General features: G+C 29.7%; 8 protein-coding genes and 1 pseudogene across 8 annotated transcripts; 6 read left to right on the top strand and 3 right to left on the bottom strand.

Moving 5' to 3' along the window:
* Positions 1-10,591: 10,591 nt before the first annotated feature.
* On the bottom strand, positions 10,592-11,419 carry LOC107944935 (60S ribosomal protein L38). The gene is made up of 2 exons (XM_041100069.1): positions 11,408-11,419; positions 10,592-11,013 (listed from the first exon to the last, which is right to left on the bottom strand). The coding sequence occupies exons 1-2, from the start codon at positions 11,417-11,419 to the stop codon at positions 10,816-10,818; spliced, it is 210 nt and encodes a 69-aa protein (XP_040956003.1). The 3' UTR covers positions 10,592-10,815.
* A 10,605-nt stretch (positions 11,420-22,024) lies between these two features.
* On the top strand, positions 22,025-25,296 carry LOC121219921 (type I inositol polyphosphate 5-phosphatase 4). Its single transcript, XM_041098679.1, has 12 exons — positions 22,025-22,200; positions 22,316-22,403; positions 22,524-22,598; positions 22,695-22,749; positions 22,834-22,938; positions 23,064-23,532; positions 23,604-23,797; positions 23,891-23,999; positions 24,107-24,255; positions 24,361-24,639; positions 24,756-24,863; positions 24,949-25,296. Exons 1-10 carry the CDS (start codon positions 22,171-22,173, stop codon positions 24,554-24,556), a joined length of 1,470 nt encoding a protein of 489 aa, XP_040954613.1. The 5' UTR covers positions 22,025-22,170; the 3' UTR covers positions 24,557-24,639; positions 24,756-24,863; positions 24,949-25,296.
* A 10,941-nt stretch (positions 25,297-36,237) lies between these two features.
* Positions 36,238-38,248, bottom strand: LOC107936491 (FCS-Like Zinc finger 15). Its single transcript, XM_016869220.2, has 2 exons — positions 37,902-38,248; positions 36,238-36,713 (listed from the first exon to the last, which is right to left on the bottom strand). The coding sequence occupies exons 1-2, from the start codon at positions 38,165-38,167 to the stop codon at positions 36,632-36,634; spliced, it is 348 nt and encodes a 115-aa protein (XP_016724709.2). The 5' UTR covers positions 38,168-38,248; the 3' UTR covers positions 36,238-36,631.
* Positions 38,249-40,725: 2,477 nt separating this feature from the next.
* Positions 40,726-41,920, top strand: LOC121219920 (germin-like protein subfamily 2 member 1). The gene is made up of 2 exons (XM_041098678.1): positions 40,726-41,054; positions 41,246-41,920. Exons 1-2 carry the CDS (start codon positions 40,946-40,948, stop codon positions 41,788-41,790), a joined length of 654 nt encoding a protein of 217 aa, XP_040954612.1. The 5' UTR covers positions 40,726-40,945; the 3' UTR covers positions 41,791-41,920.
* Positions 41,921-48,229: 6,309 nt separating this feature from the next.
* On the top strand, positions 48,230-51,107 carry LOC121219918 (anamorsin homolog). Its single transcript, XM_041098677.1, has 8 exons — positions 48,230-48,372; positions 48,672-48,816; positions 49,128-49,291; positions 49,366-49,455; positions 50,108-50,270; positions 50,379-50,515; positions 50,609-50,683; positions 50,851-51,107. The coding sequence occupies exons 1-8, from the start codon at positions 48,370-48,372 to the stop codon at positions 50,887-50,889; spliced, it is 816 nt and encodes a 271-aa protein (XP_040954611.1). The 5' UTR covers positions 48,230-48,369; the 3' UTR covers positions 50,890-51,107.
* Positions 51,108-52,403: 1,296 nt separating this feature from the next.
* Positions 52,404-56,291, top strand: LOC121219919 (pentatricopeptide repeat-containing protein At4g33990-like; annotated as a pseudogene).
* On the top strand, positions 52,548-54,027 carry LOC121220372 (fatty-acid-binding protein 1). Its single transcript, XM_041100068.1, has 3 exons — positions 52,548-52,837; positions 53,288-53,379; positions 53,966-54,027. The coding sequence occupies exons 1-3, from the start codon at positions 52,548-52,550 to the stop codon at positions 54,025-54,027; spliced, it is 444 nt and encodes a 147-aa protein (XP_040956002.1).
* Positions 56,292-57,029: 738 nt separating the features above from the next.
* LOC121219917 (non-specific lipid transfer protein GPI-anchored 5) lies at positions 57,030-58,894 on the top strand. The gene is made up of 3 exons (XM_041098676.1): positions 57,030-57,540; positions 57,882-57,935; positions 58,475-58,894. The coding sequence occupies exons 1-3, from the start codon at positions 57,210-57,212 to the stop codon at positions 58,609-58,611; spliced, it is 522 nt and encodes a 173-aa protein (XP_040954610.1). The 5' UTR covers positions 57,030-57,209; the 3' UTR covers positions 58,612-58,894.
* A 2,140-nt stretch (positions 58,895-61,034) lies between these two features.
* Positions 61,035-63,358, bottom strand: LOC121219916 (uncharacterized). Its single transcript, XM_041098675.1, has 3 exons — positions 63,071-63,358; positions 61,407-62,902; positions 61,035-61,303 (listed from the first exon to the last, which is right to left on the bottom strand). Exon 2 carries the CDS (start codon positions 62,762-62,764, stop codon positions 62,195-62,197), a length of 570 nt encoding a protein of 189 aa, XP_040954609.1. The 5' UTR covers positions 62,765-62,902; positions 63,071-63,358; the 3' UTR covers positions 61,035-61,303; positions 61,407-62,194.
* Between the last annotated feature and the right edge of the window lie 5,757 nt (positions 63,359-69,115).

The following is a 69,115-nucleotide window of genomic DNA, read 5'->3' as shown; positions in this document are numbered from 1 at the left end:
AAAATTTAGTTTAACTATCCAATTTAATACCTCTCTCTAGATTAATACTTTAGTCTATTCCTGATTCAATAGTTCAGCTGACACGTATAGTTCGAAACAAATAATTTTTATTTAAATACAATTATTAAAATAAGAATAATAGTGAATACATAGATTATTAAATCTTGATGTGATATGGGCGAAGGGTTGAGACCATTGTGGCGTGACGGCGGCTGCTATACGCGGTTTGATATTGGTGAAGGGAATTAGTATGAGAAAAAGGGATTGTTGGGCGGCAGGGATGGATGGCTCAATGATAACAACCAGCTTCTTCTTTTGATTAAATAATTATTATGTGATATCATTGCTTCATATGCCTTAACTACAATTTATTATTATTTTTATCATTAATTATTATTACTACTACGTGTTAACTTATCCTTTGCATATTAAGACTCTTTAATAATAAGAATAAGAAGAAAATATAAATTTAAACTTCAAAAATTCTTAATTACATCTCTAACGTATATTAATTAAGTTCTTCCATTGTTAAAAACTAAAAAAAAAGTTGACAATAAAACTGATGTAAAAACCTCAAAATCCTTAAAACATCTTTCTTACAATTTTCATTTTTTTTGTGAAAAAAACAAAACAAAACAATGACTAGTTTAAATTACACGAGAGCATTCTGAGAATGGATCAATCCCTTTAACCTGTTCGAATCAAAAAAGTCTAAACTTTCATTTGGAGGAGAGTGAAAATTTTGCAACTCCTCTTTATTGACTAAAGCCAACTTTACTAAGGAATTTGCGACTTGATTTTACTCTCTGGGAATATAACGTAGAATCCATTGACCTTCTTGAGATAAAATATGTTGTATCCTTTTTATCGGAGTAAAATTTGAAGGAATAGCAGAACTCCCTTGATCGCCTTTTACAACTTCTAAACTATTTGATTAGATTTGATAATTTGACTGAACGGCGAGGAGCACAAGTTTTTTTAAAAGAAAAACGCACATTTTTTAAATGGAAGTGGGGAGAAAAGTTAGCATTTTTGCAATATTCAAAAGTCTCACACAATAATTATGAGGGAGAGAGCATAATTATATGGACTCTTCAACCGACACTTTGAATTTATAATTTGTGTTGATGGAATCATTGAATCCTTCATCAATCCATTCTCTCTTTTTTTGTGAAGGGATAAGGTTTATGTTCAACTCGAGATATTTTAAGCACTGTTTTTTAGCTATTTTATTTAATAATATGAAAAGGTAGAAACATAATTATATTAATATTTATTATTCTTAATATATATATTTTTAATTAAATTAGTATTTGGTTGATTTACGAGACTAACTTAATTTGAAATATATGTACTATAAATAAAATATGTCTAGTTAAATTGACATTACAAGTTAATCGGACGCAAACACAAAAGATACAATTAAAGTAACATATTAGTAGGGTTACGTACTTTAATTTTAAAATACAATACAAAAAATAAATAAATAATTTAAGAACTAATCATTTAAAATCTCGACTTTATTAATACAATTAAAATTTTATTAGTAATATTTTTTTATTTTTTTTATTTTCTTATTCATAATTACTAAAATATTTTTATATTATTTATTTCACCCACACATTGGGTGTATTATTGGACTAGTTATACTAATATGGATCTTATGCATAAATTTACTAATACATTCACTTGATAATGTTATCTTTTATTGTTTTTTAGTTAAATTTGACCCTTAATTTTTTTAAAAATTTAAATTTGTCCATCATTTTAAGAAAAATCGAATCGTTGTTTTTTAACAGAGATATAAACTAACACGTTAAATTTTTAAACATTTCAATTAGCATGGCAATCCACAATTACTCCATGCTAATTTTTTTGAACCTTTTTTATAATTTTAAAAAAAATTATTAACGTAATATATAAAAAATAGTGTTATGTCAGTATGAAGTATACATGGACTACCACGTGGGTTATCATGCCAACATTGTTAAAATTTTAATATTTTAGTCAGTATTTATGTAACAAAGAATGCGATTTACTTTTTTTAAAGGGTAAACTACAAAAATAGTCATTTTTGTTTACCTCAGATTATATTTTAGTCACTTATGTTTGAAATGTTACGTTTTAGTTACTTACGTTGTTGTTTAATTACGAAGTGGTTATTCTACCGTTAAGCTCCGTTACCTCCCTAACAACGCAGTCCAAATGGGTCTTAAATGCCAACTTGGATGTCCTACGTGGCATTCTAAATTAATATTATTTAATTAAAAATCTATTTTCATTCTAGCAACTTGACATCCGAGTTGGCATTTAAAACCCATTTGGACTACCACGTAGGACTGCTTTTAGGGAGGTAACGGAGTTTAACAGTAGAGTGACCACTTCGAAACAAAATGATAACGTAAGTGACTAAAATGTAACATTTCAAACATAAGTGACTAAAATGTAATCTAAGGCAAACAAAATTGACTACTTTTATAGTTTACCCTTTTTTTAATGATTAATGACCAAATTTAGCTAAAAAAATAAAAACCAAATTGACAAAAGATGTAAACGTTGAGAGGGTAATATGACATTATGCCATAAAAATAATTATAAACATATATATCCTCTATGTCCATTTTACAATTCATGCAGACTAATCTGTTTAGAGTTCGTGGTTGTCACAACCAACAATATCATTTTTTAAGGTTTGAAACCGAGTTTCTTAAAATATACATTGCCACTTTACCCCACACTTACCGATTAAAAATGGTAATTCAATGATCATTTATAAAAGAATCTAATAACCCAATAATTGAAATTCAAAATCAATACCTAATTATTTAAAAAAATTTGGTTGGACCACGTGGTAAAATATGCAACAATATACGTATATAAAATGGCATTGAAATAAGGTCAATTAGTAGGTTCTTTTAAAAATGGCTTTGGTCGTTAGGTAACAAAATTTATGAAAAGGGTTTTTTCAACAATGGACAAATATGGACATAAAAGATAATGTGACTTCTAAGGTTCTCAAAGGCATTTTTGGTAAAATACTTCAACTTTGCTTCAATGTTGTGTATCTTCCTGTCAAGTTAAGTTAATTGACATCAATGATACTGAAAATAGGCTCAATACATAGTCCCACATTGTCACCAAACCTTTTTTATTTTTATTTTTTGCACATATATTTTATATTTATAAAAAAATTATGTAAATATATTTATAAAAGTATTATGTAAAAATAAATAAAGTTTTGATTGGAATGATAAAATGGTATCTTAATCATAATCGAAATTAGATGATAAATACACTCATTATATATATAAATTTATTACATGCGTGAAAATTATGTACTTAAAATATAAGTGTGCATTTAAAAATAACATATAATAAATAACGAAATGTAATGTTTAAAATTAATAATAGTGCATATGCAATATGTACGAAATTATAATAAAAAAATAGTTTAAATTGTGAGTAAAGATAAATTTAAATAGGTAAATACACATCAATTCAATTAACAACATTATCAATATATACAAACAATTTGTGTAATAACATTGAAATTATCAAAACATTAAAATAGAACTTTGGTTAAAGTGATAGAAAAAAGTTCTTATAAATGTTGGTGGCGTGAGTTCAAATATCAACATATGTAAATTTTATATTGGTTTTATTAAAATGTAAAAAAGGCAAAAGTGCCCTAGTAGGAATATAACTTGTTTCAAGTATATCTAAAACTAAATTAGTAATTTTCAACTGAATTGGTGTCCGATTAACTCGTTACACTAACTCAGTCAGGAGTATAAATAATAGTATAGAAAATTTTAACCATTTCTTTAAAGGATTTATATCTGATACACCAGTAGTAAAAATCTATACATTATTAATGGATTCGATGACGACATATCATTAAGAATATATAAGTTAAATTTGTTTTATTTTATTTTCCATGATGTGATATCATCTTGTTCACTAATGGTGCATAAAATTATGCATTGTTAGTGCATCAAATATTGACCCAAAGTTGACGAACCCCTCAAAATATTAGGTATTGTCTTCAATGGGGTTTTGCCTCCAAACTCCATCGAGAGTTGCACGTAATTCACAAAATAGAGTGTCTCATTAGATGCCTGATAAGATGAACCGAACATGTAGGCATAGGTGGTAGTATACTTGCCCAACAATGCCATATTCAAGAACGAGTGGTAACTTACTTACACCTTAGCAATCACCCAACTAGGCGCTCCCACTTCATGGACCACACACGGCTAGAGGTGTTTAGGGGTCGAGTTGGGTTCAGGTCAAGCTTAGGCATGATATTAACACATATTATGTTTGTCTAAGCCAGTCCAACCCAAAATATGAGCCTAAAATTTTGTCCAAGCCCACCCATATTTGTAAATGGCTAGCCCAAACCCATTTTAGGCCCTCTCATATTTAAAAATTTAAAAATATATTTATATTATTTTTTATTTATTAAAATTTTATATATAATCATAACATTTTTTTTAATGTTTATGTGTTATAAATTACATAATATATAAAAAAATTTATAGTCATCTTAAGATTTTTGTTTATAAATTACATAATATATAAAAATAACATAATATAAAATATTACAAACTTTTAAAAAACAGACCAGACACATTCAATGCCCGATCCCAACTCATATTTTAATTGGGTCTAATTTTTTTATACAAGTTCGTTTTTCGAGTATAATATTTTTGTCTAAACCCTCTTAAATTTCAACGAACCTTCGAGCTTGAACAAATAATTCAACCCATGAATAAATCTACATACGAGTATCGACTGAGTCAGAAAACAAAATTATCATCGAAGATGATACCAAACACATTGCACTCCCACTTGGTCCATCCACCGAAGGTTGTACGAACTAATAATTTCATGGGTTTTAGAAAAGCCCAAACATGGTACATCCATTAACCATTTCTAGAACCTTATAAAATCATTTAAGCCCATTTCAATACTTAAAAAGGAACCCAAAATCTTTAATTTATAAAATTATATATCTCAATTTCAATTAATTTAGGATAAGAACTTAAATATATATTTTTTTTAAAAATAAAAATAGTAATGTGAGTTATTTTTACTGACTATTTAATTTTAAAATTAAAAGATTTAAATATTTTTAATTTTATTTTATTATTAATTTAAATTTAGGTGCCAATAAAATCATAAAATGTTTAATTATCATCATAAATCAAAGTTCTCGAATTATATAACCCAATTTCTTTCCTCAATTTGGTAATGCTTAAAATTATATTAAATTTACTAATTGGTTAATGTAGGAAAATGTGGGTTTGCGAGTGTTGAAACACATTATTCTCTTATTAAGGGTTGGGAAGGGACTATGAATAGTTCTAGACATTGTATAAAAAGAAAAAATATATATAGTAAAAATCTATAAGAGATTAATAAAAAAAAGTATTAAATTTAGATTAAAAAAACAAAATGATAAGATTTAAAGTTTAGAGTTCAAAATTAATTATTTTTTCAAGATAGTGCAAGTTTTTGGAAGGTTTATCAAGATATTAATAATATGAATTATCATGTTTGATCGGTGGTTAAATGTTATTTACTTATGAAATCTATTTAGGTTCAAGTCTTCAGTGGAGCACTTCGTAGGTTTTATTTGGGATGTACTATACGTAAATTTGGAATTTAGTTTCTTTTCTTTTTAGATTTCAAAATTTTGGTCAAACTGTTAATTCTATTAAAATTATTTAGTTAAATTCAAGTTCATTATAACATCATTTTTTAACTATATTTTTTATTTTAAAATGTCACATCGACAAATATAAAAAAAATTAACAGTTTTAACAACTGAACTTGAGTCCTAAAATTCGAAAAAGTAGACTAACTATATAGATTAACTTTAAAATTTGTGAAGAATAAAAAAAAACCCCCCCAAACTGGTAAGTATAAACTTTCAGTGCAGATAAAAAAAGATAAAGTAATTAATTTCTCCTTTAACCGCCCATTTCTTATCATAGGTAGATTTTAGTTGATAGAGTTAAAAGAATCGTAAAAAGAAAGGTTAAAATTTTAAATTTTATAGAAGTTTTAATTTAATGTGAAATGTTATATATATATATATATGGAAATAAGTTATATTAGAATTATCTTAAAAATGTATAGTTTTTAGATATTAATAAAATAATGTCACGTCATTAAATTTTAAAGATAACAAATTATTATTATATACTCATTTATATCTAATATTTTCTCCATTTTAATTATATTTAATTAAATTACTTAAAATAAGTATTTTTTAAAATTATAAATATACATATTTTCTTCTTTTACACATTTTAATCATTTTGTTTTTTTCTTCATAATTTAATATCTTTTTATTTTTGTGAAACTAATTTTTTTTTTTTAAAAAATACTTTTTGTGCAATTTTTTCCCTGTCATTAACACAAAATTTTGGCAATTATTTAACCTAGAACACCGAACCTTGAATTTAAACCCCAAATCTTAAACATTGAGCCACGAGGTTCGGGGTTCAAGGTTTAGGTTTTGGGTTTGGGGTTCAAGTGTTCGAGGTTACGAGTTATAAGTTCGGGGTTCAAGATTCAAAGGTTTAGGGTGAGAAAATTACCAAAATTATGTGTCAATGGCATGGAAAAATTTGTTGAAACGCTATTAAATAATCGGAAAGAGACCGTAAATAATGTGGTGGGAATGGTCCATAAAACAATTTCTCTATGGATGAGTGTGTAATAATAATTTCATGTTTTTAGAATCATCCTAATGTAAGTTATGCCATATATATATATTGATTTTGTGTAATTTTATATATAAATTTGTTATTTGATTCAATTTTCACAAATTATTAATATAATCATCGATATAGCGTCATTTTAAGTTTATATATCGCATATGCAAATAATTATATTTATTCAATATAAAAATAAATCGATGCATTTATTTCTTTAAATATAAAGGAAAAAGAAAATACATCTTTGGCTCCTTAAAAAATAATAAATCGATTTAAATCATTTCAAACTAAATGAAGGGGGAGAGGGGTCTCCTTCCCCTCACCCCCATTCTTGGGTTCAATTGTTTCTTAGGTCCCTGCTAATTTAGAATTAAACAAATCGAGCGTTGTTCCCCCATCCCTCAAACCTTTTTAGTTGAAATGCCTATTAGGTTCTGCTAATTTTGAATTATACAAATTGAACCCTGGCTCCCCTTTTTTTGTTTAAATACCTCCTATGTCCTTGTTGATTTCAATTTTAAGAAAATGAGGCCCTCCCCATATTTTTAAAAATTTTAAATTGGTGGCTTAACAATTAAGATTTTAGAAACCCTTTTTAAATTTTGAATCGATATTAGTCAAGGGGCTTACCTCTTGAAAATAGTAAAATTGTTATTTAGTCTCTTAAAATTTTGTAACATAATTTCTACTTTACCCGTCAAACTTATCATTCAATTTTTATTTCTTAAATTTCAGTTAATTTTTTTTATTTTTTGGTGAAGAGAATATTGTCAAAATTAAAATAATTTTCATACTCTTTTTTTTAATTCAACTAACAACAAGATCATATGATTAGAAACTTGAAAGAATACTTTTCTAAGAATGCCAAATGGAGGGGTTTTGGTTCACAAATTACAAAATGATGAAAAATGGTGGTGGCCCTCATGATTTGATGTACATCAAATTCACGGTTGAGGACACCCCATAGAAATGGGTACAATATTGCATGAATGACACTTTATATTTTGAATTTAATTTCAATTTAATACTTAAATTTTATTTCAGATAATGCGACATAATCTAATTTTTCAATAATATATAATATTATACATTAAATATTAATTCCAAATCTCTAAATATTGTATAATTCATAATGCATGCACTCACTCACTCAATCCCACCCAATGAACTTGGGTTGTATTATATAGACTTAATATAACATTTGGTACTTGAAATTATTTTTTTTCTTAATTTGGTACCTAAATTTTTTCTGGCCCAATTTGGTACTCAAACTTGACAATTTTTCCTAATTTAGTACCTAAACTTGACATTTTTTTAAGTTGGTACTTAAACTTTTTGGAGTCCAATTTGGTACCTGAACTTGACTCTTTTTCCTATTTTGGTACCAATCTTTTTTTTAATATTAATTCGTTAAGCATAGCTCAATGCCTATTTTTAACATAAATTTTCTCTAAAATTGACCACATTTTTGTAGCATAATAAAAAAATTCAACACCACTATTATTTTGTGTAACTTTTATAATATTTAATAATTTTAGGTACCAAATTGAATCTAAAAAAAATTTAGGTACCAAATTAAGAAAAAAATATCAAGTTTAGATACCAAATATTATATTAAGCCTAATATATATGATATGATTACTATGATGCTATTGTTAGATGAAGTATAAGCAAGTGTGTGACACTTGCATGTTAATGGTTGTTGAGAGCAATGAACTTGTTTTTTTTCTTTCTGTCTTTCTTTTTTTGAATATTTAGTATGAATTTAGGTTGGTTTGTTTATGAAAATATTTTTATTTTCATTTTAAAAATAGTTTTTATTTTTGACTTTTAAAAATTAAAATGCGTTTAATAAATAAAAATAAAATCATAATTTAAAATTTTAATACCTAAAAACATGTTTGGTAACTATTTTATGTAACAAAAATGTTTGAAATAAAATTAAAAAATTTTGCATTTATATAATTTTTTTTCTTATTTTTCATATGTTTTCATTTTTTAAAAATTTTAAGCCAAACACGTGTTTTCAATGTTTACTACATTTATTTCTTAAAACCAAAAAGGAGTCTTAGGGCACGTTTGGTTCGCTGTATTGGATTAGAGGTGTATTGGATTAGAGGTGTAATGGAATAGAGGTGTAATAGCAAATCAACTGTTTGGTTGAATGTAATGGAATATAGGCGTAATAGTAATCTTGTGTTTGGTTGAATGGAATAGAGGTGTAATAGCATAATGGAAAAAACTAAAATGACTAGAATACCCTTAGCATAAATTTATTTTGGTAAATGATTATTGTTATTGTTATTTAAATTTTAATAAGATTATTATTATCAATAATAAATAATTTAATCATATTTAAACATAATTATTATTAAATATATTTTAATTAAAATATATAATTTAATAAAATTCTTAATAATCAATATTTTTATCTGAATTTACTAAAATAATAATATATGATACTATAAAATATATTTTAACATAATTATTATTAAATATAATTTAATAAAAATATATAATTTAATAAAATTCTTAATATTAAATATTCTTATATGAATTTTCTAAAATCATAATATATAATACTATAAAATATAATTTAACATAATTATTAAACATAATTTAATAAAAATATATAATTTAATAAAATTCTTAATATTAAATATTCTTATATGAATTTAATAAAATCATAATATATAATACTATATAATATAATTTAAAATAATTATTATTAAATATAATTTAATAAAAATATATAATTTAATAAAATTCTTAATATTAAATATTCTTATATGAATTTAATAAAATCATAATATATAATACTATAAAATATAATTTAAAATAATTATTATTAAATATAATTTAATAAAAATATATAATTTAATCTAAAGTTTGAATGTGTATTTACCTAGCAAAAATCAATGAACTCTCGTGTAACTATAACCTTAATAATATATTATGTATAATTAATATTTCGTGACTAATTAATAGCATAGAGATAAATATAGTAATGACGAATTTATAGTATACGATTAAAATGCTAATAATTTATAGTATACAATTAAAATATTATAAATAAAATAATAGTAAATAATATATAAGATAAATTAACATATAAATAATTCATATATTTAGAAGGAATAAAGATAAATTTAGTGTGATAAAATACAACATTACTTTGAAATCAAGGTTGCGAATTAGTTTTCGTGCAAGCTTTTCCAAATGCTATATTAATGATATTGAACAAGTAGTAATGTAAAGCTCTTTTCTTATATCCTTCAAATACTTCAACTGATTTCTCCATTTATCAGCAAAATAAAAGCCATCCTGAGCAGCAAAACAACTTCCAAATATAGCATTTGATCCAGTCATCCTCATAAACAAACAAGTCAACCCCCTATTACAAGCCTCAGTTCCCAATAGGCAATAGGAGAAAAACAAGATTCCAGTGGCAACATAATTCCAAAATATATAAACATGCATTTAAAAACTTTTAGATCTAACATCAAATTTACTGGCAATGCTGCAACAAAGCGAAGTGCCATCCTCTTTATCGGTATGAACAGAGAAATAGGTGTCTGGGCATAGCCCCAACAATCTCAATGCTTCCTGAACATTTGAATACATAAATAGAAACATTTGGATACATGTCAAGACTCACTTCATCTCACTGAAATTAGAATACACATCTATTCAGAATTAGTGCAGTAAGTTGTAATAACATCCAATAAGTATAATGATAAGGGTTGATTGTATTGATACCAGTATGATAACAGTGGGAAACAATGATTCATTTCTGCTATGGGTTTATGATTCTATAGCATGTTTCTCAATTTCAAAAAAGGATGCTGGTTGAAACAAAATAAGAAAAACAAGGCTCCACCATTATAGCAAAGACCAAGAAACTTTGAGATGTAATTTACATGGTAAGAAAGAACAGTAAGACAGATTGTAATTCTGTTAGTACAGCAGCAACGAGAACAATGGTTTGTTCCTGTTATGGACCTACAATTCTATATAATATATTTGTTGATTTGAAATAAGGATGCTAGTTGAACCGAAACAAGAAAAATGATTATTGTATCATTTATATAGATGTACCTCGAGGAAGGGACTGCTTCAACTTGTCAGCCTTCTCAGCATCCGACACGCAAAGTGTGTACAAGTACTTGGAGCAGCGGGCCTTGAACTTGACAAAATCTTTGCTCTTCTTGATCTTTACAGAGCATGCATCTTTCCTTCTGGCAGTCAGAAGGAAGTCCTTGATCTCATGAATCTGCTTAGGCTGTAAATCATAACCCAGAAAACATTCATTTAACCCAGGAAGTCAAATCATAGTTAAGGCATAAATCAATTATAGTACAGAGGCCGGTGAGAGCCAAAATCGCAAAATAAGGATCATAATAAGTAAATAAGCAACTCAATGAACAAGGAAAATACAGATTGAAACTAAAAGAATATACACATTCTTAACAAATGATATCATAATCAGATATTCTAGAATTAAAATGTTGTAACATGTAGTAAAAATATGTGCAATTCCTTCAAACATAAGCCAAATCCAAAAGAAAAGACATAACATTGCATTAGGACGACTATTCGCAAATAAGCAAATCAGCAACACACAGAGCAAGTAAAAACACAAATTACAACTCAAGATCTGAGAACAGCGCACACACATTCTTAAACATATTCAGATGTTTTAGACTGAAAATATCATTAAATGATGCAGCAAAAACACGGGCAAAATTATCAACTTTTTCCCATCTTCAAACACAGTTAATTTCCCATTTCCAACTTGTAAGGTGCTCTCGTACTCTTCATTTTTCCAAAAATAACCGTATCAGAAACTTGTATTTCAAGCAATGTTCAACAGATTCTTGGGCATGGATATGACATTAATATATTCCAAAGATTCCCAAATACATAAAAGAACACACTTATGAAGCATACATACACATATCTTACAAAAACACCTGAGTCCAATTAACATTACCTCCAAATTTATGTAAAACTTAAATGAGAAAACTCGAACCCATATCCAACATTCATCAGCAGCAACATAGCCGACAAAACAAAAATAATTATTTATAGAGCTACTATCCAATGAGCTAAAACAGACAAACAGAGGTATATTTTAACAATGAAAATAATCGATTGCCTTAAACACCATATAGTGTTCCAATCAATCAAATTACAGCAGGCATTAAAACCTTTCCCTTTCGTTAATTCACAACTATTAGCTTCATTAATCAAATCCTATGTACAGTTGATCGATTGAAAGTGTAACATTTCAAAGACGAAATTTAAACACAAAACTGGTTAACATTGAAATTACATGTAAATATAACCTAAAAAACCAAAAAATTAATCATATTTTCAGATTTCAGGCCGAAATGGAATGAAATGAAAGGCAAATCCATTTTTTCCCCAAAAAAACAAAAATAAAGAAACAATATTTCAAGAAAAGATCATTAAATTCATGGTATATATAAAGAAATTTAATTGAAATCAAAGGAATAGAAGAAGGGAAAAGCGTACTTAGGAACCATTGCTGCTACTCTCTGTTACTCTGTTACCTCATACGATTCGTAATTGAAGGCCTTGTTGAAGGTTGTTAGGGTTTGTTAAAGGGTTGGTCAGGATAGAAGCATGAAAAGGAGGGAGAAGGTTGGAAGGAAAATGGGAAGAAAAATGAAAAAAAGAAGAAGATGCTGCAACGGGTTGGAGGGTAAAAGAGGACCGATTAGGTAATCCTTTCTTTTGGAAGGGATTACAAATCGGCGCTGCATAAGGAAAAATGGGGAATCGGTGCGCTGCGTAATAGGCCCGTATTAGGGCAATACAATCAACCAAACAGGGTAATTAGTGGGGCCACAGATTAGGGGTGTATTGGCTAATCCAATACACCCAACCAAACATGCTGTTTACAAAGCATTTTTGTTTTTCTTAAAATTATTATTTATTATATTTATTATTTCATATCATTTGTAGACAATTTATTTGTTATATAAGCTATATAAAATAGCAATTTTTAATTTTGTTTTTTATATTTTTTCAGTTAAATTTGACTATTAACTTTTTAAAAAGAGTTGAAATTGTTTTTTCAACAGAAATACTAATTAAAATAATTTTTTTAACAAGGTTGACGTGACTATTCATGTGACAATCCACATGTACTTCATGCTGACATAATATTATTTGTCTCGTATGTAACGTCAATGAATAATTTTAAAATTAAAAAAATTAAAAAATGTTAAAATTTGTAAAAATTATAAAAAAAAGTTCATAAAAATTCAAAAAAAAGTAGAATGAAACACATGTGGATTATCATATTTAAAAATTTAACGTTTTAATCAATATTTCTATAAAAAAGAATCAATTATTCCCATTTTGCAAAGGTTAATGATCAATTTTTTTTAAATTAAAGGTCAAATTTAGCTAAAAAAAATAAAAATGACTAAATTAACAAAAAGATATAAACATTAATGTGTAAATTGATTATCACGCCTTTAATATTTTCATTTGAAAATTCAGTTCGAAGAGCAATTTGAACCTTAATAAGAATGTGAATTCGAATGAATTTAAAAATAATTTTCTTCCGATTAAAACATTAAAGACAAAACTATGGATAAAATTATATATTGTATAAAAAATAACTCAGTTCAGAATATTTTCTAACAGTTTGTTGTAATTTATATTTATATATATATATCCTTAAAAAAAAAGTTGGTTTTTAATACATTGGCAAGCTGCATTAAAAATTTGTGACGTGTTTCATTAATTTTTATTATTTAATTTTTTTGCTTTTTCCTTAAAACTTGCCTTTAAAAAAAATCTTTAATTAAAATTAACACCAATAAAAAAAAGTAATTTCATGGGTTTTAGTAAAGCCCAAAGATGACCCATTCCTTAGCCATTTCCAGAAGCTTATAAAGTTCATTTCAGCCCACTTCAATCCTTAAAAGGAACCCAAAATCTTTAATTTATAAAATTATATACCTCAATTTCAATTAATTTAGGATAAGAACTTAAAAAGAAATTCAAAAAAATATCGTATATTGAAAAATAAAACAAGTGATTAATTGCTTAAAAAAAAGTAGTAATGTGAGTTATTTTTATTGACTAGTTAATTTTAAAATTAGAAAAAAATTAAATATTTTTTAGTTTTATTTTAGGTTAAAATATGTCATAAGTCATTGCATTATTTATAAATTAAGAATTTAGTCTAAGCACTTTTATTTTTAAGAATTTGGTTTCTTTACTTTTCAGATTTCAAAATTCAAGTCCAATTATTAACACTGATAAATTTATTTTCTTAAATTCAAGTTCATTATTACGTCATTGTTTTTAGCTGTATTACTACCAAATGAGTTTTTTTTTAATTTCAAAATGTCACACAGTGGCGGAGGCAGAAATCTTTTTTGGGGGGACCGGAATTAAATTGTATATTTTTACGGCAGTAAAAATGTAATTTCACCATTTTAATTAGAGGTGATTATCGGTCGAGCCGGGTCGGGCCCAGACAAAATTTTAGGCCCATTTTCTAGGCCCATGCCCGACCCGACCCGAAATATGGTCCTAAAAATTTGCCCAAGCCCGGCCCGAAAGAAAATTGCTAAGTCCGAGCCCGGCCCGGCCAGGTCCATATTAAATATATATATTTGATTGAAAATAAAAAATATATATTTAATATATAATTTGGGCCGGGCCCGAGCCAAAAAAGTTTTACCCAAGGCCCGGCCCGTTTTCAAAACAGGCTTCTTTTTTTGCCCAAACCCATATTTCGGGCCTATATTTTTACCCGAACTCTCCCATTTTTTAGGCGGGCCATCGGGCCGGGCCAGGTAGCCCAACCCATGATCACCTCTAATTTTAATAGTCTATATTTTTCTAATTTTAAAGGATTAAATCAAAATTTATTATTTGAGGGGCAAAGTGCAATTTTATCATTACTAATTTAAAATTTTATAAACTATAAAGGACAGAAATGAAAAAAAATTCCATTTTAGGGAGTCGAAGCCCCTGCCAACCCCCTAACTCCAGCACTGATATCACACCAACAAATTTAACAAAAAATTTAATAATATTAATAATTAAACCTAAATTTTAAAATCTAATTTCATCTCAAAAAAAAATCTACTTCCCTTTTCTTTATAATAATTAAAAAAATAAACAGAAGTTTAGGTTATAGAAATAAAATGATAAAACTTTTGTTTTAAAATAGGGCAAGTTTTTGTAAGTGTAATCAAAGATAGCAACAATGATATAAAACTAAAATGGAATCTCTGAAATGAGGATAAGTGTTAAACTTTCATTGCAGAAAAAAAGTTAAAGTGGTTAATTTCTCCTTCAACCATCCATCTCTTGCCACCTTGTAGATTTTAGTGTTTTATTGTTACAAATAGTAAATTCATTATTATAAATATGTGTCAAATCAATTACATCTAGACTTGATCATGAGTTGAGTCGAGTTCAGGTTGGATCAAGATAAAATTTTAAGTTCATTTTTTAGGCAGGGATTCGATCCGGTCCAAAAAAATGGGTCTAAAATTTTGTCAAAGTTCAACTCAGATAAAAATGCTAGAACTCGAGCCCAGCCCAACTTGCTTGTATTAAAATTTTTTATTTTATTTTTAATATAAAAATATACTACAAATATTAAAATAAATGTTTTTCAACAATTTGAAAATAAATTTTAAAAAATCTTTATACTTAAATAATACCAACTTAACAAGCAAATGTCTCTAAAATAACAACAAAATTAACAATAAAACAATAGTTATACAATATCCAAACAATAACAACAAAATAGTAATAATATAATAGTGAAATGACAGCAAAACAGTGGCAAAATAGTAGCAAACAACAATAATTTCTTTTTGCAAATTCGGGCCAGACATAGCACGAGTAAAAAACTTACTCGAGGCTCGGCCAGTTTAAGAAATGAGTCTTATTTTTTGTCTAAACTCATTTTTTGAGCCTATATTTTTGTCCAAACTCTCTCGCTTTTCAGGTGGACCATCAAGCCGAGTGCCCGACCCATGATCAGGTCTAGTTACATCGTAGAATTAAAACCAATATAAAGTATAATGAACAGATAAAAAAATCATGCATAGCATACGGTTAGCTATCCATATATTGCAATTGAATATTGAGACTCAATTTTAAAAATTACTAAAAATTCTTTTTGATGATTTATCTCTTCGTCATCACTATTTTTACACTAATTATTACAAATAAATCTACCCTATCTAAACCTACCCTTAATCTTTAATGATGAGTTTGGTGAAGACAAGATTGTCAATCTTAAAATTAAAACCTCTTTTCATTCTTCCTTGAATTTTAAAATTAAATTATACATCATTGACTTGAAACAACAACAAGAACCAACAATACATGATTTAGAAACTTGAATGTAAACTCTAGAAGAATGCCAGATGGAGGTGTTTTAGTTCACAAATTACAAATGAGGTGGCACTCATGATTTGATGTGGAGGCACATACATCAAATCCAGGGTTAGGGAAAACCTATAGAAATGGGGTAAAATATAATGGCATCAATGACAATGACAATGACAAACATGAAACATATGTTCTTCATAGGTTAAAATATGTTACAAGTGGAGCAACATTTTATAATTTAGTTTTTATATGTTTATTTTAATAAATTGGTATTCTTTTTAACATTGTTAAAATCATTTTATTAAATTTAGGTTCATTATAATGTTATTTTTTTAGTTACATGACTATCAAGTGACCTTTTTTTTATATTTCAAAATATCACACCAACAAATTAATCAAAAAAACACTTAACAATGTTAATAATTAACCTAATTTTTAAAATAAAAAAAATAAATTTATGAAAATAAAAGCAGGGAGATTAAATTTTGGATTTTTAAAAATTACAAATCTTTTAACCTTCAAGGGTTCACATAAATGTGAAAAAGAAAATGATGTCACTTTCTTTTTATGTTCTTTTCTCTTGCATGGTATTAAGGTGTACGAGAAAAGAAAAAAGGTAACTTCCTATTGAAAAACATCTTCGTTTGTTGCCTGTATTCGTTTTGCCACTAAAGACATCAATTCCAAACCTTGTATTCTCCATGTGGATGCATATGAAGTCGTGTTGAGTTTTAGTTATTTGATATTCAAAGATATATGCTAACAATAATATTCAGTTGTTAAAATTATTATCGATAAATTAATTAATGATTGTACGTTAAATAAAAAATTTCATCTATTTTTACTATTAAAATTTAATCCATATATAGGGGCAAAGCCAAATAATTTTTTAGGGGGCCAAAATTACATTTTAATTTTTAATAGCTTAAATCTTTATCATTTTAAAAGAATTAAATCAAAATTTTATTATTTCTAGAGTACAAGGGTCTCCATGATACTTTTATCTATTAAGTCCCGATAACATATTCTACTTTTCATTCACAAATAACAAATTCGATACCTTAATTAAAATTTTTTAAAATTTTTACTGCTCAACCCAATAAACATAGATTATCACTACATTTTTCTTAGGCAAGGATGTTACTTCCCAAATGATACCCAAAAGTTGAAATTCTTTTTCCAATTAAAAAATATATATAAGTAATTTTATTTATAATTAAAGGATAAAATAAACACACATCAACTGAGCTCGAATGAGTTTAAGTGCATAATCATTCACTAATATTATATGTCTCATTTAACTAGTAATAAAATTGCTTATTTCCCATTTTTTTATGTGTTGAAATATAATTTCAATGATAAACATGTTTAAAAATCAGAATTTAGTTTAATTAATTAATTAGTGGTTAAGACATCTTTTGTAATAATAATAGTTGTGAAGACTTAAGAGGGTTTCCATTTTATAGTGGTCTAATTAAGTGATTAAATAAAGAGTCTGGTTTTACATACATTAATATAATTTAATATTGTTGAGTAATTTTTTGTGTGTATTATTAAAGGGAATATTCGAGTATTTATACATATTATCACTGTTCATAGACTTGACTCCACTATTCATAGGACTGACATTCTGAGTAGGCCTCGAGCATATTGAACACGTGTACTATTCTGGGTCGCCTGCTAGACCTCGCAATCCCCTACATGTGAACTCCTCGGGTATATGCGACCTGGGATCGCGAACTCCCATTGGCTCGTGCGAGTTAATATCACGAGTTCCCCTAAATGTCCTCTCACTGTATGCCTCGCACATATCCATTTGGTGGGGCTTGGTCGGATCGCGGGTAGGCATCCCAGATCTTATCCGGGTTTTGGGTTGGTGATCATTAGTGTATAACAAATATCTATTAAAAAATTATCATATAGTAAATTTTTTTAATTAATTTTTATTTTTAACTATATTTTAAGAAATACGTGTTATTATTTTATTAAAAAGTTTAAAACAGCTTATCGACAATGATTGAAATAATTTCTTTTAAACAAATTGTTTTATATTTATTTAATTAATTAAGGAATGGTGATTGCAAGCTTCATGTGACTGGTCGGTCTGAATATTTAAATAAATTGCCTCCACTAATTTAAATTACTGGGCTTTTTGCAGGTTTATGAATAAATAAAAGAAATACTTTGGCTTTGTTTCAAAAATTGGTGACATTGTTGATTAATTTTCACAATTAAGTACATTAAGTGTGACAGTAAAGCACAGTTACAAGTAAATAACAAATGGTTGTCCTAATATTCAAAAATTTAAATATAAAATGAATAACTCTGATACTGAAACAGCAACTAAATTTCCACCTGGCATTTAACCAAAAAAATTCCACCTGGCAACTTGGTTGTGGATAAGGTATTATGATAGAAATTAACCTTAAAATTTTAACAATTAATAAATTTCGATTTGATTCGATTTGATACAATTAATATCATTTTAAAATTAAAATTAAAATGAATCGGATCGGATCGAATTAAATTTGAAAAACAGTGGAAGTTATGTTTATCCACATTATCTTAAATATATTTATGAAATTACTCCTCTTTATATTTATTATTTAAACTTAACCCTAAGCTATTTTAATTCTAGAACTCTCCAAAATTATATAACTATTACTTGCTCAACTAAAAGTTTTGATAGCAAAAACACTAATGGTCTAATGCATATATTATATATAAAGATAAGAGAGAGATTTATTTATATCGGTGAAAATTAAGATGGTTTTATATCATTTTGTAATTTTATTATACGATTAATATTATTTTAATATTTTAACAATCCAATCGTTATATTCTATGTAAATGTGGGATTAAAATTTAACTTTTTAATAAAAACAGTGAAGAAGTGTGCTATGAGAGAAAGTTTAATATTACAGCATCTAATCTCATTGTCACTGCTATTTTTATACTAACTGCAAGTAAACACACTGCCCATCCAAATCCACACTTATAAAATTCAACATCTTTTATATTTCTATAACAAAAATAATTTATAGTTTGGTAATATGATAAAAATAAAAGAGGATAAAAGATGGAAAAAAGAGATTTCCACAAATGGGTGATTAGATGGGAAACATGAATACTTAATGGTTGCCACGTCGTAGGGCTCGACAACTATGACTTGACGGCCAGATCTTCGACACCTTTAAATGTTTGATGGTGGACCAAGCCCTTCGCTATAGTTTTAGTCCCTCCACTATAGTCAAATTTAAGATTTAGTCCCTTTTTTTTTATATATAACGTCTAATAGATTCAAGTTGATAAACATTGTTGTTGTCGTTAAAATGGTAACGTATATATTCTTTTTATTATTCAGTCACACAATCAGCGCACTTTTAAATCTAATTAATCACGTTCAACCGGTAATAAATTTACATGTCATATAAATACTAATTAAGATTGTCTTAAAAAAAGTTCTACGTAGCAACTACCGGTCTTATCATTTTGAAGAAGGACCAAATTATGCTAAACTAAAGTATAATATTAAAAATCGCATATTTCGTCATAATAGGGGGTCTAAAACCTGAATTAGACCTTTTGTATGGTCCCTATTTTGGAGGAACAATGTTTTACCCTCAACTTAATTAGTTTAATAATACTTTCCTAACCTACTCAATTAACCAAATAAATAAAACACACACCTAAAGAGATTGTAAGAGCCTAGAGAAATGGGAAATGAAGGGGCTTTGATTAGGGAAATAAGACACGGTCTCCCACATGTAGCATGTGGGTTTTATGATTATTCAATTAAACAAAACATGCACTGTGAAAATTTTATTTATTAATTTAAAATGAAGTCGGATTGGATATCTAAATTTACATATTTTCTTGAAATTTAACATAATCTAAGTTTAGGGACTAAATTTTAAAAAAATTAAAATATTCATTTTAAGTTGCACAAAACCCTAGAAGATGTCGCATGGGTTATCCGAAAGCATGTTAGATTAGGATTTTTTTTAGGGACCCTTAATGGCCTAACAAGATCCTATTTACAAGTAAAAAAAGTTAAGTTTTGGGAGCTCTCTCCAAGCACCAAAAAGAACTCACATTAATCTATGCTTGAAACATGCTTTTATGGCACCAAAGTAGCTAATAAAAACAAGCACAATATTGCTTTGTTTTGTAATGGACATAAGTCTAGATTGAGTCAAAAAGAGCTTCCAAATTGGTTAACATGCATTTACAATTTAACATGTTGACTACAATAATGCAACAAAGATGAAGGTTTTGAGGGAGTTTCAATGGTCCTAAAGTTATAGACACCCAACATTTTTGGACATCTTGGAGATGGCAGCTTTCATTGCCAACAAAATTCCCTTTAAATACTAGGAAAGCTAAGAAAATCCCATTTTAAATGACTAAATTTGATTAATCCTTTGATGAAATGAGTAAATTTGTGATTCTGGTTAATTTTTTTTTACTGTCCATAAGGACTAATTCTTTTAAAAAGTTGTGATTTCCTGTTTTTACAGTGTTGTTTTTAAAGTTTGAATTTGGTTCCTAACATTTGGTGGGTAAAAATATCATGGAGACCCTTATATTATGAGTCAGATTGCATTCTGTCCCATCTACTCAGAAAATCGTCAAATTAGAACCCATATGTTAGATCAAAGAGTAAATTGGTTCTCTTGTTAAAAATTCCATCCATTTATACCGTTCAAAATTGGTCCTTATACGTCAACATGAGATACACGTGGTTTGCCAAATATAACTATCTAGTCATTCCATCACTCACACCTATTTTAAATAATAGAAATGAATAAAATTTTCAAAAAAACAAAATCGATTTGCTCTTTGAAATTTCCATCAATCACATCTTTATGATATTTTTACTACACTCAGGGTGTGTCATTTATATTTTTCATTGTTTGTTTAACCTTTGTTTTTGCCCTTTGGGAGAGACCAAAGAGGGGAATCAGTACAGTTTTGGGTATTAGACATTAATTCTTATTCGAATCAAAACTTAACCTAATATGATTTGATTATAAGCAGTCAACAAATTAAATTCAAATAAACTTGAATTCAATATGAATAGAATTTAAAATAATTCAAACTTGAAACTTATTCAATCCAAAATTATTTAAATATTTTAAAACTCTGGATTTAATTTGATCCAAATTGATTCAACTCGATTAAAGCTTGGGTTATACGAATGACCCGCAGATATTTACATTAAAGCTTTTGCTCCGTTTAGTTTTCGCATAGGTCTTGGGTTGTTGGAGGGTAAGTAGAATGCTTTTAGGGTTAAATAACGTTTTGAGGTGCAAACTTGAACTTGGTAATTATTTTTACATTGAGATCTAAATTTATTTTTTCAAGCTTGTTTCTAAATTTTACAATTGTTCTCACTTTAAGGCTTGAACTATTTTTGTTCAAATTAGTCCATGAACTTAACAATTGTTCTCATATTAAAACTTAAAACTTTTTCTATCAAAGTTAGACTTTGATATTTCCTTTAAAACCTTAAAGTTCAAACTCTAATGTAAAAATAATTGTTAACTTGAATAAAAAAATGTTCAAACCCTAACGTAAGAATAATTTCTAGTTTAAGCTCCATCGTGGAAACAACAACCAAGTACAAGTACTAATTTGAATCTAAAAAGAGTTCAGACCCCAATATAGAATTAATTACTAAATTCAGACCCCAAATAATAATTTAACCCATACTTTTATTCTCTTCAGATTCTATACTTTTTCTCCTGTACCCTGAACGAGGTTTTTGTTTCAATAGAGACCCAACTCAAAGATTTTAAAAAATAAAAAATAAAAAATAAAAATAAATCCTTTTTTTTTCTCTCTCTATCTCTCTGTCACTGTCTCTCTTTTATATGTCCTACAAGCCTCTGTATTTCCTACCATTACTTCCACGCTTCACTTCTTCTTCTTCTCTTTTTCTCTGCTTCCTTTTCCAATTCTCCCTCTGTTTTTTCCTTCAAAAAAAATTGCTTCCAAATCTGGGTTTAAGCTTTTATATGAAAGCTCTGAAACAATGAGACTTGAAAACTCCAAGAAGAACAAGGTTTCTTTTTCTTTTTTTTAATCTATAACAAGCCACTCATTTTATGTAAATTATTAGATTTTTTAAGGATTTTTTATTTAATTAAACGTGTTTTATTTTCCTTTTGAATGAAAAGGTTCCATGGCCCAAAACATTGGTCAAGAAATGGTTCAATACCAAGACTAAAGCTCAGGACTTTCATGCTGATGATGTTCTTTATAGAGGTTAAAAAAAAACCATTTTTTCTGTTGTTTTCTTGAGTTTTTTTATTATAACAAGAAAAACCCAGATTTTAGATTGCATTGTTCTATTTAACAAATTTATAAATTTTCTTTTTCTTTTAGGTGTTGATGAAGATTGGAAGCATAAACACAAATTCTCAAAGAGGGAGACTTTTAATATAAAGAAAAGCAAAACAGGTTAGGATTTAAAGATTCCATTTTTATTAATTTGCTTCATTTTTTACCATATTTTCATATATATAACTCTAAATTTGTTTATTTGGATCATGGTAGAGAAATTGAACAAGAAATATTCAGATTCTCAGTTTAAAGACGTACATGATTATAGGTATGTATATGTGTTTGAATTTTTGTTGATTTTGATTTGATTTTTCTGTGCTTTTTTTTTTATTTGTATATGTGTGGTGTGTAGGGTATTTGTTGCAACATGGAATGTAGCTGGTAAATCTCCTCCAAGTTGTTTGGATCTTGAAGATTGGCTTCATACATCTCCACCAGCAGATATTTATGTACTCGGGTATGTCCGAAATTAACCTGGATTTTGTTCGATATTACTTGAATTTTTCGAGAAAACTTCGAATGATGATGACGACGATGTTGATTGATTGTTGTTTGATCTATTTGGTTTATATGTTTTTAAAGGTTTCAAGAGATTGTTCCTTTGAATGCTGGTAATGTTTTGGGGACCGAAGACAACGGTCCAGCTAGGAAATGGTTAGCTCTCATTAGGAAGACTTTGAATAGTAATCCGGGTACCAGACCGGTCACTGACCCGCTCATGGAACTTGATGCGGACTTTGATGGATCAATGAGGCGGAAAACTTCGTTTCAATCCATGAGTCCTAGTGATTGTGACACTAATTCCAGATGGGGTTCCTCTGAATCCGATGACGAGACAGATTCACCAGTGAACATGCAGTCTTTCGGTGAATCTTTTGCCATGGAGGAAACCAATAACCAGAATGGGCATTCGAGGTATTGTTTGGCTGCGAGCAAGCAAATGGTAGGCATATTTCTTACCGTATGGGTGAAGAATGATCTTCGAGACAATGTTCGGGACATGAAAGTGTCATGTGTCGGGCGAGGATTGATGGGTTATCTCGGAAACAAGGTATAATTTTGCCTATGAAACATTAGGTTCCAAAATAAGTAGCCATATACTCATTTCTTGTGGTTTTTCAGGGCTCCATTTCAATTAGCATGTCTTTGCATCAAACCAGCTTTTGCTTCGTGTGTAGTCACCTAACCTCAGGACAAAAGGACGGTGACGAGCTTCGAAGAAACTCCGATGTTATGGAGATCCTTAAAAAAACGAGGTTTCCCAGGGTTCATGGCGTGAAAGATGAGAAATCTCCACAAACGATTCTAGACCATGAGTAAGCCTTCGTATATATGTTTAATTTTGACTCTTGTTCATTCTTGTTGGATTAAGATAACCATAAAACTAACTTTTCGATGTCTTGGCACAGTCGTATTATATGGCTTGGGGATTTGAATTATCGGATTGCTCTTTCATACGGATATGCAAAGGCTCTAGTCGAGATGCGCGATTGGAAAGCACTGTTAGAGAATGATCAGGCATGTTCATACCCTTTCTTGATTCATTCCGTATATACATACATAGATATATCTTTTGTTCTTAAAGTGCCTACATGAGAATCTGAAATGCGTTGGTTGTTTTTCAGCTTCGGATTGAGCAGAGGCAAGGCCGAGTTTTCGAGGGATGGAGTGAAGGAAAAATATATTTCCCTCCCACATACAAGTATTCATACAATTCCGACAGATACGCCGTGGAAGATAGACACCCAAAGGAGAAACGAAGAACCCCGGCATGGTAAATCTCTATGGTTACCTAGTACTTCGTAATAATCGAGTTTCCGATACATTGTCGAATGATTTTGCTTTCATACAAAAAGCTAATTAACCGATATTCGTGAAGGTGTGATCGGATACTATGGTACGGAACAGGTCTGTATCAGTTATCCTATGTTCGAGGGGAGTCCAAATTCTCCGATCATAGGCCTGTTTACAGTATATTTTCCGCCAAGGTTGAATCGATTAATCGTAGTCGAATTCGGAAAAGTATGAGTTGTTCCGGAACCAGGATCGAGGTTGAAGAGCTGTTACCACATTAAATCGGTTTATAGCACACTAAAGCTCTCATCAAGGACCTCTAATTCATTTCGAAATCGAACCCTGATTTCTCTCGATCTATCAGGTAAAATTCAAATCAAATCATTTCGGAAACTGTTGCTGTTTTTTTCCCCTGTTAGAATCTGTTTTCTTTCAAATTGAGAAAAATCTCTTTATTGTTCTTATTCTTAATGTTTACAGATTGGTCCCCCATTTTTTTACAAGTGGGGTAGTGGTGCATGAAAACCAGACAATGGTGGCGATAAAGACATATACTGTCTTATCGATCATTGTTCGAAGAAAAACAAGGTTGGTTCTTCCAAAATTTCATTTAGGTACAAGGTTGTATATTTTTGTCAATAAACTTACATCTGCAAAAAAAATTGTTTTTCAGGGCAAAATTGGCTTCACAACAACAAAAAGTTTGTATTTCCCAACAGCCAAAATTGTAAATACAGCTTTTTCGAAAAGCCATCCATGGCAGAACAATAATTTACAAAGACGTGTCTGTTTCATGTCGAAATTCCATTGAAACAACTTACAGCAGCAAAATAAGAAGAAGAAGAATCAGAGGGCTTTTTAATGTATTTTTTCTTTTTCTCTTGAAGAGGGGAAAAAGAGAGAGAAAGAGAATGGATTCAATTGTAATTTTTTTCCATTTTTGGGAAGATGTATAAATGCCTGGGGATTTGATTGCAAACATTTAAATTTTTATGTTCAATAGATAAAATTTATTTTTAAATTTATTGGAATTAAGAGAAGGATTACTTTTATTAAAAAAGCACAAGGATTAAATTAAAAAGGTTTAAAGAGTACAGGGACTGAGAACGAAGTTAAACCTAATAAAAAACCGAAAGTGAATCACTGCGCGCGTAAGGCAACTGCTTTTGTGAGTTTTGTCAAATCTTAATCTGCTCTCTAGTTTTTCCGAACCACAGTGCCTTTCTTTGTTCTGATCTGTATTAAGTGCGCGTGGGTTTCACTCTTGGAGTTAATTTTTATCGTGTTGTAAACGCATTCTAAAGGAGAGTGATGAAGTACTGGAGAGTTCCTATTTTGGGGACGGACAAAAGTGGAAAGATATTTTTCAATTTAGTTAATGAAAAATGAAGTCGTGTTCAAATTCAGCCAAGTGGCATCTTCATATATTGGTTATCATGTTTTAAGCATAGTTGTCCATATTTCGAGTACTCACACCTTCCATAATTCTACATAAGTAATTTTTTAAATATCGTTATTGTTAGGGTTTTATCATCTTCTTATAATTTAATTCAAAAAATTTGATAAATCAGGACTATTTTTAAAATTTTATAAAATGTATAAAAAGTTGAAACCCTAGAGTTGAAGCTTTTGAGGCCACGGTTCTCTTAACGTGCATAGCATTAGCACTAAAGTGAAATAGAAACAGAAAGATTAAAATTAAATAAAAATAATGGACAATAAGTTTGAAATGTAAAATAAGTTAATTTCGGGGATTAACTTGAAAAAAAGTCAAGTACCAATAACGGAAACAATTCTTTAGTTTATGCTCTCAACGTGGGAACAATTGTCAAGTTTAGGACAATGGTGAAGCTAGAGGGGCTGGTAGGGCCCTTACTCCTAAAATGGAAAATTTTCTATTTAGGTCATTTTATAATTTATAAAATTTTAAATTGATAATGATAAAATTACACTTTGACCCCTAAAATAATAATTTTGATTTAATCTTTTAAAAATTATAAAGATATAGACTATTAAAATTATGAAATTATATTTTTACTATATAAAAATTTACAATTTAATTTTAACCCCTCCTAATATAAGTTTTCTAGCTTCACCCAAAATTTAAGATCTAATTTGAACTAAAAAACAATTCAAGCCCCAATAAAAAATAGTTATCAAATTCAGACCCTAAATAATAATTTAACCCTTTCGTATATACACTTGAGTTACCTCTCCAATAAAGTTTCAATGATTGTTTTTGTTGCAAGTGTTAGGTTAGGTATTTTCTCGTTGAACTAATATGCAAATCTTAAACCCATCAATTTGTAGATTTAACCAAATTATTTCCAATGATTTCGTTTTAGGGTCTAAACCCTAAACCCTAAACTACTACATGCATTGTATTGTTTTCAAAAGTTGTTTTCATCTTCACTAAAATATTTTTAACATTTTACTATCAAATCAATCAACCTTGAAAAAACAAATCCATTAGTGCATGAATTAAGCAGTAATTCATCATTAAAATTTCCCTAATTATGCCTTAAATTATTTCACTAGCCACCATTATAAATTTGGACGGTATAGGCAACTTGAACATGTCTTATAAATTATTGGAACATTTGGACATGGTTTTAATGGTTCCTTAAAAACTTTCCATTTTTTAATGTTTTTTTTAAGCTCATGTTGTCATGTTAATTAGCTTAACAGTGCTCCCCATTAACAGCCGAAAACTTTGATTAAAATTTTAAAATTAAAATATTAAAATAATTATATATTTACGAGGATTCACATGGAATGCTATACTTAGGGACCAACTATTCTCACCATTTGCAGATTTTTTTTTCTTTAGTTTATTCACCTAAATTTGTCAATTTCACCTTTTTATTTCCTTTTAAAAAATATTTTAATTTTTTTGTGATTAAAACATAGATGTTTTAATTAAATTATTGGTAATCAAAATTAATTTGACGTTTAATTCAAATATTGATGATCAATTTGTCTTTAAAACATCTTTTTCACCGTCTTAGATACTTGAATTCCATGCTAATACATTTGATAATTGACGGTAAGTCTCTCAGCTTTTAAAAATTTTAGAATTTAGTCTCTTTACTTTTTAGATTTTAAAATTCAAGTTTAATTGTTAACATTGTATTTTTTTAGTTAAATTTAGGTTAATTATAACTTCTTTTTTTAATTACATGGCTATCAAGTGAGTTTTTTCATTTATTTCAAAATATCATACTAATAAATTTAAAAAAATAGCAATTGAACTTGAATTACTGAAAATAAAAGAACATTTCAAATTTTCAAAAAGTAACCATTGATAAATTGTGGAACATCTCTCTCTTGAATTTTGCATGATTTAGTCCCTCAATTTTTATTATATTATTAATACGAACAAATCAATAACAATATGAAGTGCTACCATTAAAGCGATGATATGATTTTTTTTAAATAGACTTAAATAATAGGATGACATATAAAAAGTTTATTATTAATTGAACATTGTTAATTAGATCTTTACATGATCATCATTGCACGATTGAATAACAATAAAAGATTCGTTCATCATAAGTGTTATAATTTTGTACACACTAATAACAGATAAAAATAGAATGATCAAATTATGTTAAAATAAGCTAGAGGAATACCAAGGTCCATTTAAGTGAGTGGTAAAGATCACTCAATGTTATTTAAGTAAAATCTTAGATTCGAGTTTTGCAGATTGAGAAAATAATAGTAAGCGAATTTGTCCCTTGTTTAGAGATCCGACATGGCTCAACTTCAAATTTAGTCAGGGGTGAGGGCTAGCTAGAGGGGACAAGGGCCTTAGCCCCTCAGCCGTTCAGCCCCTCAGCCAAATGGTATAATTGTTATTTTAGGCCCTCTAAAAAGTCAAACATTAAATTTAAGTATTTTAAACCTTTAATTAAATGAAAAATTCAAATTTTATCGCTTCTAAAAAATAAATATATTAATTTAAGTATTTTATAACACAATATTTTTAGCTTTTCCCCTAAAATTTATAATTTTATCTCAGCCCCTTAAACAAAATTTTCGACTTCACCTCTAATCAAGACCTAATGTTGCTATTTGATACCAAAGGATCTTAGACAAATAAGAGACAAAGCAACATTTATTCCTTGAACTTAGTAACTTTTTTTTAACCTGGCCCTTGATTTTTTTTTGTCCAAATTAGCCCCAGACTAATGTGGTAAAAAAATGTAAACGAACCATGGTTAGAAAAGTTGATAAGTTTAGGGATTAAATGTTACTTTATCTTAAAAAGGAAATAAATCTCAAATTTTAGAATAGTATAGGGACTAAAACCATTATTAGACCAAACATCTTTAAGTTTTGCTGGATATAGGGGAACAGATGGCACCTTACAAAGCTTGACACCTTCACGTTTTATTAAAATAAAATATATAAATTTATTTCAAACGTCAACTTTGGAGGGACATAAAAGCACGAGTGACGAACTCTTGACTCTGAGTCAACCCGTACCGGTTTTGCTTATTTACCCATGCTCTAATAATAATGTTATCTCTGGCACGTGATGGACACATGACGTCAGCCAATTGAGAGACTTGAAGTAGAAAGGGGAAATTCTTTCGGTATATCTAAAAATAGTAATTTAATCCTAGATTAAAAAGTTAATTTATTTTTTTGTTAAATTTTTTTTTATTTTTATTGTTAAAAATTGGTGTAGCTAATAGAACAATTAGACATTGACGTATGACGTGTCATATGTACCTTATATTGACATACATAGGCTGGTTTTTAACCGTAAAAATTGATAAACATTTTAATAGAAATACTAGTTTGCTCTTTGATCTGACATTAATGGTGTAAATGAACAAAATGTTCGATGAATTGTTCGTGAACCGTTCGTATAACATTCATTTATGTTCGTTTATTAAGCTAAATAAACGAGTGTGAACAAAATTTTTATGCTTGTTTAATAAACGAATGAACAAGAACAGAGGTGTGTTCAGTTCGTTTATGTTCACGAACAAGCTCTTTTATAAGCTTGTTTATGACTCATTTATTTATTAATGATATTTTCTTATGAAAATTTCATTAGTATATATTAATAAAATTATCTTAAAACTCATTTATTGTTCCATTTGCATATATTAATAAAATTATTTTGATTTGTATTTTTTCATTTATAATATAATTATTAATATTTATATTTGACTATTTTATATCTAAACAATATATGTGTGTATTTATTGTTTGTTTGTTTGTTTATTGTTTATTAACATTGTTCGTGAACATGTTCAATTATATGTTCATGAACATGTTCAATTAAGTTAAATGAATATGTTCGTGAACATTAAACAAACGAACATGAACAAAAATTTGAAATTCTTAATGAATACAAATTGAACAAGAACAAGCTTAAAAATAAACAAACGGACAAGAATAGAGATTTGTTCGTTCAACCTCAGTTCATTTACAGCCCTATCTGACATATAGAGATTAATTTGCTTATTTTTTTAGTAGAGAGGAAAATGCAATATGACTTTAGTACAAGGGCATATATGGTATTTTCAATGCAAATTCCATTAATTTTTTTTATTAAATTTGTTGATGCGATATTTTAAAATAAAATAAAATAATGTTATAACCAACTTTAATTTAATAGAAAGGTTTTAATTATGTTAATTATAATTAAATTTTTAAATTCGATAAGTAAAAAAATAAAAATTATTGAAGAAAATAGAATAATTAAATTTAAAATTTATAAAAAGTTTTAACAACCTAAATATATATTTTAAGAGTTAAATCGGATTTAATTTTAAATTTAATTAGGTAGAATTAAAAAAAAAGGAGCTAACTTAATGTACATTTATGATCCCCTTGCATTTAATCCCTGCCACTTTGGGCTACCTGAGGCTAAATTAGACTGAAATTTCAATCCATGTTCGAGAAATTGGGCCATTAAGGCATGAGTAAATGAATGATAAATATTTATATAAATTAAAATATATTAAAATCATATTTTATAATTTTATATCAATTGAATTTTCTTTTATATATTTTTAATTCAAATTTTTATTTATAAAAATACTATCTTAAATTGTTGTTATATGCTCTATCCAATTTTCTATATTAAACATATATGAAAATATGTTTATGGAATCTATTAATTTTTTTATTTTTGAAATTTATGTATACTAAATGTTTTAATTTTGTTTTATTTTTTAAAAACTCAATCCTATAAATATTAATATAAAATTCATATAACTAATCAGAACTAGAAGAAAATTTTCATTTCACATGAATTATAATAAAATCAGAGAAATTAAAAAATTATCTTAAAATCTATTAAAAACATAAATTTTACGGTATTTAACACAATCATATACAATTAATAAAGCTATCTTTATTAAAAAGAAAAACGTACAATATATATTTTTATTCCTTTTAAATTTTTACAATAATCATGTTTATGTGGTTGTATTTATTAAAATATATTATATTTATTTGTTAATTTTTTTTGTACAACTTTTAAAATTTCATAAATAAGATTTTGGGAATGTTGGCATCATGGACAAAAAATGTCGGTACCATCGGCCCAAAGGCCGACACAAAACAGTAAACCCTATTATAAACTGTAATAGTAACAATAAGAACATGTATAAAACGAGAAAACATTACTCAACAATATATAAAATAAATAAGTTTAAAAATCCTAATAGTAATGGCGGAAATCAAGATATAATGATGGCAATATTAAGAAATATATAATATAGAATAGCAAAAGTAATAATCACAATCAACATTTTAATAGGATTAGGGTTAGTTTAGCTCAGAAACACTTTTGGTCGTTCAAGCTGCCGGCAATCGGCTCTTCTCCGTCTCTTCCCTAATTGCTTTCTCATAAACACCACTGCTTCTCAATGGTCGTTGTCCGTGCACCGTCGTCGCTCGTTCTTTCGACGGTATTCTCCGCTCAAGCTGATGACAGTTCTCCAGTACAAATAAGGGCACCGATCAGTTCTCCTCCCCCTATCTTTTTTAGTATCTAATTTATATTTTTTAGTTATTAACAATTGTTTATTGCTAGTCTTTTTGTGGGTTGTTTCAGTGACGTGGTGTGTAGTGAGTTGAGAGTTGATGGTGACTGCTGGGGTGTCTTTCGGTTTAGGGGCTTGACGGTGATGTGGTGTTGGTGGTTCGACAATGAGAAAATGGGTTCAGTATAATGATGTGGTGGCTATGATATTGGAGGTAATGGTTGAAGGTTCTGATGGAGTTTAGTGATAGTAGGATGGTGGGAATGTTTTGAGGCTTGTCAATTGCTGCGAGAGGGAGTTTGGTTTCTCAATTCTCATTGGATAGTTTCTACAAAAATGAAATATATTAAAAATATTTAAAGGTTAAGTAAAGAGATTGATTTTATTTTTAAATAATTAAAATGATAATTTTAAAATTTAAAATGAAGTTGGTTAGGTGTTTTAAGTTTTAAGATTGTCTTTTAATGTATTTTGAAATATAGTTTTTAAAACTAAATATCATTAAAAAGAAAAATCAAAATTAAAGAAAAAAATGGGAGAACACCGATGTAATTAATTACAGGCTATGGATACGGTACGGTACGTTTAACTTATTTTTGGTCTCACGCTATAATATTATTACAATATCTAATCTCACTATTACCGTTATTTTTATAGTAAGGTAAACGCGCCTCTCATCCAAAACTTATAACTTATAAGTTGACGCATTTATAGGCTTTGCATGCATAATGCAAAAGCTGAAACTCGAAGCCAACAATCAAACACATCCCCTCGTAAATAAAGACAAACGTAGGTGGGAAAAGGGTTAAAATATTTGGAAGGTCCTCGTATTATAATAATTAGATTAAATTAATCTTTTGTTATTAAATAAATTAATTTAGTTTCTTTACAATTAAAAAATAAAAAATTAAGTTCAAATTATAACATAGTTAACATTTATTATATAAAAATGTCATGAAATTTATTTTTCTAATTACAATTTAATTCTAACTAAAATATTTCATTTACAAAATCATAAAAATTTAAAAATAATTAACCATGTTAAATAATAAATATTAATTCTAATTTAATTTAATTTAAATTTTTAATAATATAAAAATTGAATTGGCCTTACATCATTCTACCTACGATTGATATGGGGAGCAACTACAATTTGAAGTAGAGTGGGATTAAGGCTTTTACATTGACAAAGCGTGGAAGGTACCAAATTAAGACATGGATTAGATTTTGAAATGATGTCATATTAAAACTGTACTTTGTGACACAAGAATGTTTACTTGTTAAACAAGGCTGTCAGTAAATCACTCCCAGAACTGAAAAACCAAGCAAGACAGACACAGAGAAAAAGCAAAGCAAGGCACACACTATTTGTCAATGAGGCCGCAAAATATGATATTCGTTGGCGTGGTGACACTGGTGTCACGGTCGTTTATTTATGGAATGTCCATGTGCTGATCTCTTTCACTAACTCTACACTTCTTTCTGTTTGGTCCCTTCGTTGTCTTTTTGGCTACAGTGAAAAGCTTGTTTTCTTTGGTATTGCTGATGGACTTGATTCTGGGTTTCTAAGAATCTTGGGTTCACCCTATCTATGGAAAAAAGGAAAGTGTATGTATCTGCGTATTTGAAAGAAGGTATGGTATAGGAAGATGGTGAGAGAAAGCTAAGCTAAGTCTAAACATAGGGTTAAAAGATATGGAGATAAAAGAAAGCCAACAATCAAGGAAAAGAAACTATAATGTTTCGAGTTGATGTTTGAATTAGATCAGATCAATTAGATGGAGAATCATCGGAACAGTAGATTGGAGAATGATATTAAATTTGTTGAAGCGTGAATCAATACGAATAGTTAAATCGGCTAAAAAACGAATCATCGATGGCTAAAGGTCGTCAACAACCAAGCCAAAAGTCATGGCTAAAGCTAATATTACACCTTTCCTTATATTAGATTTAGGTGGGTCTTGATGGGCGGGGAGTAGAGGTGTGCATGGGCCGGGCTAGACTCAACTAAAAGTTAAGGCCTGTTTTCTAGGCCCAGAGCCGGCCAGAAAAATGGGTCTAAAATTTAGCCCAAATCCAACCCGAATAAAAATGTTAAACCCGGGCTCGACCCGGCCAGCCCATATTAATTTTTATATTATTTTTTATATAATTTTTAAAAATATATAATACATAAAAAATACTAAAAACATCAAAATAAATATTTCTCAACAAATTAAAAATAAAATTTAAAAAATATGTATACTTAAATAACACTAAGATAGATGCAACTTAACAAGCAAATTCCTCTAAAATAATAACAAAATTAACAAATGTCTTTAAAATAATAACAAAATTAACAATAAAATAAGTTTTATACAATATCCGAACAATAACAACAAAATAGTAGCAACATAATAGTAAAATGGTAGTAAAATAGTAAAATGAGCCTATATTTTTGCCCAAAACCTCCCACATTTTGGGCAGGCCTTCGGGTCGGGACAGGTGGCCCGACTCATAAACAGGTCTAGTGGTGAGGTGCGGTGTAGTGCGTTTAGCTTACTTTTTGGTCTCACGCTACAGTATCTAATCTCACCACCACCGCTGTTTTTATATTAACCGCAGGTAAACGTACCGCACATCCAAACCCACCCTTAGTAGCCCAAATAGATACATATACGTTCTCTTCTTTAGTTCCCTTTATTATTAGTAATCCAAATATATAGTTAGATTTGAGTGAATAAATTAGGTAGTTAATTTTGTATCGATTACGACCGTGTTGTCAGTGCGCACTATTCTAATAAAAAATAAAAATGTCAAATTCTCTCATTTACAACGATGAAAAATATGGCTTGTACCAATCTCATCGATTTGTTCTACCCAACTACAGTTGTACTAGCTATAATAATTTGCATCAATTTGTAAATGAATAAGGTTCAAAAAAAAATCAATTTTTTACCTTTTAAACTTTAAAAATAGGAAAGTGATAAATAAATAAATAAATAAATAAATTCCGACTAATCTTTTTATATAATTGATGAGTATTTTTTTTTGGTATATGTGAATGATGATATTTTATATGTGAAATTAAGTCACTGGATATTTTATATAATTTATGGATATTTTATTTTTCAAAATTATTCAATCTCATTCATTTGATATTTACAAATATCATCATATATTAAATATTTTTCACACATATTAATAAAATTGAATCAGTACACAAAATAAACAGATATCGATACATACCAATTATTATTATTGTTATTGATGACGATGCATGTTTCTTATCACGGATGGATTAATAAATATGTTTATATAATCTCTTATAACTTCAACAATTATAAAAATATAAATTGTTTTAAAACAATTATATTTTTAAAAAAATTTCATTAAGTTAATTTTATTCGTTAGCTTGTATGCAGTAAAAGTGTTCATGAATCGAGTTAAGTTAATGTCCAATTTCGAAAAATATAATTATATGCTCGAACTCGAACCCAATTTTACCTAAATAACTCATTTTACTGTTAAAAATAATAAAATAATTTTTATGTAATTTTAATTATAAAAATAATATAATGTTATTTCTAAACAGTAAATCAGGTAGACCGAGTTAGATCAACTCAAAAGTGAAAAATATAAACTCAAATCAGATATAAAATAAGATAGGCTCACCAGGCCATGCGAGCAACCCAGCCCATTAAGATGTCTAGTATTCATCAATAAATGGACATGTTCAATTAGATGGGAATGAATTTGGGCTGTTAGGCTCATTCTAATGGACCATATTGTTAGAAACTAGTTCGAACTGAACAAAAAGTATGGTACCGTGTGGGAGACTATAAGTAGGGGTGTTTAAACGGTCGGTTCGATTAATGTCTGGACTGAATTACTATTAATCAAATTACTTGAAATGTAAAAGTCTTTAACTGTTAACCAAATTGAAGTATTTTTCAAATACATTAACAAAATCGAAATATTTCGGTTAATTTTGTTAGTTAACCGAATTAATCAAAATTTATATGTTATTGTCTTTAGGTTAAAATAAATATAAAACATATAAAAAATACATTACTAATGTTTATTTTCTTTAATTTGATAGTTAAAAAAACTTTAAATGGAGGTGAAAACAACAAATAAGACATTAGAAACACTACGTGAGTCTTGAAAGTTAACAACTAAACACTATATAAGTCTTGAAAACAACAAATATTTCGGTTAATTGGTTAATTACCCGGTTTTGAACTGAATTAGCCGATAACAGAAATTTCAAAAAATCATTAATCGATCTCTGACTGAACTAAATTCGACCATCGACCGATTAACCGAATTAGAATAGTTTGATCGGTTAATTTAGTTTTAACCGAACCATGAACACCCTTAACTATAAGCAAAAAGATGATCTATTTATTAATAAATGGACTAGATCGGCTCAAAATAAAAAAATATAAACTCAAAACTAATATAAAATGGGCTAAGCTGACTGGGCCATGCGAACCACTCAGCCCAGTTTACAGCCAAGTCTTCTATTTATTAATAAATGGACATGATCTATTTGGTGAGCATAATTTTGGGTTGTTAAGTCCATTCTTATTGATTATATTTTTAGAATTTAATTCCAACTGAACAAAGCAAATATACTAGGGGCTAGCCTCAAAATATAAGGCAAGTGGTAGCTTCAAACTATGAAAATGAAAATGTTCTGCACACTAGAATTCTTGTTGATATAGCATAATATGAAATAAAAAGCAATGTTAATTCATTTTTGGTGTAAATAAGTAAACAATTTAATTTATTGTTTGGTATGTAAGGTTTTTTTTTCTTTTCAAATTGGTACATAAAATTTAACTTCAAATTTCAACTTGATACTTAGACCAAATGGCATCATAAGCCTAATAAATATTTGTCATGCGAGCTTTTTGAAAAAAATTAAAAGAAAACTCATGTTAAATTGAAAAAAAAAATCAAATATTAAATCTAAACTTGATACCTAAAATATTTCATTAATATAAAAATCTAATTCAAATACTGAAAGCTCCATAGATGAATGAAAGGAGTAATAAACACTTTCTTAAACTTTTATATATATATATATAGATCAAACACTTTCATAATATAAAAAATGTTAACCCAAATAATTTTGAAAAAATTCATCTAATGCAAAACTGTACAAAGGCAGATTTTATAGGTCAACCAACCATTTACATAAAAATGCATATGCCTATCTTGAAAATTTGACAAGCTATATGCACTACCAAAAAGAAAAAGTTACTGAAACCAATAAAATGACGAAAATACATGTTCTCTTTTTCAAGTTAAGTACTAGGTGGCAAGTTCAGATCGGGTTTTTGCTTTGTTTCAGTCAATTTATTTTGAAGCTTTCTCCTTTTCTGCATCTTCAGTGATTTGCTTATGGCGGCATTCAATGGAGCAAAACGCACGAAAGTCACTGCATTTATTATGTCAAACAAAATTCAATCCATTACCCAAAATATCACAATGGTGTGTTAATAAATGCCAATAATGATTTACTTAGAAATTTGGAGTCAGGAATAAATAAAAAATTTAGGTTAAAAAGTAATATTTTATCATTATACTAATTTATAATTTCTTAAAAGTTAAAGGGATTGATAGACAATTTTTTTGTGGGAGGGGACTCCACCCGTGTCAAGCTCAATTAAAGAGATATAATTAAGCTACTCAAGCTTGAGCTAGATTAAATTCATTTATTAGTTTTTGTACATAATATCAAAATTGAGCGTAATTCAACTCACATATAACGCATGTATTTAAGTTTGAGCTCGATTTGATAATTAAGCTTAAAGTTAATAATATATATTAAAGGTAATAATAATATATATAATATTTATTATATATTAAAAATGAAAAATTGGATAAGGCTTGCGAGTCATTTGAGCTGAGTATTACTAAATTTGAATTCAGCTCGATCGATAGCTTGAACTACTCAAACTCGAGCTTGACTCGATAACTACTAAATCAAGTTCAATTTTTTTTCTGTCGAACTAGAGTAGTTTGCTAGTATTAGTGTCTCAATTACACCTATCTAGAGATGAGTAAAATAATAAATTTTAGGCTAATATACAAAATAAACCCCTGAACTTTGTCAATTTATTCAAATAAGCCCTTACACTTTTGAATACCAATTAAACTTTAAAAGGCTTGATAGGACGTAATCAAAGTATAATGGGTTGTTTAAATAAAGTGACAAACTTGAAGGACTTATTAGCATATTAACCTAAACTTTAATTCTTCATTTTTTAAAAGGGTAAGATGCCTAAAATGGTAAATTATAATTAAAAATTAAAAGAAAAATATAAGCCTTCATTAACTATCTGTTTAAAATGCCGCAATTAAAGGATTAACAAACACAGGCATAAGAAGAACTTTCAGCAATTAAGAATTAAAGAATTAACCAAAGAAGAACCTTCATGAAAATGATTGATTCTCAGATAATAAAAGCAAAAAGGAGAAAAGATTCAATTTCCAGCTTTTTATTTTCCTAGCAGCCAAACAAGTATCAGTCAACGACACCCAACAATTAACTGATTATGAAACTAAAAAGATTATTAGTAACAATAATTAAAAATAAAAAGCGAAGAGCCATAATCGAACATACCCGTACATAAATCTTATATCATTTTGGCGTAGCCCCTTCTTGCAAAGGAAGCAATTATCCAAAAAGTAACTCTCTTGCCAAACAGCCAATTTTGGCGCCGAAACGGCCAGAATCCCCACCTTTGTCATTTCCCGGGCCTTGGGCGGCGCGTGGACGGAGATTACGGTAGCGTTAGCGCGTGTATTCCATTGAAAGCCAAAAGCAGTGGTTGGCGGAGATTTAAGTACTCGGATATTGCCAAAGCTACTGGAGCGTGATCGCTTCATGTTTGATCTTCGAATTTTTTATTTTTTTTAGTTTTTTAGGGGATTTTTAGGGTTAATTCGCAGCAAAAGCTAGCTGAGACTGTTTGCTATTTGGCGATGGGTGGGTTTATATAGGGTACGTGGTCCCAGTTAACGGCCCAACCAGAAATTTTCTTTTATATATATCTTGTTAAAATGTACACAAGTCCCTATACTTTTTCATAATTTAAAATTTTAATCTAATATATATTTATTTCATAATGCCACATTAAAAAATAATTAAAATTTTTAACAAAACTTTACTATTTAGTATTTATTGTACATCAAAGCTAATAATTAAGTTATAAAAGCATTTTAATAATTAACTAATGATTTAATTAATTTTTAAAAAGAATTAATCACTTATAATGTGCCGATGTCATGTGTAGGTTTTAGTCTAATGTATTGGTTTTGATCTGGATTGTGGTAAATCTTTGTTTGTTTATGTTGTACTAGTTTGATTTTATTTCGTGGTTATTCAGATAGTCCGTTTATAAGAGTTTGATACTTGTGGTTACTTTGATATGCATTTGTACTTTGATTTTATTTTACTTGTTAGTACTCTTCAAAAAGATAGAAACAAAATTTAAAAAAAAGAGAGTATATTCCTAAATTTAACTCTCGACATTTACATATTTTGTCAATTTAGTCATTATTCTTTTTCAACTTAAATTTGATCATTAACCTATTAAAAAGGTCAAATCACTTTTTCTTAATAATAATGTCAACTAAAACATTAATTTTTAGTAATATTTGCATGGCAACTCGTATAACAATCTACGTGTACTTCATGTTGATATTGCACTAATTAAAATTTATAAAAGATTCAAAAAACTAAAATTCAAAATATACATATATATAAAAAAAATCATAAAAATTAGCATGAAAGTACACCTGGATTTGATGTAGGTAAACATGTTTAACTACTTTTGTTTTAAAAAAAATAGTAATTTAACTTTTTTTTTAAGTTTGATGACCAAATTTAACTTTTTCTAAAAGAATAAATGATAAATTTAACGAAAAAAGAATAAGAGCAAAATTAGTAAAAGAAATATAAAACATTAAGTGTCATGCCCCGATTTTATTGTTATCTTTACACATTAATTAGTAAATGAGTTTTAGTTTGATTGTTAAGGATTAATGAATTAATTCTTCAAACTTGAGTTCGATTTCCTTCCCTCACATAATTTTTATCTTTTGTAATTTTGCTTTTAACCCTAGTATTTATTGTGCATTTCTTTTTCTTTTTAGCCTCACTTGCTCATCTCTTTGTCGTCCCCCCCCCTTTCCTCTTCCCTCATTTTCTCAATTATTTCCTCCATCCTCTTCATTGTGCCGCCCCCTAAAACCCTAGTTTTGACCATTGTTGTGCCACCCTTTTTCCTCCTCCTTCCTCCACTTGTGACCATCGTTTCTTCATTGCTTTTCTTCTATTCTCTTTTATTTTATTTTTCTCTCTCTTCTCTATTGGTTGAATCTCCCTTGGTTTTCTCCTTAAGCAAACCATATATCTTTCAATTTTTTTATTATAAGTAAAAGTAGGGTAATGTACAAGAATAGTCACCCGACTATTCAGTTTATTTTATTTTAGTCACTTAACTATAAATGTTTTTTATTTAAGTTACTCAACTTTTTAAAATTAAATATTTTAGTCACTCTTCCATTACTTGCTTAACGAAAATCTAATGTGGGCTTTGTTTTATTGGCCTAATAACACAATTGACCCTCTAATATTTATATATTATATCAATTTGGTCCTAAATCTAAAAAAATCAACAAATTTAACCCTCAATATTTATAAATTTAGTTATTTCATCCCTAATTGTAAAAATTATAAAAAAAATAAAAAGTAAATATAAAAATATTTTCAAGATTTTTGAACTCAAAGTAAAAAAAAAGAGGTTAAATTATGAAATTATTTTTTTAAAATAGTAATAATGATATCATCATTAGGACTATTAGTATTATAACCCTAATTTAAAGTGAAACATTAATTATTAATTAAATATACAGACTTCTAACATGTGACATGTTGTGTGTGATAAATAGAAAGAAGGGTAATAAAAGATATCAAAGAGGCCAAAGCCCAAAAACCAAGAAAAAAACCATAATTATCATTTTTTTTAATTTCTCAATGTATTTATTGGAGTGAGTCCAGTAATTAATCCTCCACATTCTGTAGGTCCATTAAGAGGATAGATGCATTTTACAGTTGCTCCATACCCAGGGTGAGGATCGAACCCTCGACTACTGGTTAAGGTAAAAAAGACTATTGTCATCTAACCTAACTCTCGTGGTTAAAACCATAGTCATCATTGCCTAAATGTCTACAATGGTTACTTAATTTTTAGTTATCTATTACATATTTATATGGTTAGGATCGAATTGATAACGCAAAGACAAAAATAAAAATATTTCATACAGTTTGTTTGAAGCAATTATGGCATGCCCAAAAATAATGCTACAGACAAGTATTAAAACTCAAAATACTCAAAAACCATTCATTAAAAATTTGATTTCCACTTCTTTCTCTCCTTCACCCATTAGTCTTCTAATTATCTCCTTCCTTAACTCTTTCTAATTCATTGTCCTTTCTATTCTCTTATTTATCCCTTTGTTTTATTACATTAACCACAACCACAACAACAATAACAACAACATTCAACATTAACTCTTTCTAATTCATTGTCCTTTCCGTTCTCTTATTTATTCCTTTGTTTTATTACATTAGCCACAACAACAATAACAATAACAATAAACATGGGGGCTTTTCGATCTATTTTTCTCATAACTTTTGCTTTAGTGTTTGGTTCCTCCCATGCTGATCCAGACTTGCTTCAAGATATATGTGTTGCCGATCTTTCTTCAGGTATTGTCAACTATGCGCTAATATGCTCTTGTATATATATAATTTCTTTTAGACTCTCACCATAATAATTAGCTTATTATTTACTTGTAATCTAAAAAACATATAGGCAGCGGGCTTTTGGATACGACATTAGCTCTGTGTTTTTGTTAAATACTTGTTTACATAATGATATAATGTGTCAATGTAAATAGGAGTGAAAATGAATGGGTTCCCTTGCAAGAACCCCAAAACTATAGGAGCAGATGACTTCTTCTTTGCTGGATTCGCCCAACCAAGTATCCCAAACAACACTGTGGGGTCGCTTGTCACAGCGGCTAATGTGGAAAAAATTCCAGGTCTCAACACCCTTGGCGTCTCCATGTCTCGCATTGATTATGCCCCTGGTGGGGTCAACCCTCCCCACACCCACCCACGAGCAACAGAGATAGTGTTTGTTTTGGAAGGTGAACTAGAAGTTGGCTTCTTAACTACATCCAACAAGTTGATATCAAAGGTGATTAAAAAGGGTGAAATATTTGTGTTCCCTAAAGGATTGGTGCATTTCCAGAAAAACATTGGGTGGACGCCTGCTGCTGTTGTTACTGCCTTCAATAGCCAATTCCCAGGAACACAATCCATCGCTGCCACTCTATTTGCAGCCTCGCCAACAATTCTTAATGATGTATTGAGCAAAGCGTTCCAAATTAATACCAGCGAAGTTGAGAAAATCAAGTTGAAACTGAAACCTAAAAAATAGATTAACTTAAGCTTTATATCTGTTGCCAATGCTAGAAAATTAAACAAGGAACACAAAGTTGTGTTTATATTTCATACTACAAATTTTGTTTTCTTTTCTTTTTTAATAACTAAGAAAATGTTGTTATAAATGGATTTATTTGACTTGATTTGATTGCAAATAAAGGTGTCCATGATCGGACCGGGCTCAAATAAAATTTTAGGCCCGACTCAATAGATAGGCCTCAAATTTTGTCCAAGCCTAGCCCAGATAAAATGCCTAAAGCCCTAGCTCGCCCGCATTACTTTTTTTATATAATTTTTTTAAAAATATAATACATCAAAAATACTAAAAACATTAAAATAAATTTTTTAAAATATATATATACTTAAATAACACTAAGATATGTGTAACTTAACATGCAAATACCTCTAAAATAGTAATAAAATTAACAATAAAATAAGAGTTATATAATATCCAAATAATAACAACAAAATAGTAGCAACATAATTGTGAAATGGTAGCAAAATAGTGAAAAAATAAGAAAATAACAACAAAATAATAAAAAAACAATAAAAGAACAGAAAAAGAAGCTGTAGTTTTTTTTTCATATTTGGGTCGGGCCAGGCCAAGCTTGAGCAAAAAAAGTCTTACCCGAGACTTGACTCGTTTTCTAAATGGGTCTTATTTTTTGCTTATGGACCTATGTTTTTACACAAACCCTCCCACTTTTCGAGTAGGCCGGCCGACCCTTGAACGGATCTAATTGTAAACAAACCATGATGCATTATTGCAATAAATATTACATTTTAGTTGATGAAAAAGAGTAACATATACTATTATAATCAATAATTTTTTTATTAAATATAATTTAAATAAATTAAATGAGATAAATGGAATTAGTTGTTGAAATATGGAATGTTAATTGAAATAATATGCAAAGGTAATATATTAATTAAGGAAATTTAATATTAATTGAATTATTTAACGCGATTTACAATTATTTCGTATATGTAATTCACAATTATGAAAATGTTGTTATAAATTATTGCAATAAATGTGACATTTTAGTTGGTATAATTTATAAAGGGAGTAGCATATATTATTATATGTTTTTGCTTAAGAAATAAACGGTGTGTCAAAAAAATGTGATTATATATAAATTACATGCTTTGTTTTATTTGTTAATAACACTTATCTGGCTTCAACAACTAATTTTTTAGATATTAAATACTAATAAATTAGAGATTTGCATTGACGTTGTTGTTAGTGTAAGAAGACGTGAGTTTGAATGCATTAAAGCGCATCATTCTCCTATTTAAGGGTTGAGGAGGTATTATTGGTAGTACTAAATATTGTATAAAAGAGAGTAAATATAATAAGAACCTATAATGAAATTAATGTCATGCTAAAGTATCATAATTTTATGGGCATTACACAATCTACTTTTGCAACTTCATTGTTGTCTTCAATTGTTACATTCATTCATTCTCTCAATATTCTCACTTTACATCAAAGATAATTTCCCCAAAAATGCTTAATTAAATGAGTGCCAAAGTGTGCAATAAATGTACGGGTGAGCAGAACTCAATTCAACTTGAAAAAATTGAAAAAAAAAATTCAGTTCATCGAATAGAATTATTTGGTTTCTCGAGTCAACTCAAATAATTAATATGATTTTTCGAGTTCGAGTCAAGTTGAATTTTAGAATTCAAATAACTTGAATAATTCGAATAACTCAAATAACATGTTGATGTAAATACTCCTTTAGTAGCTGTCAATTTCGAAAATAAGCAAATTAGTCCTAAATTAGAACAAATATCAAAATAATTTTCAAAAAATTTAAAATAATTTTTACAATTCAAAATATTTATAAAAATCCAAAATTTCATATTTTTTTATAAAATATAAAATTAAAAATTTTAAAGAATATATAAAAAGTTAAAATTAAAAAAAATCTAAAACAATAATTTTAAGGACCTAAACAAGTAAATTACTAATTTATATTTATCATACTAAAGTATCTTATCTTTTTTTGAAAGAGATTTTAAATTTATGTAATTTCAAATTTATGTGCTCTAACATGACATTAGCTATATTGTAACACTATTTTAATTTTACATGTTTAATTTTTAAAATTTAAATTGAATAATTTCACTTGATTCGATTCATCTCGAATTTCATTTCACTCGACTTGATTCAGAAATTTTTTAAATAGATAATACAATAGGATTCATCAACTCAAAATTTTTTCACTCGATTCGAATTGATTTAATTAAATATTCACCCCTAAAAGCTCAAACCCGGATAAGTTCTATCATCTATGGGTGAACTTTCCTAAACCACCAAGTAGGATTCGTGTTCATTACATCTTTAAATGATTATTGTAAATATTTTATTATTTAGTATGTACCTCGTATGACTTCATTTAATTTTAATTGATGTGTATGAATAAATAATTTAATATTATTTAATTAGTTTCTCATTGAAGTTATAAAAGAATACATATAATTAAAATTTTTTTAACAAAGGCTAGACATCTTTATTGAAGCAATATGACAACGTTTTACAAATGAGAATTAAAATTAAAAACAGCCAAATAAAATACAAACCTTAGCACTTAAAAAGAAAACGTCAAAAGAAAAGCATAGGTTCTAGCCACACTTGAACTTTGCTCATCTAAAAACTAGAATACCAAGAAACTAAAAAGCTCCTAAATTCACCTCTGTCCACATCCGTTGCTAGTTGCAAACGGTGACAGAAGCATCCGACAGTAAACCAACCAATGGTAAGCATCCTGACAGTTGAGATCCATTCTAATCCTCCGTCTCCCACCACCATCACCCTCAGGCCTGACCCATCTACCACATCACCTCTGTGGATATTTTTTTTTCGTTCATCTTTTACAATAAAAGAACGACCGGGGTCCCCTTCTCTAACTAACATCCTGCGAAAGGGAAGATCCATGCGCATCCAACCGTTGTTTGAGTTGCCCCTTGTGCAAACTAACATTTTCACATTGATACGTACAGAGCTCTATTGATACCACATTTCTCCTGTGACAAATGAATGATGAGAGACCCCGACTCTAGCAAGGTCCACCACCATCTCTTCACCCCCAATCTGCCCTCGTTCTGCTCCAATACGATAGCATTCAGCCCGTATCCACTCATTGATATAGTGGCAACATCCTCGGCGATTTGAAGTCCACTCAACCCACCACAGCGTTTAACGACAAGGCTACTCCTACAACCCATTGCCTGATTTCCTCCACCACCTCGCCAGAATCGATATGCCACACGTCAAATTCCCCATCCTCTATGGATAGCACTACCAAAATCGCCACCGTAACCACTGAATAAATCGTCAAACCGCGATTTTACCCTTTTTCTCCCAAACGCTCAGAAAATAAAAAAAACCATACAGAAACCCAAACTACCGTGCTATAAAAGCAAACATAACTGTTCCATAAAAGCAGACAAAACTATCGTAAGAAAACTTTAATGGAGAAACGTTACTTCCATGATGAAAAGTTCATGAAAGCCTAAAAATAAATACGGAAGAAACATATTATTCATTGGAAAGCGTGTAAAGAAACTATAAACAAAAGGCGGTTAACAGCACTGATAAAAATGCTTATGCTCGCTTCTATGATGGTTAACTCTCCTCCTAATTTCCCCTCTCTGTAATCAAATATTAAATCACAATTAATTTTAAAATGCTACCCTACTTAAACAATAAAGTTAAATATGTAAAATGTGATATTTGAATTTTGATTATTGTAATTATATAAATAAAATTTTGACTTTGATTCAATTAATTACATTTCATCAAATTGTTTTTATGTTTTTTTATTTGAGAAAGAGTATATGTACAACCATACGTGTTACACATGTCACATTCGCCACTAATCACCTTCGTCGAACAATAAGGGCCTTGACTCCTATTGAAAGCACTATTCACTCAGGACCTAGGGAATAAAAAGTTGCACATTAATAAGAAAGTCATCATATTAACAGGATAGTTATTACCCATCGCTTACACATATTATAATATCACGTCGTCCCCTATCTAAGGCTCATGAAAGGATCGCCAACCACTAAAGGATCACCACGGGCTCCATTAGGCTACCCATATAAAACCCTTCTCATTCTTGAAAAACGAGTAATTGACAACATTAGATTTCATCTATCTCCCTCCTTACTAACCAACCTTCTCTTCACTCTCTTTGTCCTTCTTCTTCCTTCATAGACGACTTTTCACCGTTTAGGGTGAATCGACCAATCATATCTATAGCTATCTCATCCAAGTCAGTTGTCAGTATCAACAATACTGATTGACAATTATAGATACAATACATCCAAATGATTACAAATAAAAATAATCTTTGCAAATAATAAGACTCAACATAACTTAGATCAAAATAATTCTAGACAAGACCTACACAAGTTGGGATTTAAGTCCTAATAAATATAAATGAAGCTTACACATGATTTATATAAGGTGAAACTCGAACACTCAAAGTTTTAGAGCCTCAAACTCACTAACACAACCAATGCCTCATTAGCATTTTATATTTGATAAATATAATTGTTCATGTATATAATTAGGAAATGTAAAATAGTGTTACATTAATAACGGTGTTAGTAATTTGTAAAAATGCAATAGATATATTTTTATTTATTAGTAAAGTAACTACTTATTTTTAAAAGGGATAATATGATTTTTAGCCCTCGAACTTGGCAACTAGGTTCATTTTGGCATTTGTATTTTTTTGGTCCACTTTGACAATTGAACTTGACAACTAAATCCATTTTGGTCCCTAAACTTGAAAAATATAGAAGCTAATGATGTAGCACTCTGAGATATTTTTTTAATTTTCAAGTAATGATGTGGTACAACCTTAGAGTGTCATTTTCAGTATTTTAATAATCAGACAGGTGGTTGATAGACCTATTCACAGATCGAACTACCCATTCAGGCTCGAAGGCTCGCTCGAAATTTGAGAGGGTTTGGGTAAAAATATTAAGCTCGAAAAATGGGTTTGGGCTAAAAATTAGGCCCATTAAAATATGGTTGGGAGTGGGCTTGAACATTCAAGGCTCAAGCTTGACCTATTTTTTAAGTTTGTAATGCTTTATATTATGTTATTTTTATATACTATGTAATTTGTAACACATAAAAAATAAATCTATACTAAATATATAATATTCCTACAATGTAACCATTAAAAAATGTTAAGATGACTACATAAAATATGTAACAAATAAAAATATATAAAATTATTAACTATTAAATTAAGATAACAAAATATATATTTTATTTTTAAAATAATATGGACGAGTCTAAAATAAGCTTAGGTTGACCATTTACAAATATAGGTGAGTTTGCACAAAATTTTTTAGGCTTGTATTTCAGGTTAGGCTGGGCTTAGGCAAGTATAAAGTGTGCTAATATTATATTTAGGTTCAACCCGAACCCGAACCCGAACTCGACCTAACCTGATCCATGAACTCCTTTTGTGGTTGAACATGTCAACTATTAGTTTTCAATTCAACTAGTTCGATCGTTAGACCAACAATTATTAAATAAATAATTAAAAATTCATAAAAATCTAAAAAAAAATTATTAAACCAATTCAACTTGTTCAATTGTCAATTTTTTCTCAATTTTTAATTTTTACCAATTTCAAACAATTTTCTAGTCAATAGGTTCAACCCTTTTTTTTGAACCATTATATTCATTTAGTTCTCGATTTTTTCAATCCAGTTCTGTTCCAGTAACACTAGTCACATCATCACATGTTGACAAAATTTGAGTTCAATAACCAAAATAGATCTAGTTACCAAGTTTAAGGACCAAAGTGGACAAAAAAAGTACATTTACCAAAGTAGATCTAGTTGCCAAGTTCAGGGGTCAAGAATTATTTTACCCCTTTCTAAAAATTTAAAAGAGTAAACTACCTAGTTACTCAACCAACTTCTAGGGCGCTTTCATTTTGGGTGACCAAAATAAAATTCTTGTAATTTTGGCATCCAAATTTAAAGTATTTTCATTTTAGTCACCCAAGCATTAATTCTCTAATTGCGGTTGACTGTACACGCTACCTCATGTTTACACTTTCATTTTTGTCACCCAATCAACAATTAAAAAAAAATTGGGTGACCAAAATGAAAGAGACATTGAAGTTGGGTGACAAAATGAAAGTATAAACATAATGTGTTGTGTACAGTTAACCACCACTAGAAATATAATGATTGAGTGACTAAAATGAAAGCATCCTTAAAATTGGGTGATGAAATTGCAAGAATTTCATTTTTGGTAGCCAAAATGAAAGCTCCTGAAAAGTTGAGTGACCAACTAGGTAGTTTACCCAAATTAAAATGGTCTGTGCTAGTGTGGCTTTTGGGAACTAAGTATACATTTAGATAAAGGCCCAATTCAAAAACCAACCAGCCGTCGGCCCGCCTTTTTCCTTCTTATTTTCTGCCTTGCAAATATAAAAAGTAAAATTAAGCCAAAATAGCCGCCGAAAATTCTATAAGCAAATTCTCTAGGATTTTTATTAATTATTTTTAAAAATTTTGAACCTTGATCGACATGGTGAGTATCATTTTTTGTTTCTTCGATTTTGCTTAATGATTGATCTGCTTTTTTTTGTGTGTGTGTGTGTGTGTGTTTTAAAATTTCCATCCTTACTTTTTTCGCTTGAAGTCTCTTTGTTCGTGAAAAGTTACGTTATTTAATTTGTTAATTGTTTAATTTGTTAATTGCTCGTCTTCCTTGTTCGGAACTGTTCTTTTCTTTTTAAGATCGAAGTTGTGGACTGCATAACATTTTTTTGACGATTTTTTTGCTGTATTTTTTTCCGCTTAATTTGAACTATTTCCCCCTCTTTATAGGATTCGAAATCGGAGTGGAGCTCTGTATTGGCGATTACGGATGATACAAGTTACGCTGTTACTGCTTTAAATGCATATTGGGAGTTTGAGAATGAAAACCCCAAACGCTTCGACCCTCAAATTATCTTGCAAGCTTCTTCTTTAGGTATTTCTTTACTAATAATTTTGTAAATTTTGAATTTGATATGATATAGATAAAATGTGCTAAAATACGATACGAATTTAGTAAATTTTTTGACTTTATTTATGTATTATGACTAGATAGAATCTATGATACTACTATGAAGGGAAAGTTAAGTAACAAAATCAACCATCATATTTCCGTTGTTCTCGATTGAATTGTTTTTACTACAATATGTTTGTTGTTTAATTTGTTTTTTAACCCCTTTTATTTGATAACTTCATTAGTAATTACTGATGTTTGGATGTATGTTTTGTTATTGGGGGTTTGCTCAGCTCGGTTGCCGCTCGAATCATACAATGTAGACTTGGTCATTTACATCTCTAGGTCAGTTGAATTTCCTTTTGATGAGCTGTATGCTGAAATCTTTAGAGTTTTGGTACCTGGTGGATCGTTGGTGGTTTATGGGTTGCAGTCCGGTACAAAGGAGGCTGATACGGTAAAAATTCGTGGTTTGTGACTTTGATGGGCTTAAGTTGCAATAAGACAACAACTTACTAGTGTTTCTTGCAGGCAATGTCTGCTATCGAGCACAAGTTACTATTGGCAGGATTTTTAGACGGAAAGCGTTTTCACCTAAAATCAGTTGCTCAGTCTTTTGGGGTGAGTTTCTTTTTTACTGCTTTTGTTGAATATTTCTGTTTAGCCTGGTAAATTTAATTTTGCTTTGCTGGCTTTTATCTTAAATAATATAACGACGAAGCATCTACTGTTGTAGATGGCTGCAAAGTTCATTAAGCTTAACCCTTCCAATTGGTGCATGTATTGCCTAGTGTTCTTGAGCTGGGTTAAAATCCCTACTTCGTCATAAAAGAAATTCTGCTGAATTCTAATTAAATCGTTGTAGTATTATATTACTATGTTTGTTCTTCTCCCTACTTTTGACATGCGTGGAGGGATGCTGTGTTAGGTCATATCTTGCCAGGAACGAAACATACATCTTTATAGTTTTTAGAAGGATTAAATCAAAATTGTCATTTTTTGGGGGCCAAATTATAATTTTACCATTATTTTCTTAAAGTTTTATAAATTTTCAGGGCCTAAGAGCACAGTTTTTCTTCTTTTTTTTTTGCGGGGGGGGGGGGGGGCGCAAGGCCCCTGCCTTACCCCTCCCCTTTCCTTCATCCATGTATCATACATTATGCTATTGAAATAAGGCTTGATATTAATTCTATCGTTCATGTCCAGTTATGCCTTATATTCCTTTTGCTGAGGATTTTATAAAGATAACTACAGAAATCATTGCCCCATTTAGGTTAAGGCTAAGAAGCCATCTTGGAAGCTTGGATCTTCTTTTGCTATTAAAAAGAAGACCGTGAAAAACCCATTGAAAATTCAGATGGATGACAATTCAGATCTCATTGATGAAGATTCCCTCTTAACTGAAGAGGATTTGAAGAAACCGCAATTACCACCAGGTATGATGGCTAGACTTGACAAGATACATGATTATTGGTTTTTCATCTTTTATGTGGAAAGTTTTAGGCTACTATATATAACATAATTTAAAACGATTGTTTCTTCAGTTGGTGATTGTGAAGTAGGAAGCACAAGGAAAGCCTGCAAGAACTGCACGTGCGGAAGGGCCGAACAGGAGGAGAAAGTGCAGAAGCTGGAACTGACTATGGATCAAATAAACAACCCTCAATCAGCTTGTGGCAATGTATGATTGTTAATACTCCTATGCTTTTCCTCACACTTTGAAACAACAGAGTGTGGACTAATACTTTTTTACATTTTGAGGTATCATGAACAGTGCGGACTAGGTGACGCATTTCGTTGCAGTACATGCCCGTATAAGGGTCTTCCACCATTCAAGCTTGGCGAGAAGGTATGTTTCCTCATTTCTTTTCCCTCTGCTTCGGGTATGAATTCTTGTATGTAGACCCTATCACTTTCAGTAACGTTTGGGACACCATACTCTTGTAGTACATCACCACATCTTTTAGCATTATATCTTTGAACAAATATGACAATAGAAATGAACTCTTTATCCAGGTATCTCTATCAGGTAACTTTCTTGCAGCCGACATTTGAACTCGAAACAGATGGTTCTTTTGGCCAAAATTTTAGGTTTTTAGATACATCAAAACAGGTTTGTCGAGTTCTTTTTATTGCATTTTATCCATCATTTGCAGATCTTTAGTTTACTAATTCGGTTCCAAAATCTAGATGTATGTAAGCGTTCATTTCGACTACTTCTAAACTGCTACAATATATGTATTTTGCCAATAAAAAAGTACTGTTCCTTTTTATTGGTATGGGAATTTTCTGTGATTATGTCTATACATGTAATTATGTGTATCATATTCGTATTTTTTTATATTAATGAGAGGTCGGTGTTCTATAGTTTTTTCATTAAATTGTTGTTTTTATGCTTTGGGTTGCTGTTTTGTTCAAATTTTGTGTTATTTGTGCGTAGGGATGGCAATTGGGCGGGGCGGGTGCAGAGTGCTCCCCGCACCCATCCTTGCCAAGAATTTTCATCCCTATCCGTGCTCTGCAACCCACAAGATTAAAACCATCCCCTCCCCATCACCCACGTGGGTCCCAGACTCACCTAATCTTTACCATACCCGCCCGTGACCCATTTAATATAATATATTTATAAGTATCAGATAAATAAATATAAACCAAAATTTTTTATGAAAGAAGTATGAAATATCTCACCTATGTACTTCCACCATATATATATGACATTGTTCCAACTGTCACCATTAAAAAAATAAAAGTCGCCGCGACCCTTTAATTAGTAAATAAAATATAACTTCAACACGAGCTAAAAAAATTTAGAAAATAAAGTTCTTACTTAATATCCAAATACAAACAATGTCTCAAATACATTATAAATGTCTTCAAGTGTAAAAATTTTAAAAATCAATCAATACATGTCACTCTTGTTACTTTTGTATCACATATCGAGTAAAGTTAAATAGTTGTGAATGTGAGTTGTGTACTATTATCAAAATTAAAATTTTAAATATACTTATTATATTATGCGAGGCGGGCATGGATGATGCAGAATAGGTGGGGATGAGTCAAGTAAAAATTCATACTCACGTCTATCTTATCACCCACGGTGGATAAAAAGTCATACTCACGCCTGTCCTACCACACACAGTGGGTCTAATTTTTGTTCCCATTCCCACTCTACCACCCGTAAAACTTATATCCATTCCCATCCAATTAGGTATGAAGTGGGGCGGGATATTGCAAAACCTGCCCACTTACACCCTTATTTGAGCGAAAGATCTGTAAGGGGAAGTAAAGTGCAAACCTATTCTTGTATACATAAATATACACGTGAACATGTTTTAAGTTTTTATCGAAAAATGTTTTTGAAGGTTTTTTTTTTAATTTTTATTATATATTAAAGAACTATATTATATTTTTATATATAGAATAGAAATGTGAGCCTATAGTCTAAATACCAGGTCCACGTGCACATCACGTGATACCTTCTACTCTACAAATAGTCATTTATTAAAAAAAATAAATGAAAAAAAAGTGCTTAAATTTAATATGATAAATCAGTTCTAGGAGAGCTTTGTCTCCCGTTTTAGAGGTCCGGTCTGGCTCTACTTTGGATTTTATCGGAATTCAATACGGGTAGAGGGTCTTATACGAGAGAAAAAAAAACTAAATGTAGAATATAGATTGAGCTACCAAAGCAAAACACTTTTTAAGGGTGGAAAATGCAGTTTCTACATGTGGGTAATTTGGTGTTCTTTGGAGGTGTTTATGCTAATGGGGATGATGCAAAAAAGTTTTTGAGTGAGAAATATGGGAATTTATCTGCTTTTGAACTTAAAAACAGTAAAGATTTTAATAATGATCTTATGGAAGCTGATATATCCATGACTGTTAGACTTCAAATCGTCTACAGCAAATTGAGTATCAAATCCATACGAAGCGCTTACGAAGAATCAGTCGGAAGCAGACTCCAAAATTTTAGTGGATCAGATAATAAAGAACTACTTCAAAGGTAAACTATGCTTTTAACTGTCAACATTTTACTAATTGGTTGAGGTGGTAGCCGCCTCACCGCCATTCCATAGGAGTAAGAAAATAAGTTCAAACCTCGAGAAGTGCACTTGTTGGTTGAGAGGGCTTTACCTTATTCACTTCTAACTTGAAAGAGATTAGTTTGGAGTCTAATGTGGCTTGAGATATCTTTGATTTACACAAAGAAGGGGAAAATTCAACTATCAACATCTACCTAGTGATTGGGATATTTCGGTTTTGGTTCAAAACGTGAAATTCATATGTTAATTTAACAGCTTTGTTAAATTTCTGAAGTTGAACACCACAGCATTGCACTAACATCATCTCATTTCTTCAAAATTTTTGTTTTCCATCTGTTTTGAATCTTGTTCCTTGTCCTAGTTTCTGTTTCAAAAATGTTAGCTCGGTGTCTTGTATGGCTCGATTGCAGGTTCACTTCTCAATTCAAAGATGAGTATAAACTACCAAGGGGATCTTTGGTAGAGCTCTCAAAGGAGCCAGGCTATGTAGTTAAGACAATAAGTAAGTTGTTCTTTGCATGTTTTATCTTTAAATTAGACATAAGAAGCTACCTTTTTCCAATTTTCTTGCATTCACTGGAGATTAATTCATCTGGTATTTGCATCAAGTGTCCATTCTTCCTTCTGTTTTTCCTTACACAATGCCTACGAATCTCCATTTCTTCATTTTTGTTGAAATATCAAATACTGCGCCTCACACATTTATGGTGTGAAGTGGGGATATAGCCCACGAAAAAACTTGGGGAAAAAATTGACATGCTTATGTCAGACCTTTACTTGTATTCAACACTCACACTCGGGCCTTTTTAACCCATTCCCTCTGTTCTCTTTTACACAACTGTTATGAATCTTCGATTTTTCATTTTTCTTAAAGTACCGGAGTCCGATGCATTTATGGGTTTATGACCCTAAATGTGAAGAATTTGAAAAAAATTAAACATACCCTTGCTTGAACGCATACTTGTATATGACACTCGAACATTCACAGCATGATTGGAAACTACTATGTGTTGCTTGACTCAATAATTTGTTTTACATTATATTATTATACCCCTAATTTTTTTTTTTCATTTTGAAAAATGGTGTAGTTGATGGAAAAGAAATAGGAAGTATGGAGAGCAGCCACTATCACCGCTATCACCGCTTCTGAGAGTTAGTTACCATCTCCTTTATTTGCAGTATGCCTTATGCATTATCTATTTTACTCAGATTGGTGTCCGCCTACAGAAGAAGGCATATATCCGAAAGTTTGCCGTTGTTTCAAGCTCGTTGCACCTTGTTTTCGACATCCGTGAATGCTCTTCAACGCACATCAGATGAAGATGGTGACAAGGGGATCCATTTCGATCGTCTATTCAAATCCTGCAACCGGTTGCACCTTGCCAAGCTCCTCCATGCCCTTGTTGTTGTTGCGGGGAAAGCTCGAAGCATCTTTTTTTCTGCCAAACTTGTTAACGTTTATGCCTACCTTGGCGATGTCTCGTTCTCGCGCCGCACATTTGATCAGATACCCAACAAAGATGTTTATACCTGGAATTCAATGGTTTCTGCTTATGTTCGCACGGGTCATTTTCGGGAAGCTGTAGATTGTTTCTTTAAGTTTTTCTTGACCTCTGGTCTTCGACCTGATTTCTACACTTTTGCTCCCGTGCTAAAAGCTTGTAAAAATCCACTCGATGGGATGAGGATACATTGCTTGGTACTAAAACTGGGCTTTGAATGGGATGTCTTTGTCACCGCTTCCTTGGTTCACATGTATACCCGATTCAGAGCTTTAGGCAACGCTCGTAAATTATTTGATGATATGCCAGTACGAGATATGGGTTCTTGGAATGCAATGATTTCCGGATACTGTCAAAACAGCAATGCTGCGGAGGCATTAGATGTTTTGAATGAGATGAGATCGGAAGGGGTACTGATGGATCCGGTTACTATAGTTAGCATTCTTCCTATTTGTGCACAGTTAAACGATATTTTAAATGGAATGTCGATTCAAGTATATTCTATAAAACGTGGGCTGGAGTATGATTTGTTCGTATCTAATGCTTTGATTAACATGTACGCGAAATTTGGTAAGTTTGCAAATGCGCAGAAGGTTTTTGATAACATGGTAGTCAGGGATATGGTCTCTTGGAACTCGATAATTGCTGCTTATGAGCAGAATGATGATCCAAACAGGGCGCTAGCTTTATTCTACGACATGCAACTAACTGGAATTAGTCCTGATTACCTGACACTGGTGAGTCTATCATCTATCGTTGCTCAATTAGGTGATTCTCGGAGTGGTAAGTCCGTCCATGGATTTGTAACGAGGAGAGGTTGGATTCTGAAAGATGTCATCTCCGGAAATTCAGTGGTGGACATGTACAGTAAACTTGGTGATGTGAGTTCTGCACGTGCAGTTCTTGAAGCCCTTCCGGTTAAAGACATGGTATCTTGGAACACTTTAATCACCGGTTACACTCAAAATGGTTTGGCAAGCGAGGCAATCGAAGTATTTGACATGATGCAAAAGGAAGTAGCACCGAATCAAGCGACTTGGGTCAGCATTTTACCCGCTTATTCCAATATAGGCGCCTTGCGACAAGGGATGTGGGTTCACGGACAGTTGGTTAAGTCATCGCTCTATTTGGATATTTTTTTCGGAACCTGCCTCATCGACATGTATGGGAAATGTGGGAAATTAGATGATGCTATGTCCTTGTTCTATGAAGTACCGAAAATGACTTCTGTCCCCTGGAATGCCATAATATCTTGTGACGGAATTCACGGATGTCCAACATTTATGTGAATATTGGGAAATGGGAAGGAGTAGATAAAGTAAGAACACTAGCCAGAGATATGGGATTGAGGAAAACTCCTGGATGGAGCTCGATCGAGGCGAATAACAAGGTTGATGTCTTTTATACCGGAAATCAAAGCCATCTGAAATGCGAGGAGATATACAAGGAGTTGGGGAATTTGAATGCTAAAATGAAAGTTCTAGGCTATGTTCCAGACTACAGTTTCGTTTTGTTGGATGTCGAAGAAGACGAGAAGGAGCATATCCTTATGAGTCACAGCGAGAGATTGGCGATTGCATTCGGGATTATCAGCACCCCTCCTAAAACTCCTATTCGAATATTCAAGAACCTGAGCGTTTGCGGTGATTGCCACAACGCAACCAAGTACATATCTAGCATCACCGAGAGAGAGATTATCGTACGGGATTCCAACCGGTTTCATCATTTCAAAGATGGGGTTTGCTCTTGCGGTGACTATTGGTAAACATGAATCCGAGAAACAAGAAGAACGGAGTACACTCTATAAAGCTAAAGCAGTTGAGCCGAAACTTGGATTGATTATCATTAAACCATACTTCCGGCACGAGTTGCACTGTGACCATTGGATTGATTTGATTTTATATATTTATAATTAATTATTCAGGAAGCATATCTATCATCTATTTATGACTGCATGCGAATGTAACAGTGAATTTTTTCGAAGAACAAGAAGATAATGATTTCATCTGTTCAATACTTGTAAAAACTACAAATTACAAAATATGGTTTCAATACTTTAGAATTTCATATGAAAGTTTGGTGGATTCCAGGTCTAACTTTCCATTTTAAAAAATGTATATTTATTATTAGGTCCTTTATCCCAAAGACAGCACCAACATTTGTACTTACCATTACATTATTTATTCATGTTTTGTCTCAACTAAATTAATCTTAGTTTCAACTAAAATTTAAATTAAAGGGATAACAACATTTAATCTTTAAATTTGGTAGTTTTTTTTATAATTTAAATCTTGAAATTTTTTGGTTCACATTAATTTTGAAATTTGGTAAAAAATTTTAATTTGATTCATGATCCGTTAAAGTGTGATGATGTGGTGCTATGAGATTATATCATATCATTACTAATTTTTTTAATAAAATTATATAGAATCTAAAAAATACAAAAAAAAAAATAATAGTATGACACAATCTTTAGAGTGTCAAGTTATTATACCTTAATAAAATCCAAGCTACGAACTAAATTGAGAAAATTTATTAATTTCTAAATTATTCATTATTTAAAACTCATTTTCTAATCTCCCAGAGTTGGGGGTTGTTCACCAAAGAACCTTTTAATATATATATTTTGGGGGTTCATACGAAAGAATCTGTTATACAGTAGGAAAAGTAGGTCAACTAAATAAACCCATATTGACCTTTTTTTGTGTCCCAACTTTCCCTTTTATAAACCAAACCCTTTGCCATTTCCCAACATTCAATCGAACCCTCCTTTTCAACATCCAAGTCTTAAAAATTCTCTAAGAGATCAAAACCCCAAAAAGCAAAATCAATGGCCGCCAAAACCATGAATGGAGCAACAATAATTGTAGCAACCTTAATGATTGCAATGTGTCTATGGAAAGGAGCATTGGCACAATCAAGTTGCACCAATGTGCTGACTAGTATGTCTCCATGCTTGGATTACATACTAGGGAACTCGTCGACCCCCTCGTCTTCGTGTTGCTCTCAGCTTGCCAACGTCGTGAGGTCGCAGCCTCAGTGTCTTTGCCAAGTCCTTAACGGCGGTGGCTCGTCGTTAGGTATCAATGTTAATCAGACTCAAGCAATGGCTCTCCCTACTGCTTGCAATGTTGAAACTCCCCCTACTAGCCGATGCAATGGTAAAAATTAACCCCAAATTAAAATATCTTTTCAATCACTATAATTGACCCCAAATTATACTTCCTTTTACATTTAGGCACCTGAATTATTTTTTTTAGTAAAAAATGTACTTAAATTATTTTATCCAAAAAAGTGTATGATGTCCAATAAGAATATGTCAGTGTCATGTTTTTAGTGGTTGGTATTGTGTTTTGAGATAAAGTGAGACGAAATTGATAGTTTAAGTACTGCATTTGATTAAAAAATCTTGCGTTTAAGCTTGAGGGCCAATTTTACGTTTAAGCCTTATTATTAAACCTTTCCAAATTTAGATTAATTTATTTTATATGTTCATCCACAGCTTCTTCTCCCTCTGGGTCTCCATCAGGAACACCAGATTCAAATTCTCCTTCAGGTACAACTTAGAACTTAGAAGAGAGTTCTTTTAGGTTTAATTTTGGTTTTAATCCTTTTATTATGTTAAATTTTGATATTTAATCTTTCTATTTTTATAATGCTATTAATATGTCCAAATTTATATTTTTGTCTTTAAAGTGAATTTTTCTTTTTTAAAAAATGAGTTTAAGTAAAAATGTTTATGGGTTGGGTGACTCCATCCTTTTTAAGCTAGATTTAAGTTTATGTTTTTTAATTTGGAACTGACCCAACTTAGCCTATTTTACTCTTTAGAAATAATTTAAAATATAAATATAAAATTATATTAATATTAATATTAATATTTTTATAATTAAATTTAAATAAATAATTTTATATTTATATTAATATTAATATTTTGTAATTAAATTTAAATAAAATTTATTATTATTTTGAACAATAAAGCATAATAGGCTTGAGCTTTTTGGAATCAAAGTTGAATATAATAAAAAGGACTAAAACCAGAATTATACCGAGTTTTTATCATTGTTAGCTACTTGATTATTCTTTATATACCAGGCAGTGGTTCTAAGACGGTTCCCACGACCGACGACGGCACATCCGCCGCGAACTCCGCCAAGCTGTCGGTTCCGCTTCTGTATTTCGTGCTTTTCATCGCGTCGTGGAGGGCTTCGAGCTTTGTCGCCGATATCTAAGCAACCCTATCTGCTGCCATTAGAATAGATACATAGGGATTACAGGTTTTTTTTATTTTTTGTTGTTGGTTGTGAATGTGAATATTAAATTATTGGGAGCATTTGGGGGGGGGGGATATTGTATTGGTTTTTTTTTCCCTTTATTTTTCTTCATATTAAAAGTAAATGGTGTATCAGAGTAAATTTAAAATCTTAGGTCTGTTTGATTGCCAGTAAAATATTTTCCGTAAAATAATTTCGGGAAAATATTTTACTTTTCTGTAAAATGATTTACTGGAAAATATTTTCTGGTGTTTGATTGAATCTATGTAAAATATTTTCGGCTGTTTGACAGATTTCCTAGAAATATTTTTGGAAAAAATTGTTTTTACATATATTGATATATATTAATAAATTTTTATATTTTAAATTATTTTTACATATATTGCAATGATTTATTTATAATAATACTCAATTATTAAGACACAATATTAATCGTTATAAATTGGAAAAAAATTAATACCAAATAAATTATTTGTAATTGTGTTAAAAAAACAAGTATTGAATAATTAAAAAAACAAGTTACTGGAAAATCGATAAATAGAAGCAATTTTCTACCGGAAATGAAGGAAGGAATGAAGGAGGCGATAGAGAGTTGAGCACGGAAAATGTCTTACGGAAATTGAAAGGGTAAGACATTTTCCCTAAAATGTAACCCATTTTCCCTTGTTTTGGAGTTCATTTTCCAAATGGAAAATGTTTTCCGCTAATCAAACGCTGGAAAAATTGGAAATGATTTTTCAGAAAATCAATTCCTTCAATCAGACAGACCCTTAAATTTATTTTTATGGAATTAATTTAGACAACACCACAATTTATCTCAATGATAAAGTTTATATGATGGAATTTAGAAACAAATTTTACATCATTCACATGAAATCAATATATAATTGACACGCGATGCTATTGTGGAAAAACATTATCAAAATATATAGTGTTCCGTAATTGCAAATGAAAAATTATGTCATTTAATTAATATTAATAATTATTATTATAATTTAAAACCAAAAAGATAATTAAGTAATTCAACAATAATATTAATAAATATGCATAATCATCTAAATAAAATAAAATAAATCCAACATGCATAATTATCTAAAAATAATAACAATAATTGTTTTATATATTGAAAACAAAGAAACTTAAATTATTTTACAAAAAATATTAGATCATATTTCATAAATAGATAAAATTTAATAACAAAAAATACCGTAAAAAAATTTTAAACTAAAATAAAATGACTTACCAGAAAAAGAACCCAAAATTGTTGATAAATATTATATCATTTTTTTTCTTCTTCTTTTTAATAAGAAACTAAAATTTCGATGAAAAATAAATGAAGATGGCATTTGGGTCTTTTGGTTTACATTGAGGGGAGTGTTGGGTTTTGCGGGAAGAGTCGATGGGTGTTTGTGGTGGTTGGCAGGTGCGCCCGTGTCGGGGTCTGAAACCGCCATCTTACTCGGCGGTTGCAGCAGTAGAAGAAGGGGGTTTTGGCAGGAAGTGTCAGTGGGTGTCGTGTTGGTTGGGAGGTGCGCCCGTGTCTGAGTCTGAAACCGCCACTTGACACGGCGGTCTCAGCGGTTTTGGCGGGAAGAGTCGATGGGGAGGTGAGCTCGTTTCAGGGCCCGAAACAGCTAGCTGGGACAATCCCTTTCAGTCGCATAATTCTTCTCTTATCAGGCAAATTAAACGCTGTCATTAGTCTTCCTCTCTTGGCTTTCACTTTCAGGTAGTCCTTTTTTTCCTGAGCTTTAGAATTGGAGCCTTTTTATATATTTTTCTCTACTAACCCATTCTTTTAACAGATACATATTGGCAAATTGCTTGGAATTTCGATCTAATTTCGAAATTAATGAATCCCCTTTCCTTTTGCTGGCTTAAATATGAATTGTATCCAAAGCTGAAGCAATGTTGGGTATTAGGCTATTAGCCATCTTTTTAATAGGAAATTTCTCCTCCTCCATTTGGCGCCGTCGAGGCCCAGGTTGGCTCAGCGGAGGGACCTGTCTATGTACATACCCCTTTGATCTTTACCTCTATGCCAGATTTATTATCCTCTGAGGTGACACTTCAGTTAGTTCTGTCTTTTCCTCGAAGGTCAGGCACCTTGCCCGTTTCGGCCTAGTCCAATCCGGTGGAAAAGCAAGGGAGTCATGATGATGGCGAGTTTTACAACTGAACTCATCTGGTCATATATAAATCTATAATACATCGATGGGCTTAACGTGTCGTGCCATGTTTCCCTGCTGCGTTTTGAATGTAAAGATCATGGCTGCAGTGTTCTTCAAAATTGCTTGTGCTTTAGATAAATTTTGGGTACTTGAACAATGTAAATATGGTACATGCTTGAACAATTAGATCATCAAATAGAATGCCACTTGTTTCAGGGCCAAAAAGAACTTGTATTTGCACTCTGAACATTTAACGTTCCAGTAATTGATACCCTCGATATTACCAGTAAACAAATGAACATATATTTGCACTTTCATCATCAACATGGTGTCCAAAACAACATAAAGCTACTGCTTACAGAAAATTCATTGAATCGAAAACACACTGATATGGTTCCTACAAAGACTTGCCTTAAAAGATTATACATATCTAGCAGGAAGAGATCCACTTTAACAAATGCCTCCTGTAATACTTACCTCTGAAAAAAATATATAGATCATATAGTTAGCAAAAGTTAGCAAAGGTTTTTCTTAAACTAACATAAATAACCTAAAAAACTAAATTTCTTATAAAAGAAATACCTTGTAAGTAGCTTGGCATTGTCAACAATCTCCAAGAAAGGACTTTATGAACACTACAGATCACTAACACCCATTGGACAATCGAGACTAGCATTGGCATGGCGACAATGATACAAGCTTCAAATACAGAAATATAACTGGCTTTACTTCCCCCCCTCCCCCAACCCACTTTTTCCTTTTAAAAAACAGAAAAAGATGGTGAGGAGAGAAATCATTACTAAATGAAAGAAAAAGAGTATTTTTGAGGATATTTGATTGTTAAGCAGCCAATTCAGGCAATGACGGACAAAGGAAAAAGAGTTTACAAGCAAAGACCATATAGGCAAACTAAGTGAGGCTAAATCAAAGTTTGGCTTTTAGAAATAACAGACACTGATTGGGGATCAAGGAACACAAGGAGAAAAGCCTAAGAGAAAGCAATTTACTAGAGATTCTGCAAACATTATATATATACATAGTATCTGATGCTAAAAGAAGAAACTTTGATTCTAGTGTAAAGCTTCTTACAGCTTCCCGTATGGCTCGAGTCATCTTCCATTCCACCCCAAGCTTACAAAAGTCACAAAATACATATACCTTGAAGGCATCTTGTTAACGAAAAGTTATAACCAGCACCATATTCTAGCAAAGGATTGGTTCATAAAGCAAAACCTGGAGATTGTCCCTACCATTGCCAATTTTGCCATCTTTGACCCATATCACCAACCAACTTATTCAATCTATATATACAATCTAAAACTAACTCAAAATTTGCTAACAACTTATTTACAAACACTCTTTGCTCTTTTTCAGTCATCGGTGTTGTCGAGATTGAGAATGCGACGTAAAGTTTTAGTCGCAGAATCTACACTAAGAAAAAGTTCCATAACAGAAGGGTCAAGTTCCCCAGTAGGAGATGCGGGTGCTGACTTAGCAGTCGGGTGAAGATCAACAACAGGGACAGCGGCAGGCAAATCAAGGGACATGGACCTCTTCGAGCAAAGTGAGAATTTGGGTATAGGCAAAGAGCTCGGTGGTGGCGAATTGGAATAGGCAGGTCCGGCCCAAAGCTCCGAGTACATAAAACCATCACCAGAGATCTCATCAAAAGACTTATCATTTCTAGGGGTTCTGTTGTTGCTATTGATAGGAATGGCAGAGCTTTTCCGGGTAGTTTTTGATGGCTGTTTGGTTATAGGGATAGAACTATACTTAAACGGGGTTGGGAGTAATCCTGCTCCAGATTCAAAAGCCCTACAATTAATCCCATTGAAATTTGTAGATGGTGAAGAAGAAGACCCAAACCTAGCTAGCCCATGTGACTTCACCCTATTACAGTACTGGTTCCTATGATCAACCACCACAACAAGAGTCTCCATATTAACCCCCTTTCCACTGATTCAATGATTCAACTCAGTCTTATGATAACCCAACTTCTAAATCCACTAAACCCTAAAGGTGACAACTTTGAGACAACCAAAGATCATACCCGAAACGAAGCCGTGTAAACCCCAGACCTTCGCCATCGTAGATCCAACAACATTCAAAGGAAAAAAAATAATCAGGTTAATAATACAAAAAACCATTACTCTTCTTAAATCAAAATCATCAAACAGTACCCAAAACCAAAAGGAAAAAAAACATTGAACCCTAAATTAAGGAACTTGGGAAAGTGAGGAAACTACCTGGGGAAAAAAGGAAAAAGTATGCACTTCGAGAAATAGTAAGAATGAAGTGATATGATATTTGTTAGGATCTGAAGACTAAGAGTTCTTCCTTCTTTAAACGATGGGTTTTACTTGGGGGTTTTTTTTCTTTCGATTTTGGATTTATGGAATTCTTTTGGGGAAAATTTTTGGGTTTAATTTTTGGGTTCCGCCATGAAAATGAGAGACCTTGAAGAGGGTGTAAGAGAGATAAAAACAGAGAGAAAGGAAATGGAAACAGAATCCCACGAATCTGATGTGACTTCCTCACAGTTGTATTTTTATATTGTTTCTTAATGTACTTCGTTTACTGTATTTTTTAGGTTTAATTTGCGATTCGACCCCTAAAGTATAACCGTTTTCCTATTTTGTATCTAAATTTTTTTGCCTCAATTTGGTACATAAAGTATGTGTTCCTTATATTTTTTAGTCCATTTTTTTACTGAAGTTAAAAAAAATTTCTTATAGTCAATCATAAAGTGTGTAATATTCCAAAAATTACTATTGTAATACCCTAAAAATTATTACAATAAGAAAGTAGGTATAGTAAAATAAAGAAATAAAGTGACAAAAATGGAAATTTTGAGTTAATGCAACATTGGAAAGTATAGTATGATCTATTAATTCAAGAAAGGATTAAATCGCAAAAGTGAGAAAAATTTTGTTGACCAAGAGTAAATACTCAAAATTTAAGAGGGTAAAGTGTAAATATGAAAATTTTGAAGAACCAATAGTGCAAATATTTTAATGGTGGAATAATCTAGAAACTAAGAAAATGGATAAATTATGACCAAATTGAAAAGGTGAAGAATTTTAAGAGACTAAATCATAATTTTACCAAATTAAGTGATGACTTAATGATGGAATTTTTAAAGATTATGAAGGGCAAAATGGTCAATTAGAAGAGAGAAATCTAAAAGGCAATGATGTGTTGGTGATATTTTAGATTAATTAATTAAATAAATATTAGTTTATTAATATTTTAATGAGATATTTTATTATTTTATTATTATTGTATTTAATATATAATGAGAGAAAGATGAAGAATTATCATCATCTTTCCCATGCACCAACATGAGAAGACGAAGAAAGAATGAAAGTTTTCTTTTCTTTACAATTTGGTTCTTTCACCAAATATTTACTATTTTCGCTTAGAAATTAAAAAAATTTTCATATCCATCAAGAGATAAAGATAACAAGGAGACTATGGGGAGTTAGAAGATCAAGTTAGATTCAACAAATAGAAGCTGGAGGAGAGAGAAAATCAAGTTAAAGTTTGAAACTAATAGGACAATGTAAGAACGTCAAGATTTTAATATATTTTTAAGTTTGATATTATTGAAAAAAATATAGAAATGATGTTACAGTAGAGTTTTCTTATATAAGGTCCTATATTTTTGATATATTAGTGACGGGAAATAAGTGAAAGTAATGGGAAATATTGTAGAGAAAGGGAATAAGGGAGTTATAAATTTAGTAATCAACATCTTGCATTAAAACAGTTTTAGACAGCAGCAGTAGGTTAATTTTGAAAAATCACCATAAATCGTAAAAATCGAATTAGAGGATGAACAAAATATGGAATTAAATCCTATTGAGTCTAGTTTCTCATAGAAGAAACAGTGTAAGTAATGAAATTTTAAATCATGAGATATAATAAATTTTGTGAGACAAGTTCAGAATGAATTCAAGTTCCCCTGTTCTGACTTTGTAAAATCATTAAAAATTGTATAAAAATAATTGTGGGATATAATTTATATGTTTAAAATTCTTAATGAGTCTACTTTCAATAGAAACAAATGAAAACATCATCCAAATCTCGTACGAGGAGATAATTAATTTTTAGTGAAGAAGGGTTGAAACTGTCAGACAGCAAAACAGTGATGACTTTAAAGAATAAACTGTACTTATTGACTAAACCATAAGTTCTGAAAATTTTATGGTAAGAAGATATGTGAGTCTAGTTTCATAGAAATTTAGTGGATCTTAATTCGGAGTTCCGTATCTCAAGATATAAATAATTTAGTGACTATGGCTCAAGTGGACAGCTTTGAATGAACATATAAATAAATAGTGAAATTATAGATAATGTTACATATAAGCATGTTATATACATTAAGGATGTGGAATGGAGGAGGAGGAAAATATATGATTATTCAACTAGCATGAGTTTTCATTAAAAATGGCTAATTTGCGTGTTTTAGGTTCAGGAATTAAATTGAACAAAAATAAAATTTTAAGGGTAAATTTGTAAAAATGTCAAAAAGTGATCAAATTGCATGAAATGAATTGTTTTATTATTTAAGTTAATAAATTGAATGAAATGTTAATTTAGATCAAAATTGGGTAGAAATTCGAGGAAAATAAAGAATTACCAAAATGTCCCTAAATTTTGGTATTTCTGTGATCTAGCCTGGTAAGTTCGTATGAACTATATTCTGTATAATTTTAATTAAAGTGAATGTTATTTGATGATGAATATTATATAAATATGTGTTTTATTATTGGAATTGAATTATTATTAGTAGTATGTATAATTATTAGATGCATTGAAATGATTATCGGAAGGTCGATTGGGTTGGAAGCTTGTCGAAGATATATCACACTATTCATTGGTTATATCGGTAATTTTGGATGATTTGATTCAGGTTATAATGACATGTATACGTTAAATTGGCCAACGTTAGCTCATTAATGTTTTGATTTTTATTGGTTATAAGTATGAATGCTTGATAAAATGAAATGTCTATAAATTAAATTGTAAACTCCGGTAATGCTCTATAACCCTATTCTGGCGATGGATACGGGTTAGGGGTGTTACAAAGCGTCACTTGGTCTCGTTGTGTAAAAAATAAATATTTTCTTTTATTAAATGTATATACACATTAAAAAAATAAATAATAGAAATAAATATATAAAAAATTAAGAAAAATATATAATCTAAAAAAACATATACTTTATAAAAAGTTTATAAATATGAAATTAAAAAAATAAGATAATTGAAGAAGAAATAATTTGAAATTAATAATATCATTACAAAAAATGTAAAGTTTTGTAAAAATTATAAAAAAGATTGTAAAAAATTAAAAAAAAAGTTTACAAATATTTTTTTATAAAATTCTAAAATTCTAAAAAAGTATTAAAATTTCAAGTTTTTTTCAATTACTTTCACTTTTTTAAATTTATAATTATTTATTATAGAATTTATAAGAAATTAATTTTGAACTTAAAAATAATATATTATATATGATTTTTTCACTGTTTTAATCAATATAATATATATAATATTTAAAATTTTAAAAAGGACCCGTGAGGCTGTGACGTGCTTTAATAGCGTCACGTGGTTGGTCAATGCTCAGTCAGTGCCAGTCAATAGTTGATCAAAATCAAAAGTGTTTTTAAATATTTAATATTATAATTTTATACTTTTTAAAATTAAAATTAAAATTTTTATTTTAAATAACTTAATTGCCACATGGCATTTTTTAAATGGTCAAAGCATGCTATGCGTAGCTTTTTATTAACCAAAGTTGCCTAATAGGTTTTTTTAACGTCCATTACAAAATGAACCAAAAATAGAGGAAATTAATACTTTAGGTACCAAATTGGAACAAAAAAAATTATGCATCAAAATGAGAAAATTGGTATACTTCAAGGACTAAATCATAAATTAAGCTCTTTTTAAAAGTAAGTTTGGTATTGGTATGTTGCATGTTCCGTTTCAAATTTATTGATATTTTAAAAAATATTTAATATTAATAAATATATAGTAAATGATATTAAATAAATTTTAAATATAAAATATTTATTTATTTATTATTGTAATGGTAAAAAATTAGAAAATTTATAAGTTTTTTAATATTATTTGTATATCAATCGATAGTTATTGATGCACAATGTTCCAGCCAATGCGACTGAATTGAACGGAACAATTCAACACCATTAGTACAGACCAGAATTCGCAAAAAAAAAAAAAAGAGAGAGAAAAATTACACCGATTTATTACTAAAACAGTGCGACAAATCAAAATCAATGCGAAGCCTGAAGCAACTAAAATGCTATTTACTCTTTTGACATTTACAAGGATAAATATATGTTCGAGCTAATATAAATTAAAATCAAAAGTATAACAAATATAATAAACAAAGAATTTCCAAAAATTAGAGGAAACTTATCTAATGATAAATGCTATTATTAGAATTAAAATAGGATTAATATATGATTTGATATTTAAGTTAGACTTTAATATTCAATTTAGTACTTGTGTTTTTTTATTAGATAATATATATTAAACATCCATTGAGTTATACATTAAAACTAACCTCGAGTACCTAATCGAAATAAAGAAAAAAACTCAAATACCAAAATAAATATTAAAATTAAACTTAATTATCAAATCCGAATCGGAATAATTGACAGATAGGAGTTATTCCATCAATGTCTGGTTTAATAGAATAATAATAATATTATTATTATTTGGTTTAGAAAGAAAAATTATATGGATCCAAATTGAGGTAGATTGCAATGAAGAAAATTACATAAAAATAATTGTTCCCTTTAATAGTATTTCACCTAAAATTAGGAATGTTTAATCGATTAATTGATTCGAACTATCATTAATTGAAATAACCGATCTTTTTAAATCTTTAACCGTTAATCAAACTGAAATTAAAAAAAAAATCAACCGAGCCGAACTTTTTCAGTTAACCGAAATTTATATGTTTTTATTTTTTGTGGTTAAAACAAGTATAAAACATGTAAAAAAATTAACCTAATTAACTAAATTAACCGAATTTAATATATGTAAAATGTATATAAAAAATATAAATTTTCAGTTAATTTGATTAATTAACCAATTTTCAAACTAAATCAAACGTTAACCGAACTTTCAAAAACTTATTAACTGACGGCCGATTGAATTAATTCGATTAACCAACTGATCAACCAAATTCAGTAAATTAAACGAATTAACCCCTATATTTGGGTGTGTTGGCTTTGAATTGGAATAGAAAATAGAAATCATCATTTATCATTGCTTTGCACATGCTGGTGGGATCCCACGCACGTCACTCTAACCTTATAATATACTACTGGAATAAATTAGGATAAAATTTGCGGTAAGTATTTATATTTTTTAAAATTTTTGTTTTTATGAATTTAATCGAATTCATTTATTAATTTTAAAATTTGAATCCAGTCATTAATACTGTTAAATTTATTAATATTGCATCTTGAAATAAAAAAGAAAATATTCACTTAAAAAACAAATAATAAACCTCAATTTAACAAATCAATTTTAATAGTATTAATAATTAATTTAAAACTTGAGATCAAAAAAACGAAACTACTAAATCTTTAAGAATAAAAATATAAAGACTGAATTTTAAATTTACGAACTTGTGGCGTGTTTTAACCAAAATTTCAGATCCGTCCCAATTCAATGTATCCAGTTAGCTCACTTCATCATTTTAAAAGTAATAAAATATTGAAAATGTGATTTCATGTTAATATTTTAGGTGAATTACATTATAAGACACTTATTTATGCTTAAGTTTTTGCTTCTATTATAAGCATTCTCCGCCTTCTTTATCCAATTTTGTTAGCGGTAATCATGCAGTGATAATGTAATAGTTTTAAGGTATCACAATAAACTCTTAACTTTTAATAATCACATATAATATTAAATTGATTCTGATTCAATATATATATACAATAGACATACACAAAATCAAAAGACAATATAATTCTTTTTAATATTAATTTCATTACATATTTTTATCATATTTACTCTTTTTAATATAATATATAAACTGTTCTCTTATATCAATTACAACTATTATCAATTACAACTATTATCGATATCATTCGAATTAAAACTCAATCTAACAAAACTCTAAATTGTCAATGAAAAATTTAAAATATTAAAAGGAAAGTTTTCAGCACCAAATTAAAATCGATGAAATTACTTTTTTTCCGCTTCATCGGATTTTATGAATTAAGTTATAAAAAAATTTAATATAATTT

The sequence above is a fragment of the Gossypium hirsutum genome, chromosome D08 (assembly GCF_007990345.1).
Source record: "Gossypium hirsutum isolate 1008001.06 chromosome D08, Gossypium_hirsutum_v2.1, whole genome shotgun sequence".
Taxonomy (NCBI): Eukaryota; Viridiplantae; Streptophyta; class Magnoliopsida; order Malvales; family Malvaceae; genus Gossypium; species Gossypium hirsutum.
Note: the sequence above shows the minus strand (reverse complement) of the source record. Positions and strands in the feature narration are given on the sequence as shown.

Excerpts from the sequence above, each read along its gene's own strand:
- LOC121219918 (XM_041098677.1), top strand. Across the intron at positions 49,292-49,365 it reads GTACAAAGGAGGCTGATACG|GCAATGTCTGCTATCGAGCA; the intron begins GTAAAAATTCGT and ends TGTTTCTTGCAG. Across the intron at positions 50,516-50,608 it reads CTCAATCAGCTTGTGGCAAT|TGCGGACTAGGTGACGCATT; the intron begins GTATGATTGTTA and ends TATCATGAACAG.
- LOC121219916 (XM_041098675.1), bottom strand. The coding sequence starts at position 62,764 with ATGGAGACTCTTGTTGTGGTGGTTGATCATAGGAACCAGTACTGTAAT.
- LOC121220372 (XM_041100068.1), top strand. The coding sequence starts at position 52,548 with ATGCAGTTTCTACATGTGGGTAATTTGGTGTTCTTTGGAGGTGTTTAT. Across the intron at positions 52,838-53,287 it reads AATAAAGAACTACTTCAAAG|GTTCACTTCTCAATTCAAAG; the intron begins GTAAACTATGCT and ends GCTCGATTGCAG. Across the intron at positions 53,380-53,965 it reads CTATGTAGTTAAGACAATAA|TTGATGGAAAAGAAATAGGA; the intron begins GTAAGTTGTTCT and ends AAAATGGTGTAG.
- LOC121219921 (XM_041098679.1), top strand. The coding sequence starts at position 22,171 with ATGAGACTTGAAAACTCCAAGAAGAACAAG. Across the intron at positions 22,939-23,063 it reads GCAGATATTTATGTACTCGG|GTTTCAAGAGATTGTTCCTT; the intron begins GTATGTCCGAAA and ends ATGTTTTTAAAG. Across the intron at positions 23,533-23,603 it reads TGGGTTATCTCGGAAACAAG|GGCTCCATTTCAATTAGCAT; the intron begins GTATAATTTTGC and ends GTGGTTTTTCAG.
- LOC121219920 (XM_041098678.1), top strand. The coding sequence starts at position 40,946 with ATGGGGGCTTTTCGATCTATTTTTCTCATAACTTTTGCTTTAGTGTTT. Across the intron at positions 41,055-41,245 it reads TGTTGCCGATCTTTCTTCAG|GAGTGAAAATGAATGGGTTC; the intron begins GTATTGTCAACT and ends CAATGTAAATAG.
- LOC121219917 (XM_041098676.1), top strand. The coding sequence starts at position 57,210 with ATGGCCGCCAAAACCATGAATGGAGCAACAATAATTGTAGCAACCTTA. Across the intron at positions 57,541-57,881 it reads CCCTACTAGCCGATGCAATG|CTTCTTCTCCCTCTGGGTCT; the intron begins GTAAAAATTAAC and ends GTTCATCCACAG. Across the intron at positions 57,936-58,474 it reads AGATTCAAATTCTCCTTCAG|GCAGTGGTTCTAAGACGGTT; the intron begins GTACAACTTAGA and ends TTTATATACCAG.
- LOC107936491 (XM_016869220.2), bottom strand. The coding sequence starts at position 38,167 with ATGAAGCGATCACGCTCCAGTAGCTTTGGCAATATCCGAGTACTTAAA. Across the intron at positions 36,714-37,901 it reads GATATAAGATTTATGTACGG|TGACTTTCGTGCGTTTTGCT; the intron begins GTATGTTCGATT and ends TAATAAATGCAG.